Source organism: Peromyscus eremicus, chromosome 11 (assembly GCF_949786415.1).
Source record: "Peromyscus eremicus chromosome 11, PerEre_H2_v1, whole genome shotgun sequence".
In the NCBI taxonomy this organism is placed as follows: domain Eukaryota; kingdom Metazoa; phylum Chordata; class Mammalia; order Rodentia; family Cricetidae; genus Peromyscus; species Peromyscus eremicus.
Window position 1 is genome coordinate 49083472 of NC_081427.1, and position 71936 is coordinate 49155407.

Here is a 71936-nt window from a genome sequence, read left to right on the forward strand (position 1 = left end):
AGATCTCATACTGGTACAGCAGGTATTTCACCAGCTGAGGCAGCCCCTTGGAGGTTTTAACTGTTAGTAATGTTGAGTCCTAGAGGACAAATCCCTTTGCATGTTTCCTATTGCTACCCAGGTGACATGTAGATGGATTTTTCTTTGGGCCACCAGCTCACAAATAACAACACGGAGACTTCTTATCAATTATGGAAGCTTGGCCTATAGCTTAGGCTTGTTCCTAAGTAGCTCTTATAACTTAAATTAACCCATTTATCTTTTTTTTTTTTTTTTTTTTTTGGTTTTTCGAGACAGGGTTTCTCTGTGTAGCTTTGTGCCTTTCCTGGGACTCACTTGGTAGTCCAGGCTGGCCTCGAACTCACAGAGATCCGCCTGGCTCTGCCTCCCGAGTGCTGGGATTAAAGGCGTGCGCCACCACCGCCCGGCAACCCATTTATCTTAATCTATGTTCTGTCATGTGGTGTTCCCCTCTTCCACCTTGCACCTCCTGTTTCCTCTCAGTGTCTCCTGGCTTCTCCTGTGTGCCTTGATCCTCCTCCTCTTCCTTCTTCTCTCTGCCCAGAAATCCCACCTATACCTCCTGCCTAGCTATTGGCCAGTCAGCTTTTTATTACACCAATCACAGCAAATACATTTTCACACAGTGTACAAATATTCCACAACAGTGACCATTTTGGGATATATAGACTCAGGACTTTTAGTCACATAAATCCTTTTAGAAAGACACTTAAGGATATACTTTAGCAAAATGTGGAAAAAGCAAGAAAAACAGAGTTGAAGAAATATAAAACCCAAGGTAGGGGCTGGCATAGTATCATTTTGAAAAAAAAAATATGTTTACATTTATACAAAACATATGCTGTATGCACACCATACAGTTTGTGGTCTTCTGAATGACTGATAGTAAATGAATTGTTTTGTGCTTCTGTATATTTTCTGAATATTAAGGATATATTACCTTTTTATTTTGCTTTTGAGACAGGGTTTCTCTGTGTAACAGCCCTGGCTGTCCTGGAACTCACTTTGTAGACCAGGCTGACCTCAAACTCACAGAGATCCGCCTGCTTCTGCCTCCCAAGTGCTGGGACTAACGGTGTGCGCCACCACGCCCAGCTTCCTTCAAGTATATTCTTACCTTTAAAGGCAGAAGACCTTAATTCTGAATTGTTGGATAGTTTCTATTTCCTTATATTACAAAGGGAAACGAGCACACGGAATTTATTTTGCCGATTATTTTTTAAATTCATATTCTATAATTCAAAACCAAGTTACTAGCGAGGGTGGTAGTGCTTGCATGGAGTCCCAGTGCTGAGTAGGTTGAAGGAGAGGGTCTAGAGTTTTGAAACTAGCCGGTGTTAGACACCAAGATTCCACTTCAAAAAGCAAAACAGGACTAGAGAGATGCTGGGTGGTAAAGAGCAAGGGCTGCTCTTGCAGAGGAGTAGTGTTCAGTTTCCAGAACCCCCATGGCAGCTGGCAAACATCTGTAACTCCAGTTCCCAGAGATTCAATGGCCTCTTCTCCACAACTCCAAGACCCCACCCCCTTGGGGGGGGGGCATGGGGCACACATGTGGTGCACAAACATCCATGCAGGCAAGACACCTATACACACATAAAATAATAGTAAAACATTTTTTAAAAGCAATACACAACAAATACACACAGACAGGCAGAGAAAAGGACCTGCTCAGGTAACCTGCAAGACTCACCTCATATGATACATAGATTCCCTCACCAAAGCTATCACGTGTTTTGCCCAAGTCAATGTATGTATATATAAGAAGCTTGGCTTTTACTTGATAATTAATTTTTTCACACAATTATATTTTGATCATATTCTATTCCTTCCCCAGATCCTCCCTACTTCCCTACTCACCCAACTGCATACTTTTTACTTCCCTACTCACCCAACTTCATACTTTTTCCTCTCCCTCAGGTAAAAAACAAAAATCAAAACAAACAATAATGCAAAAAAGTACACACACAAAGGCACAGAATCCTTTTAGTGTTGGGTACCTACTCCTGGGCATGGATACTGCCTTGGATTGTGATTGATATACCCACCATCAACTCATTTTCCCTATACCAGCAAAAACACTGAGGTTTTTAAGGAAATCACATCATATAGTTAAGGTCCTTCTTGTAAATTAAAAATCATTTTTGGGGTGTGGCTCAGTGGTAGAGCACTAGCTTAACATGAGAGAGGTCCTGAGTTCAATCCCAAGCACTTGGGGAGGGGTGACTCCCAGTAGTCTTAATTCCTATACTTTTTAAATTATGTTTTTTTTCTCCTTTGCTTTTTGAATAAACAATACACCTGAATTAAACTGAAATGTTTTAAAACTAGGTATCCTCTGTATGATGACTAATTTCAATGTATGAGATATGGAATGACCCGGGACACAGACCTCTGGGCATGCCTGTGGAGGAGTCCCATGCCTAGGTTAACTCCTTGGGAAGACATGCCTACTGTGGGTAGCAGCATTCCCTGGGCTGGGATCCTGGACTGTATAAAGAGGAGACAGTGAGCACAGGAACTCATCTCTCTCTGCTTCTGGATTGCAAGTGTAAGGAGACCAGCTGCTCACATATCTACTGGTGTGAAGTCCCCATGACCATGGACTGTAATCTGGAAACGTGAGCCGAAATAAATCCTTCCTTCCTTCCTTCCTTCCTTCCTTCCAGTTTATTTGTCAAGAGTATTTTGTCACAGCAGCAGGAACAACAAAGCACTTGGTTATTGGCTTATGTTTTTATTTTGGTGGTTGTTGTGCTGGGGATTGAATGCAACTGTGGTCTCTGAGGACACCAGGCATGCATATGTTACAGCCATGCATGCAGGCAAACCTTAAAACCATTTACCCTTGGGGCAGAATTGAAAGCTGCTTCTCAGTGTCCCATCCATCCATGGGCAATGCAGCTGGAGTTACAGGAGGTTATGAGCCTCTTGACATGGGTGCTGGGTATCTAAGTCAGGACTTCTGAAAGAGCAGTGCATACCCTTAACTGCTAAGCCACCTCTCCAGCACCCAACGTAAGAATTTTAAACAACTACAGAGAGGCATTAATGGTCACATACTGTAAAGGAGACAAATTTAGTTGCTTTCCCAAATTTACCCTTGATTTTTAGCACTGCAAATGAATGTCTGGTGGTGCAATAATAAACACTGTCAACAGAGGGTGCTAGAGAATCCCATCCCTCTCCCCCCCCCCCCCCCATTCTGGTGGGCTTCTACTTACGGGGGCACTCCTTGTGTAATGTACAGTTTCTTCAGAAGCTCCAGTGCACATGGTTACATTCCACCATGCTTTAACAGCATGGGCAGTGTCTTTAGTCTAGGGTCCTATAGAGCATCCCCCACAAGGAAACAAGTCTTGAGCAATATTATCAACCAGCTTGACCTAAGTGACCGGAGGGCTAATTTTGGTTTTCAATATGACCCACCTGGGAAGAGGGAGCCTTAATTAAGGAATTACTTCAACCAGATTGAAACTATGGGCATATTTGTGGGTATTTTCTTTATTGCTAATTGATAAGGGAGGTCTCAGTCCATTGCGGGCAGTACCATCCCTAGGCAGGTGGGCTTGGGATGTGTAAGAGAGGTAGCTGAACCATGAGCCTGTGAACAAGCTGGAGTTCCCATGGTTCCTGTCTGCTCCTGCTTGACCTCTGGCTCTGAGTTGCTTCAGTGATGGACTGTGATCCAGACGTGTTTAAGTCAAGTAAACCCTTCCTCTCCAAGCTGCTTCAGGTCATGGTGTTTGTCACAGCATTGGAAAGGCGAACTGGGTCAGTGGCCTAACACTCTGACTGCAGAAGACACATTCTTTTCAAGTCACAAAGAGCATTCTTCATGACATGTGCTGAGTCAGAAAACAAGTTTCGGTGAGTTTAAATACCGGCAAACTGCAAGTTCAAGGTGGAAGATACAAGTCCAGTAAACCTTGTACTTCGTTTGAAATCTCCAACAATAATACAGTGTGTTTTGCTGGAGACAACTTCTTTACCTGTACAGAAGTTCTTGCTTTTCTTTGTTTTATATTGATAATTAAAAAAAAAAATTATGTGGCCAGGTCCACGGTGGCACACACCTTTAATCCCAAGGACTTGGGAGACAGGTGGATCTCTACGAATTCAAGGCTGGTAGTTGGTGCATTTCACAAAAATCAATGTTGCATTCCTTTACAAGGAACTTACTTTAAATTTATAACCAATGCCGTGTGAGTGGATAGAGGTGCAGAATATAAAATACAGACCTCAGAGTTTAGAAACACTGCCTTGCTTCCTGATCAGGTATCAGCCCTTTTACATCCATCCATCCACCCATGCATCCATGCATTTATTGGCAGAATCTCATGTAGCCCACCCAGTCTAGCCTTAACTTGCTTTGTAGTCATGGATGACCTTGAATTTCTGATCATCCTGCCTTCGCCTCCCCAGTGCTGACATCACAGGTTTATGGCAGTTTCAGGTTTATGGAATCAACACTGGGCTTTCAAGTACACAAGGTGAACATTTACCAACATAACTACACCCTCAGCCTACAATTGCTCTTAGACCATCAGTAGAAATGTTAATGTGAAAAGGGCAACGAAGTCTTAATAACAGTGTATGTTTTGATATTTGGGCCCACAGGAATGGACCATGCACTTTGGATATAGCTGCTCCGGTTGAATCCTATTGTGCCATATTAAGGTGCAAGTTCTATGTGAACCGTCTGTGGACCGCAAGTGACTGTGTCTAACAGTATAAATATTAAGGCCAGCTAGTGAGTCAATTGCATGTTATAAACAACGACCGCGGAGACTTTCATTTACTCATTTCATTCACTCGGCACCTCCACACTTGGCGTGGAAATTTCCAAGAGTTCTCACAACCAGGGTGCACGCCAGTTTTAAAAGCAGGTTAAGCGGGGCAGCAGCTTGTATTAATAAAGCTACAGTTCATACTGTCCAGACGTTACTGCCCTTTTCCCCACTGCAGCCCTGGCCTCCTGATTCCTCCTCCGTTTTCGGAGCTGACCAGAAAGAGCCGGGCTTCCCACGACGACCGAAGCGCAGAGAAGTGGTGATGGAGTTTGGGGTGGGGTGGGGGACACAACCTCCGCCGCTCGGCCCGCATCAGCCAGCGGGGGGGGGACACATCTCTGAAGACCCGGGAAAGCTTAGCAACAGCCACCGCGACCAGGCCCGCCGGGCCCCCGCGGGAGCCGCCGCATTGCCGGGGCGACACTTCCGGCCGGCGCGCGCAGCCCCCCCAGAGCAGGCGAGTTGCGCGGTTTGGGCGGCTAGACGCGCCCGGCGCCGCCGCGAATTCGCCCGCGGGAGCGCGCTCGCGGCCGCGCGCCCTCGCTTCCCAGGCTCCGTCGCTGACGCGGCGTCGTGGACGTTGGGGGAGCGGGAAGGCGGCAGCGGCAGCGGCAGCGGCATCGGCAGCGGGGCCGGGATGAACAGCGGCGGCGGCTTCGGTTTGGGCTTAGGCTTCGGCCTCTTCCCCACGGCGGTGATTCAGGTGACGAACCTCTCGTCGGCGGTGACCAGCGAGCAGATGCGGACGCTCTTTTCCTTCCTAGGAGATATCGAGGAGCTGCGGCTCTACCCCCCAGAGTGAGTGCTGGAGCCCGGGCGGGAGCGGGGCGGGGGGGGAGGGGCGCGCCGCCATCGAGACCTCGGGCGCCGAGGCCCGGGGGGGGGGGGGAAGAGGCGCGGGCGTCACGTGACCGCGGGCTCTACCTCGGCGGCCATGTTTGATGAGGGCACCCGGCCGGTTGCCCGGCTCTCCGCGTCGGGATTTTGTTGATGAACCTCTCCGCCGCAGTGCCTGCGAAGGACTTAGGAAGGGCTTCCCTTTTCCAGTCTCCGGGACTGCGGTTGAGGTCCGGGCTTCGAATTGGGTGCCCCCAGCCCTTTAGCCACCCCCCCCCGTCCCCGTCCCCGAACTTAAGATGGCCGCAGGTGGGCCCGCAGCAGCCCTCATGGCAAAGGCTCATAACGTTTTTTGCACTGGGAGAAATCGTGGAGAACGCCTGCAACGGCCCAGACCTCTAGGTCTTAGTGTCAGGGTGCTAGTGCTGAGGAGAGTGCCGTTGACAGCATGAAATCAGGGCTATTTTTGTTCCCCGGGGCGATCAGACATTTACCATCTTTTTGGTTTTTCTAACCGAGCCCATAGCTACCGATCTTAAACGATCACGTCAATACCTCCTTTGGGCAGCAGCCTGAATTTTCCTCCTAGAAGGTCACACTGGCTCAAACCTTTCAAAAAATGTAAGTCAGTGCAGAAGTATCGTTACTGCGTATGTGTGTTTAAGATCCAGTTCTTAATTGGCATTTTTATGTCGAGATCGCTTCCCAAGTAGTAGTGTACTTGAAGTGGTGAATTTCCTTATGCAGTCAGGAACTCGTAATCAGATGATCGTAGTGGTTTTGCTGTTCTTAACATTCTCGAACTCATAAACTTTAAGAAAAAGATCACAGTATTTTGTTCTTTATGCTAAAATCATTTGAAGGAAAAGGGAAGTTGTTACTCATGATTTTTTGGTAAAAGAATTTGGCTTCTTTCATAGTGATACATATAGAACAATGTTTCTCTCTGCTGTCTCTAAGTATTGGAACCACTGCATATTGATGTCCCTAGGCATTTGGATATTTAAAATTAATTTTTTGGGGAAATATTTCATACATCCAGAAAAGTTACAATAATACATTGAATGCCCATCAATATTCATTGATTAGTTGGCACAGTTGGTTATTAAAATTTCATTTGTTCTAGTTGGGCGTGGTGGCGCACGCCTTTAATCCCAGCATTCTAGAGGCAGAGGCAGGTGGATCGCTTGAGTTCAGGGCCAGCCTGGTCTACAGCGTGAGTTCCAGGACAGCCAGGGCTCTCTGTGTACAGGAAAACCCTATCTTGGAAAACTACACCAAACCAAAGAACAAGCAACAACAAAAGAGAATTCATTTGTTCTAATAATGCAGCTCCCTTCCCCCTTTGTCTGGTGTATCTTCAAGACCACATGATATTTATCTCAGTCTAGAACAGGCCCTTCCCTCACCTTAAAAAAATACTCATGAAGTTGACGTTTTATGAGGTAGTTTATCTTGTAGAACGACATATAGTCAGTTTGTACAGGTTACTTCTTCATTCTGAGATTCAAGCAGTGTATTTTTGATAAGAATACTGCATAAGGTTTGACTTAACTGTGACATTAAAATTTGTACTATCTTTTTTAGCGTTTGAAGTTGCTTTCGGCTGTCTCTTAAGTACCTGACATTTAGTAATTGAGGAGTGTTCAGAGGAGGACTGTGTCCTGAAAGGGTTGGAAGCCAGTCAGTGAAGTACTCTGCCATTGAACTCTTGTAAACTCACTTTAGGATAGTGGAGTATCTGAAGAAATACTAGTCTTCATTCCAGTGAAGTGCCATTTGTATGGTTGAAGCTTGTGTTTCGGTAGTAACACTGGCAGTTATTAACTGACACTTGGGAAGATGCATCTTGAAGAGTCTACCCTCTCTCTCTTTCAGGGCTGGCTTGATAAACCCATTTTCCTTCCTGCTTGAGAAAATGTTGTGATTTGGGGTTTAAAGGTCAAAGGAAATAAAAAGGTTTTCTATTTGTGTTAAGATAGAGTCAGTATGTCACAAACTAATTCCTTTAGCAAAGTTGTTGCCAGACAAAAACTTTTCCCTAGTTTTCGTAAGTGCGGGAGTGGAGCCTCATTGTGGCTTTGCAGTGATACTGATAAACTTGATTGGCAGGCTTTCCTCTCCATAATGCATTTATGCTAGCTGGTCCTATGCAAGTAGGATATACTTGCAGTTTGGCGCTGACGTGTCTAAAATTGCAGTCAATAGTACATTTGTCAAAGGTAATGATAGTTGTTTCGGTTTGTCATATAAACATTGTTTTGTGATTAATGTTTAGAAGTTGAGTAGTTATTTACTTTAAAATTGGAATACATTTCTTTAGGAAATGTGAAAATAGGTCCACATTCGGTGTCCTCTTTTGCTCTCCACCTTATTCTTTGAAGCAGCCTGTCACTGACTCTGAAGCCCCTCCTATAGACTGGCTTAGCTGGCTCCCTCTGGGGATTTGCTTGTCTCCATTCCCTGGTGCCGCAGATGCAGACCACCACACCTTGCTTTTGTGTGAGTGCCAGCATCTTGAAGATCTGCTTGCTTGTGTGGCAGGTGCTTTACCACTGAACTGACTCCCCAGGGGCCAGTTTCATTGGAATTTGTAAACACTAAGCATTCATGTAAACAGGCCAGTAACATGGCTCACCAGGTAAAAAGGCTTGCCTCTTAAGCCTGATCCCTTGAGTTCAGTCTTTAGAACCATTGTAGAAGGAGAGAATTCAGCTCCTCAGAGTTGTCCTCCGACCTTTCTCTGCAGTTCCACCCCGTGTGCACACACTTGCACAGATAATACAGAAAATTAAAAAAGAATTTATGTAGACATTCATTGAACTTGTTAAGGGTTACTTGTCATTCTTTTTTGTGTTGCCAAATAATTAAATATCCAGAATTACTGTCCAACTTTTTGCACAATAGTTGAATTTCATAGTCCATGAAAACCTATTTTATACAAATTGCTTTTTTCAGTAAACTTTTCATTGTGATATAATATTTATACAGAAAGATGAACATCATGGTGTGCAGCTCAATGAATTTTTAGAGTTTAAACAGAGCAACGTAACAAGCACACACAAGGGGACGTATCTGCATTCTGTAAGTTCCCTGTGCCTTCCTTCAGTTGACTAACACCCGGCCCTCCCAGGGTAATTCTTTTGATTTCTAACACTGGGGAGATTTTCACCTGCAGTCTTTCTTGCTTGCTCTGGTTTCTTCTCTGGTTTTCAAAGTTCAAAGAACAACAGTAAAAGCCTATAACTACTTACAGTAACTTAGTTCACTTAGAGAAATAACATGTGCTGTGTCTGTCATTTTTTTTTCTTGCCATGGCAACACACCTAAGCTCATCAAGCAGGGAGTTACTTTGGTTCAGGATTTCAGAGGTTTCAGTCTGTGCTGACGGACTCTGCTGATTCAGCCTATGGCCAGACAGAAATAACGATGGTGGGTAGGAAAGAGAGAGAGACCCCAGGAAGGAGCCAGGGACAAGATAAAGTCTCCTTAAAGCTGCACCCTAGTGCTCTAGCCAGCCCGCACTTCCTATCAGTGCATTCACCTGTGTAAGCTAAGTACCCCCAACAGCTGAGGAGGCGCCTTCAACACCAGAGCCCTTTGGGGGTTGCTTCAGAACCTACCATAGCAGCCATTTTATATCGAATGGAGAAAAAGAAATAAAGTCCGTGTCCTTACATCACCCCACCGAACTCCTTCCATTAGCGTGTTTTTTCTTCTGGTTCCCTATATGTGCTTATTATAATGCACTGTGATCAAAAGATTCATACACTGTGATTATAAGCCTTTTTTACTTAATCTGTAATAAGCATTTTGCATATTGCTGTGCTTTAAAGTAATATTTAAAGACACGTGCTATGTTGAGTGTTTTTTTAAATTCTGTCATTATATGTTGGCCATGGTTTTAATTTTTGATTATAAATGAATGAATTTAAGCTAGGTACATTTGGAAGTGTCTGGTCGTCAGCAGTCATTCATTGTAGGTCTGTAGGTAATGTCAGCAGTTCATAGGAAAGGTTTAGAATTGTGCCATCCAAAATGCTATTGGAGTACTTAGATAAATGTTATGCTGCTTAATAATTTCATGCATACAACTCTTTGTTCATGTGATTTTGATAGATCCTCTAAAGCAGTTCTCAACCTGTGGGTTGTGACCCCAAAGGGGTCACATGACCTTTTCACAGGGATTGCTTAAGACCATTGGAAAACAGATGTTTACATTATGATTTGTAACAGTAGCAAAATTGTAGGTATGAAGTAGCAACAGAATAATTTTCTGGTTGGGGGTCACCACAACATGAAGAACTAACTGTATTAAAGGATCTCAGCATTAGGAAGGTTGAGAACTGCTGTACTATATACCTTACATGATAGTGCTCTTTAGAGTAGACCGCTTTGAAATCAGTTCCCAGGGTTCTCAATCTTAATCTTCCATATAGTTTCTTTATAAATTGGGCTGCTTTGCTTTATTAAATGTAAAGTGATGTGTGGGTTTTTTTTTTTTTTTTTTCTCTCGAGACAGGGTTTCTCTGTGTAGCTTTGCGCCTTTCCTGGAACTTACTTGGTAGCCCAGGCTGGCCTTGAACTCACAGAGATCCGCCTGGCTCTGCCTCCCGAGTGCTGGGATTAAAGGCGTGCGCCACCACCGCCCGGCGTGAAGTGGATTTTAACTAGAGATATCTAGGATGCGTTTTTTTTTCATTTTCAGTAGTGACTCTTTAGGTTTGTATTTTTTTCACAAAAGAGTCAGCCAACGTGGGAACTGTAGCTCTAATGATGGCTTGTCAGACTCTTGATTAGAGGGCTAAACAGACTCCTGTTGCAATTCCTAGACCTTTAGTAGGCTTTTAACTTGCTTTAGCTGGGAAGGACAGAAAGTGTTATCAATCCCACATAAGTACCGACATTGTTTAATAAAGTTCTTTGCTAAATTGGAGAATAAAGGCTGTAATAGCCATAGAGCAAGGAGGCCTCCTGTGTCCTGGGCCTGGGAATCAGAAAGGTGGCAGCAAAGTGACTCTGCCTTTTTCTTTCAAGAGGCTGTTTGTTTTTGTGTATCTTCTTTGTGTCTTTGTGGATCTACTCTATACTCCTCCTTCACTGGACACGAGCTACATTCTGATTGTTTTGAGTTCATTTGTTAGGTCAAGCCTGCCTACCCAAATTAGGTGGTGTTGGTCAGCCAGTGAAATGAGCTCTTGTGGCAAGTGACTAGTCATTCGTGCCTAGAGAAACTTATAGAATGTGTTGGGGTTTCAAATAAATTGTAGTAATGCCTGTGCTTAAACTGCATATAATGCTCAGCGAGGGGTGCCTGTGGCCTGTGATATCTTTGGATGCTTTACAGAGGACTTGAAACTTGAGTCTTGAAGAAAAATGGAATTCATTTCAGGAGAGAGAGAGGGGAGATCTGAATCTGAGTGAAGCAGCATGTACCGAGTCCTCATGTTCAGACTATGTTCTTACTCAGGATGCGTTCTAGAAACCACATGTATGTCTGGAATTTTGGATAGATATAAAATGAAGCAGGAACACAAAAGGTGCCTTCAAGGAAATTTAATCTTAAGGGATGTGATGCAATTTAGGGTTTAAGGATCACACTGGCACTTTTGTGGAAGATCATTAATAAGGGATTAAAGTTAGACAAAGAGTGATTGGTTAGGAAACTGTAAAATAATCTAGGTGTGCACTGCTGAGGTCCTGCACTGAAGTGAGAATGAGGAAAGACTGTGTTTGGGAAATGATCTCAGGATTTATTGACGGCTTGGATGAGGAAGTTGGAAAGGTCAAGGATCAGGAGTGACTCAGGATTGGCAACCCAAGTCTCTGTTTGACAAGAGAGATTATTTCTTAACACGCTTTGGTAGTTTGCACTGAGGCCTGGCCCCAGTGAAGCGCTCTGAGATGAAGTAGACATCTTGAACGTTGCTGGTGGCTGTGGCAGAGGAAGAGAGCTAAACCGTGGCTCGTAAGGCTTCTGCAGAATCGAGATGTTAGTTCTGTTGATAGTTACTCCACCAAAGCAAATTATATGCACATAACTAAGTTCATGAAGCAGAAAAGTGGAATTTTACCATGCACTTAAAAGGAGCATTGGAAATTTTGGTGAATAGTGTCAATTACTATGATACTAGTGCCTCCCAGATATCAGACCAGAAAAATGTGACTGACTTTTAACTAAATAAAAAATACAGGATACAGGGCGGGGCTGGAAGAAAGGTAGTGAATGGATTGCGAGCTTACTGAGGTAAGGGTGCATCCAAGTATAGTTAATACTCAGCAGACAGGCTCTGGGATCTGGTTGTTCTCCTTAATGTCGTAGAGGACCTTAGCCCAGGGAATGGTGCCACTGCAGCTCCTCTAATCTAGATCATAGCACATACAGTTGTCTCTTTGGTGATTGTGGACCCAGTCAGTGTGACCAGCAATGCTAACCATCACAGGTTGATAGTGTAACTGTAACTTTAACTGTTTAATGTTAGTCCACATTGTTTGAAAGATGGATTTGTTGCTATATGTGAAGGATTACAGAGAACAAATTTAGTAATAAATGACTGTGGAGGGGGCTGGAAAGATGGTTTATAGTGGTTAGAGCACATACTCGTGTTAGGTTCTCAGCACCCTCTTAGGCACTTCACTTGTGACTCCAGTTCCAGCCTTTTTCTGGACTTCATGGCCACCAGCATTCACATGTGTACACACACTTAAAAATAAAATAAGTCTTTTTTTTTAAAAGATGACTTTGTAATTACTAGTTAAACAGTTATTCAGTGTTTTAATGAGAAATAGTATAGATAACAACATAGTGCCATGAAGGTAGTGATTTTTTAATATAACGAGGTAAGATCATATTATAGACAAACTCTCTTCAACATCCTGGTTCCTTTTTACCATCCTGGTTCCTTTTTACCATAGGTCTGTTTAGATTGAGTTGAATCAAATGGGCTAGAATCTACTATTTTGCAAAATAAATTACATTAACATTTGTTTGTAAAAACCTTTTGTTTTTGTCCCCAAAAGCACATTTTTCTGTAGCCTAAAGCCATCTGGTGTATGCAGAAACTCCTTGTTTAATTCCGTGTTACCTGATTGAATGATCATTTTGAAGTGATTTCTTTTTCATTATTGGCAGTGAACCCAGGGCCTCCCATGTTCCTACTAGCTATGGCTTTAGCTCTGGTTTTTATGTTATGAATGTTGTGTAATGAGATAGGGTTGGGAGAAGCTACAGTGTGAAGTCTTGAAAATAGGTGCTTCTGTGAAGGAATTTTGCCTGAGAACATGTTAGCTGTTTTGGAATGTCACTCAAGGACTGATTTTAAATTTCACTCATCAAAAGGGTTTTGTAGACAAGCCTAGATTGACTTCTGCTTTGTCAGACAAGTCAGCATTAAATGACTAAAATTTGTTGTTTCATGTGTTAATCATCTTTACCAATGAAAATTACCTAAGTCTGGCGTAAGAAAGAAATTTCAAATGAAAATTATCAAACCATGCAAATGTTTATTAATCCATTTGTTTTCTTTTTATCTTGCAGCAACACACCTCTTGCTTTTTCCTCCAAAGTATGTTATATTAAGTTTCGTGACCCATCCAGTGTTGGTGTGGCCCAGCATCTAACTAACACGGTTTTTATTGACAGAGCTCTGATAGTAGTTCCTTGTGCAGAAGGTTGGTATCTCATGTTTTCTCTTACTGTTTTAATATCTGTCCTGTCTGTTTGACTTTCCTAGAAATTGGCCAGTACTCTATGTGCAAGTCTGTTGTGCACACTCACATTTGTGTGTGTGAAAACGAGAATGAAATTTGGAGAAGAAAAAACACCTGATAGAAAAGTATATTGAAGTGGTTAGTTCATTACTTATGGATATTTGAAATTTTACAATTGAACATTTAGAAAATTGATTGAATATTTGCCCTTTATAGTTGGCTTTGGCTTTTCTGTAGCCAGTTTGCAGATTGTAAGAAGAGCTTTTTGGACTTTAAAAACTTAAGTTGGTATGGAAAAGTATTTAAAATGCATATGTAAGTATATACTCATGGGACAGAGTTAAGAGTTTCCCAACAAAACACTATACATTCAGCCAAATTGGGGTTGTGATATTTTTATATTCATTTGAAAAGTACTCGGTTTATTTTTTCAAATATCCTCTGAAGGTAGTTTCTCTCAATTGTTACAAGATTATGGTTTCATAATTTAGTGTAATTTTTGCTGTACACTTAGAACTTTTTTTTTGATTGGCTTTTATTGGGGAGGGTAACTGGAGAGCAATTTTTAAAGCCTCCATCAGGAGTGATGTGAAAGGTGAGAGCAGGGCCGAAGGCCTTCTAGTTATCTGTTAAATTTTATGTCTTGTATTGCTTTAAGAGCTAATTATGATTAAAAATTTTGTTTTTCTAGAGTCATTCATGTATAAATTGGCTTCTGATTTTGACAGTTTTAATGTACAATTAACTTAGAGTACTGACTGGCTTATATATATATATATATATATAGTGTTTAAAATTTGGTTATTTTCTAAATTTACATGTCCTTAGAAATGAACATTTTTTTTTTTTGCTAACCGATAGTAACTGTTTTATAGCATAAAAGTATGCTAGAAACAAGTCAATGAACTTTTTATATGTAATTTTAAAAACTTGTTGTAGTTATTAGGTTAACATTAAAGTCACTTAGTGCATCAGGAATTTGCTGCACTTTGGGAGTTTTCTGCTTGTTTTAGAATGCCTGTTTTGGAATGTTAAGAGCTATAAGATACAGCTCCTCCCAGACTGGTAATTTTGAAATTCCAGAACAGGAAGTTCTGGTTTCTTTTTTTCCCCAGATAAATTTGAAAGCATATTTCTCATGTTTCAAGGGTTAGAGTAGAGAGGGAAGATGGATTAAAGTAAATTATTTGCTGAGTAGATTCTTATCTGTTACTCTTTAAGAGCACAGTGAGCCCCAAGTTGGGGAGTAAGGTGGGAGAGGAAGAGGTATTAATTCTACAAAGTTTCATGGCATGAAACTGCACAGGAAATACTTCAGTAGATTTCTTAACTGGAAATATCAGAAATTTATAGTGTTGACTTTTATCATTGCTGATTTTGAAGGAAGAGTTTTAAATCATTGTTGGAACCTTGCGTTAATCCCATACAATCAGAGAAACTCTGATTTGTACAAAACTTTCAAGGTTATGAGCACATGGAAGTCATTTGTTTACTTGGTAGATATTTATAAAAACACAACCAGTTATAGCTCTTAAATATTTTTAATGCTATCATTTTGAGAGAAAATTTTACCATTTTTGTACATACAAATCTAAACATTTACTGAATTTTTGTATTTCCACATAACTGGTATCAGGAAGAGACTGATAGACATTTTTTATTAGTTTTGTCAACTGCAGCTGATGACTTTCACAGCTGTTAAGCCTGATTATGCACCACCAGCAAAGACGTAATGCATTGTTACATGAAAAAGAGCAGAGTGAGGAGCAAATGAAGTCTGCAGTGGAGGAGGCTCAGAGAGGAGGCGGTGGGGCGGTGCTGCGTGTGCCCTGTGCACTCGAATCCCTGTGTGCTTCCATGCCGTAGAAACAGCACAGCACTGGGTGGGAACGAGAAGGGAGGGCCATGTAGAACACTGTACCCGTTTTCAGAGACAGTAATGTGAGAAGAGGGTGGAAAAGTGACGTGTGTGATACCCATTGAGCATGGACTATAGTTAATAAAACATGCCATTTTGAATAAAATATACTTGTCTAAATATGACCTCTTTTTGTTGTTGCGTGCATTTCAGATTTCTTTTTATAAATGTTAACACTTAGAAAAAATAAGATCAACATAGCAGGTGTGAGCCTAATCATCAGTCATAACTTTATGTCCACATTTTCTGGTAGATGGATTTTGACTATTAATTTGGTTTTGTATGTTTTCTCTATGTGATATTTGTGCATTATTAGATGACTAGACTGGCCAAGGCAGACCTGTTACACTTGCCTGAGTCAGGCATTGTTTGCCATGCCACTAAACCTGCCGCCAAGTGAAACCTTCATTGGGGAAATGAGATCGGAGTCTGAGCCGCAGAAGATGGACGCCCTGTCTCTGTTTTTATTGTTTTACTTTCATTTCATTTCTTTTTATTTTGTCCCTTTTTTGTTTTGTTTTGTTTTTGTTTTGTTAAATCTCTCTCACTTTTAACTTGTGAGCTGGTTTTCCAGTTCTTTGTAAATGGTATTCCATTAAGAATTCATAACGTGTTGTAAATTATGGGGGAAGGATGAACAGAGCTCAACCTTGAGATGAACTGAATTGCCGTGCAGTAAGGTAGAGTGCAGTGCTGTGAAGATAGATAGATGCCCAGGGCCTTTTAATTGGTGTTGGCGGGTTGAGGTGCACTTTGATCTTCAAACATTAAAACACTTGACTAGAACCGTAGGGACATTTTCTGATGGTCTCAGTGCTTATTATTTTTCCCCAAGTCTACATCTCTCATAAAACCAACTGATGGCTTCTAATTTTTATCCTTCCCCTAGAACTGTAGGCATATAAAAGCACCAAGGAAAATTAAGTGCATTTCTTTTAACAATCCGAAGGTAGGGGGAGGTCTTTGTCTTAATATTAGCTTGGTCTTAAGAAGCCTTCTGTTGCCTCTGGGGAATGGATATTGGAGAAAACTGTTGGTTATTTATTTGCATGCATGTTTTTTTGTTTGCTTGAATTTTTTTGTTGAGAATTCTTCAGAGGTTACTAGATTTTCAAGTGGATTATGAAGTCAGGACTCACAGTTGTGTGAGAGATGTTTGCCTCAGTTTTCTTTCAAGTGTAGTTTGGGGAAAATGCTAAATGCTCACTTGTTTTTACTACATATACTCTACTAGAGTTTTAGAGGATAAATTTTATTTTGGAAATAAAGCAATGGAAATTTTCTTTAAGTATCTTTAATAGAATAAGACAAATAATACTGAGCTTATAGTTACTGATTTTTAACAGTTTATTGTCATGAATGGCAGGGAGAATCTGATAGCCTGCTGATATTTAAGCAGAACTGAGGCCTCACAGTTCGAAGTAATGAGCTTGGCTCATGTCTAATACCTTATTGTCTGTCTGTGTAGCCTCTACTGTCTGGATAGCTGGGTTTGGTTATTGACAAACAATATTAAATCGGGCACATGACTACATTGGAACTTTTTAGGTGCATAAGTTAGGGTACTGAAGCATAGAGTGCACACCTCAGGACTGCAGTTATTCATCAGAGGTGTTCAGGTTTAAATCTTAAAGAATATTCCTCATAGATAAAATGAATGTGATAATATAAATAGTATAGTGTATATGTGGGCATATGTAGATGTATAGTAATAGTGGTAACAATAGTTCATTGTTATTTGATATCTTTTTTTAGTAAGGCCTACCTTGTTATCATTATGCATGTTAAGAAATTTGTTCTCCAGAATTTAAAGTAATAACCTCATTTTTGAAATTAGTTAAATTTAGATGCTGTAAAATTAGAAAGTATGCATTTGCCAAAGCCACTAAACTGTAATTCTAATTTTCTTTCTATACATAAGCTAAAACCGTTATCTAAAGTTTTAAATTCCAGCTTGAATTCTATCCATGCTTAGAGGTTTTTCCAGAAATTGTTTGGAGATTTCTCTCTGACATCTGGTTGTTTTAAATAGGATTTTCCCACTGAAATCAGGCATAATGCCTTTGAAAACTTGCCACATATATTTTTCAGTATATTTGATTCTTAAAGTACAGTTTTTAGACGCTCTTAATAGAAGTGGCTATTTATATATGCAATCAAGTTTGAGAAATAGACTTTTTTTTGCTAAGAAGATAGGGGAAAATGTGAAAGTTTCAGTCTTTTTTTTTTATTCAGAAACAAAATATGGCAGATCATGAACTTCAAAGCAAATTTTTCATTTTTTAAGTTGTGGGCATTTTTCTTCACTTCTAAAGGGATTTTGGTATTACTCCTGTTAGAAAATTACAGGCTTCATAAGAAAAGCGTTTTTAAGTATTAGTTACTATTATTCAGATAAATATACCGAAATTGCATCTAAAAGTTAGTATTATGTTTCCTGAGACTGGGGAAATGTTGTTCAGCCCCATGAATTTTTTTATCAAATGCCTATGGCATTTTCTTTGGGATTGGATTCTTTCTAGGCATTACTGATGTTGGTGAGATGCCTTACTGATGAATGGGTATGGACCTTTTTTAATTGAAGCTGATTGCATGTTCTAGTTTTCTGTTCTTGTATTTATCTGAAATTGAGTGGAGTCTTGGAGGGTGTCAGAATTGTCTGCTCACAAGTAGGAGCTTCAGTAACAGGGCAGAGACACGCATTATGGAACAAAGTTCAATTCGCACATATTTGTTTTTTTCTTTTTCTTTTCTTTTTTTTTTGACTAATTTGGTTATTTGCCATTTCTGGGGATTAAACTTTAAAAAATGTTCTTCTTTTCTGTATCTGATGTTCTGTGTGCTATTAGTGACGCAGCCAACACGAACGGTTGTCATGTGTAACACAACTTTCGATCACCGCGAAAACAGCGTCCTGGGAAAGCGTCCATGCTTGATATCGTTTGGTTCATGAACATTAAGTTTCCAGTACAGGTGACCCATAGCTCAAAGTGTTAAATAATTGTCTACATTATTCAGTTTTTAAAATAATATTCCATTAATGAGATTGTTAGTCTTTGAAGTTTTGCTCACTTTTATTTTTCCTAATAGAGCAGGATAAAAGGAAAGACTTATGTTCTTATTTGTTTCTTTGTACGGATCTGATAGATAGATTCATTTATTATTATTATTTTTTAAGTGCAAGGGTAATTGTAAAATCATAGTGTAAAGCTGGTGTGGTGTTTCTGCTCTCCATAATATTTGGAACTTGCCTCTGCAGGTAAAATCCCAGAGGAAGCCAAAGCCCTTTCTTTACTGGCTCCTGCTCCAACCATGACCAGCCTGGTGCCTGGTGCAGGATTGCTTCCCATACCGACCTCCAGCCCTCTGACGGCAGTGAGTAGTGTAAGTCCTCTCAGTGGGTAAGCACTGACCTGTGCAAACTGTTGAGGAAGAAGGGGGAAATTATTTTCACTTTCTTTGATGGCAGCTATTTCAAACCCATGCTTAAGAGTTTACCCCATGTCATCTTACTGGAGCTTGTTTTGGGGATTACTTTGGAATACTGAGGCTTGTTCAAATTTGAGACTTGAAATAGGTTTATTTAGTAGAAAAATCAGTTATGGACACTGGGTGCTTTAGGTAGCATAGACTTGGAGGTGCTAGATCACTTGCCAATTCTGGAGGACCAGAAGGACTAAATCATTTAAAAAAGGAGTTGAGTATTAGTCATGCACAAAAGCATTTCAGAAAAGTGGTTACCTGGTGACTGAGAAGATGGAACAAGGTGTGACAAAAAAATCTGAGTGTTTCTCTGTGTAGAATTAAACAGTAATTCATATCTTGTGATTTCTTAGTAAAAGACCTATATAGCCATTGCTGGGCTTTTGGCTTTTGTGTTGAAGACTGCAGTCCCACTCCCTTGAACAGTAAGGACTGTGGTCTAGTGTTCCATAGGGAGTGCAGACTTCGTGATGGTGATGGTCAGTTTGTCCCGATTCAAGAAGTGCCTTCTGAAACTTTGAATCTTGCATAGCAATCTTCCACTGGAGACCTTTACTATGATCCAAGGAGCAAAATGATTTTTTTCCCTCCCCCGAGACGGTTTCTCTATGTAGCCTCAGCTGTCCTGGAGCCTCCTCTGTAGACCAGGCTGGCCTTGAACTTACAGGATCTGCCTGCCACTGCCTCCTGAATGCTGGGATTAAAGATGTACCACCACTCAGCTTTGCAGATTTTTTTTTTTTTCCCCCAAAATGATTTTTAATTGAACGTGTTTGAGGAACCCATGCTGGTTAATTTGGCTGGAGCATAGTGAGGAGAGAAAACTAGGTGTTTAAGGTTGGATAGGACACTGACTTTGTAGGGCTTTTTAGATCATAGAAAGCATTTGAGTTTTATTTTTAAGTTGATTAGACTCTAGCATGTTTTCCAAAAGATCAGACTGGCCTCTATAACAAGAATAAATGACATTGGTTTCTCACCTTTGAAACTGCTTTTATTTAACAGTTGTTAAATCTAGTCATTTACAGTATATTTGCACATATTGTCAGTGATAGTTTTATGAGTAGCACAAGTAGAAATGAAAGTGGTTGTACGTTTTCCTTGAAAAAAACCTTTTTTTTGTTACTTCTGCCAAATGCAGAAAATGTTTTCAAATTCTGAGATCTTCTGTCTCTTCTAGTTTAAAAATACTTTAAAATTATCATGTTTCCTAAGATAAGTTCTGAAAACTGCTTTTACTAATGTTCTAGAAAGATTATCCCATGGGGCCTAGAGAGATGGCTCAGCTTCTGGAACTCCAGTTCTAGGGGATCCAATACCCTCTTTTGGCACCTTTGTGGTGTACATAAACTCATACATACCCACATAAATATAAATGTTATATCTATATATAAAAGAGCCGGGCTGTGGTGGCGCATGTCTTTAATCCCAGCACTCAGGAGGAAGAGGCAGGAGGATTTCTGTGAGTTTAGGCCAGCCTGGTCTACAGAGTGAGTTCTAGGACAGCCAGGGCTGTTACATAGAGAAACCCTGTCTCGAGAAACCAAAAAAAAAAAAAGAGTCCTTAATGATGAAAATGTAGAAAAGCTTCAGAGTTGTTTTGCTGACCATGCATTCAGTGTTAACATGTGTTGGCTGAGGGAATATCAGACAGGCACATGAGAAAGTTCTGTAATGAATGCATGATGGACTGGGCTATTGTGACTACAGGCTCTCAGAAACGTAACCTTACCTCTTTCCTACAGTGTCCGTACAATAATACTGTTGAAGGAAATCACAGATTGTAACTACCTTGAACACTGAAAATTAGTGTTCAGTTTTAGTATTAGTTTAAGGGTAAAGACGTTGTATTAAAAAACGAATGTGATCTCACTCCTAATAATTCAGATACATGTAGCTTAAATCAAGGAGTCCTTTTACTCACATTCATGTTGAGTTGGTACTGGTAGCAAGATTAAAGAACAATGCTTTGGTCACTAATGAAAACTGTGCCTTATGGTTTATTTTTGTTTTTTATAGCTTGGTGTTTCGCTTAGCAGTTTGGGAGCCATACCGGCAGCAGCACTGGACCCCAATATTACAACACTTGGAGAGATCCCACAGCCACCACTTATGGGAAATGTGGATCCTTCAAAAATTGATGAAATTAGGAGAACAGTCTATGTTGGAAATTTGAATTCTCAGGTAACTAAGAAGAAACTGAGTGGCAGTAGCTGCTTATTCTTTCTTCTTAAAAATTCTGTTGATAAAGTATTGTTTACTTATTCTTAAAATTTATTTTTATTAGCATATCTTACATAATTGGTTTCATTATGATGTTTTCATGCATGCATATATTTTGATCATGATCATTTTCCCCATTACTCTCTTGTGACTCCTCCACCCCCAGTGGTCCCCTTTTCTTCCCAGCTAGTCCCCCTTCTACTCTCACGAGTTTCTTGTGACCCAGGAAGTGTAATCAAGATCTTAGAGAAGCATAGGTAAGGGGCTATTGACAGGAGCATGGGAACCTTGCCAGTGGCCCCGTCACTAAAGAAAATGTCCTCCCGTCTCCCTGCAAATGTAAACTGCTTATTTACCTGATTTTAAAAAGAAAAAAAGAGTATACTGTATTAAAGTGTCCCTCTGCTTCCTCAGACAACGACAGCTGATCAACTACTTGAATTTTTTAAACAAGTTGGAGAAGTGAAGTTTGTTCGGATGGCAGGTGATGAGACTCAGCCCACTCGGTTTGCTTTTGTGGAATTTGCAGACCAAAATTCTGTACCAAGGGCCCTTGCTTTTAATGGAGTTATGTTTGGAGACAGGCCACTGAAGTAAGAAATCTTCAACCAAGACATTTTAATGGTTTTGAAAAAGTTATAAAGTGTTTGATTTAATTAAGGTTTTTAAAAAATAGTTTTGGGCAATTTATGGAAAGGAAGAGACAGTTAAATATACGTGAAATGCATGACACTGTAGCATGTTATATTTGAAGATGTCTTTTCTGTTTTTAATATCTAGTTGGCCACTAACTGTTTGTATATGGTACATAATGGCTTCAGGTATTTTCCTGTACAGTTCTGTAAGTCAGGTTTGTTTTGTGCTGATTGTAGAGTAAGGGCAACTTAGTTTGTAATTGAACTACAGAACTTCTTATAATAAGAATCCTACAAAGAAAGTAGTGTTAAGTATTTAGAAGTGTTTTAAATGAGACATTGTGACTTAATCTGCTCATGTCCGTCCTTGTTTATAAAAATTGCATATCAATTTTCAGATACTCAAGACCAGAAATTATATTTCATACAGGTTATTAGGGTGAATGTGGGTTTGAGTTTTATAGGTTGATCTCTTAGTTAATAGTTTGATGGGATTTTACTTTTTATTTTGTTTTGGTTTTGGGGTTTTTTTTTGGTGTTTTTGAGGCGGGGTTTCTCTGTGTAGCTTTGGAACTTTTCCTGGAACTCAATCTGTAGACCAGGCTGGCCTCAAACTCACAGAGATCCACCTGCATCTGCTCCACAAGTACTAGGATTAAAGGTGTGCGCCACCCCCGCCCAGTGGGATTTTACTTTTAAATGATGAGTCACTGTTAACGGGTACTCAGTCTACTCAGTGTGGAATGGGTAAGCTAGACACAGCAGGTGTGTCTGTGTGTGTGTTACAGAAGCCACCTTGCCCATTAGGGGAGGTTTACCAGATGCCTTTCAACTCTGAAGCTATTTCTGACTTAGACATGGGGCAGTGTTAAATAAAATGGCCATGTAGTTGGCTTCCCCTTCGTCCTCTCGGGGTATGCAGGTTATTAGCAGAATCTAATTAAGGATAGAAGTGGTCCATGCCTGGTGGTGGTGGTACACCTTTAATCACAACACTTGAGAGGCAGGGCCAGGAAGATCTCTGTGAGTTGAGGCCAGCCTGGTCTATAGAGTGAGTTCTAGGACAGCCAGGGCTATGCAGAAAAACCAGGAGGAAAAAAAAAAGAAGTCATTTGTAACTAGAGTTTTTTTGGTCCTGTCTGGCCCATGGTCAGGACAAATCTCTCTCACCCGCCAGTCCCTCAGCTGTTCAGACCCAACCAAGTAAATACATAGAGACTTATAGTTTTTATAAACTGTATGGCCATGCCAGGATTGTCATTTTTTCTAAAGGTATATGCAAAAGCACTTGTAGTAGTCTTTCAGTTGTTGAAGAAGTAAGGTAGACTTTAGTTGTTCTTTGTTTATCAAGAAATGATGGTCGGTGTGGATGAGTAGTTAATCATGGTTTCTGAGGTTGCTGTTGGCTATTCTGTATTTAGCTATTTTATTTCCTTATGTGCTGCTGAGATACCCTTAGATTTATAAATAGATATGTATCATACTAACAGTTGGTTCATGTTTTATAAACTGTGGTGTGTTTGTGATATACTAATATTTTTAATTTAGAATAAATCACTCCAACAATGCAATAGTAAAGCCTCCTGAGATGACACCTCAGGCTGCAGCTAAGGAGTTAGAAGAAGTAATGAAGCGAGTGCGGGAGGCTCAGTCATTTATCTCAGCAGCTATTGAACCAGGTAAGGCCCACGCTGTTGTTGGATAGTCACCGTCTAAGGACTAAGTGTAGACTCTGAGAGCTGGAAGGAGTTCTAGGACCACACTGCTCAGTTCCTTCATTGCACAAATGAGAAGACTGAAACCCGACAAGTAGGCAGTGGACTCAGAGCAGGCCAGCACAGCCCGACTTTCCTACTGCTGAGCTGACACACACCAGCTTAGGGAGTTCTCTGTGACAGCAAGTCGGTGTTGAAGTTGGTTGGCTAGATAGAGGCAGGTGTGAGTGTTAGTACTGTGAGGCTAAAAAGGAAAGAATAATGTGTAAAGTGCTGAAACTAGGTAGCTTGACTTTCCCTCAGTCTTCATTTTAAGACAAGAGAAAGGACATAAGATTTAGAAAAAACACACTCAGTTTTGCAAGATGAAAGTAAAACTTACTCAAAATTTTGTGTTGCTAAATACTTTAAAATCCACTCTAAAAATGTCTTTGTGATTTAGCTTCAATTAGATTTCCTAAATTAACACTTGAAACTTAGCTTCAATTCTAACAAAATAAATGCAGGAAGGTCTTAGCCTCACTGTCGTAGGAATTGCAGACATGTTTAATCATACGTTATGGCAGCAACAAAATACTACGAACAGCTGTTTATAATCATCTGGTTTATATGTACTGCTGCAGGGTGGCTGCACTCAACGAGTTTATGCAATGACTTTCTTGGATGTTTCTGAAGGATAATTGCACAGGAGGAGGATGTACAGAGAGTAGGCCCCTTGCACTATATGTGGTATATTCCACTTGTGCCTAATTATTAACTGGGATCTTTAATTGTTCTGAGCTTACGCTGCAAAGTGGTTTTTTCCTCCCAGAGTCTGGAAAGAGCAATGAAAGGAAAGGCGGTCGATCCCGTTCGCACACTCGCTCAAAGTCCAGGTCTAGCTCAAAATCCCACTCTCGAAGGAAGAGGTCGCAGTCCAAGCACAGGTGAGACTCTGCTGCCCATGCTCTGTTCTCCAGTTTTGTATGTATGTCAGAGGGTTGAGATGTTGACGTACTAGAACTGAGAAATTTCCTTAGTGTGGCTTTACCTGGTAGTGTGCTTACTGTTAACCAATGCTCTACCAATAATGGTGTAGTTACGGGGCACACCAGTTGTTTACTGTTAACCAGTGCTCTACCGGTAATGGTGTAGTTGCGGGGTACACCAGTTGTTTACTGTTAACCAGTGCTCTACCCATAATGCTGTAGTTACGGGGCACACCAGTTGTTTACTGTTAACCAATGCTCTAACCATAATGCTGTAGTTACGGGGTACACCAGTTGTTTACTGTTAACCAGTGCTCTAACCATAATGCTGTAGTTACGGGGTACACCAGTTGCTGCCTGGTCCATTTCTCTCTTGCCATGTGCTCAAAGGAAAGAAAGGTTTTCAGATTAGTTCTTTTTTGTTTATTTGGTTGGTTGGTTTTTGGATTTTTGAGACCTGGTTTCTCTGTAGCCCTGGCTCTCCTGGAACTTGCTCTGTAGACCAGGCTGGCCTTGAACTCAGAAATTGGCCTCTGCCTCCCAAGTGCTGGGATTAAAGACATGCGTCACTGTTTCCCAGCTCAAATTGATTTTTAATTTTTGATAGTCTTTAATTTTAAAAGTGTTTTTTCTATTTGTGTATGTTTTATACTCGATTTTTTTTGTAAACTAGCCATGGTCATAGTGTCTTTTTTTTTTTTTAAATCAAGACAGGGTTTCTCTGTGTAGTTTTGGTGCCTGTCCTGGATCTTGCTCTGTAGACCGGGCTGGCTTCGAACTCACAGAGATCCTCCTAGCTCTGTTTCTCGAGTGCTGGAATTAAAGGCGTGTGCCACCACTGCCCGGCCGTAAACCAGCCTTCTATACTCCACAGAAGGTTTCCACTCTCTTTTGTGAGACAGGCTAACGCCGGAAGTAGTGCTCAGGTTGCAGCTCTTCTCTCCGTGGTCTGAGCACCAGTGCCATCCTTCTCTTAAGTTCTTTCTGTCCTGTTTGTGATCATAACTTTAGTTTCTTTTTCTTTTATATGTAATTGCTTTGTGTTTGATGCAAATGATACCTTAGATGCAAATTGCAGCAGGTCCTGCTTTGATATGCAAGTTACTTGAGAATCATGCATGTCTTAGTTAGGGTTTCTGTTGCTGTGAAGAGACACTATGACCATGGCAGTTCTTGTATAGGAAAACATTTAATTGGGACTGGCTTATACAGTTCAGAAGTTTAGTACATTATCATCAGATTGGGAAGCATGGTGTCATCTGGGCAGACACGGTGCTGGAGAGGTAGCAGAGAGTTTTACATCTGGATCCTCAGGCAGCAGGAAGATAGAACCACACTGGACCTGGCTTGAGCTTCTGAAACCTCAAGCCTACCCCTAGTGACACACTTCCTCCAACACTTCCTAATAGTATCACTCCCTATAGGCTTATGGGGGCCACTTTCATTCAGACCACCACAGTGCCTGGATGTAGGGCGTCTTCTTTGCTGCTGAGTCACTCAAGTCTTGAGACAGGGATGTAGCTAGAGTTTTCCTGCCTGGCCCACAGTCAGGACAAATCTCTCTCACCTGCCAGTCCCACAGCCACTCTGAACCCGACCAAGTAAACACAGAGACTTATATTGCTTACAAACTGTATGGCCATGGCAGGCTTCTTGCTAACTGTTCTTACAGCTTAAATTAATCCATTTCCATTATTCTATACCTTGCCACGTGGCTCGTGGCTTACCGGCATCTTCACATGCTGTTTGTCATCGTGGTAGCTGGCAGTGTCTCTCTGACTCAGCCTTCCACTTCCCAGCTTTATTCTCCTCCTTGTCCCGCCTACACTTCCTGCCTAGCCAGTGGCCAATCAGTGTTTTATTTATTGACTAATTAGGAACATATTTGCCATACAGAACATCCCACAGCACAGGGACATAGATGTGTGCATGCATGTGCAAAGTAGGGGATTAAAGGAGGAGGGCTTCAGGAGAAGCCTCACGAGCACCTTCCATCTTGTTTGCTTTTCTTTGGTGATCAAGGTGATTCAAAGATGAGATAGGAAAATAGAGTGTTCTTTCTTTGACTTTGGTAAGCTGTACTTCTGGCCCCTTTAATGGTATGGTACATACATAGTTTACAAAATCCCCTTCGGGTACTTTACTGTCTCCAAGTTCTTATTGGGGCAAGCTCAAAATCAAGTGCTTCATATTTAAGCCAGTGTGGTCTCCATAGCGAGTAAATACCAGCACTGCCAAACCTGTATAGCAAGACATTGTCTCAAGAACGCCCAGAAAATAAGTCCAGTAGGAAGGAACTAGAGTCGAAGCAGGAAAGTAGAACAGATACAGCAGTGTAATGACCATGAATACCAGGATGGGTGGTGGATTGCCACCTGTTGACCAGATAAAGAATATCAAGGAAGTATGAAACTGCTGAAGAGTAATAAAAGACTGATATCTTAGTTAGGGTTTCTGTTGCTGTGAAGAAGCACCATGACCACAGCAACTTTTATAAAGGAAACATTTAATTGGGTGGCTTGTTTACCATTTCCGAGGTTCAGTCTATTGTCATCATGGTGAGACATGGCAGCATGCAGGCAGACATGGTGCTGGAGAAGTAGCTGAGAGGCTTACGTCTTGCAGGCAACAGGAAGTGGACTGAGACACTAGACAGTATCCTGAGCATAGGAAACCTCAAAGCCCGCCCCCACAATGACACACTTCCTCTAACAAGGACATACTACAACAAAGCCACGCCTCCTAATAGTGCTATTCCCTATGAGATTATGGGGGCCAATGTAGCTGGAAGTTTCTCGTCCCACCTGACCCTGCAGTCTCGCAGCTGCTTATAAAATAATTATGAACTTATATTAATTACAGACTGTATGGCCTAGGCCTGTGGCTTCAGCTTCTTGTTAGCTAGCTCTTTCATCTTAAATTAACCCATTACTATTAATCTATATGTTGCCACGTGACCGTGGTGTTACTAATCTGCTGGCATCTTGTTGCTGGCGGCAATGCACAGCTGAAATAATTTTTATTAATGTGTTCTTTGACAACTTTATGCATGTTTATAATGCGTTCTGTTGGTCACCCTCCGATCTGTCATCCTTTATACATTCTTCCTAATGTTTGTTGTGACAAGCTGTGCATGGCCATTTATAGATATGTTGAAGGATATAACCTGTTCCCCTCAGAAGGACTCACAACCAGTTTACAAGGAAGCCAGGAATTTAAGACAGTTGGTGATGTGAAAACTCGGGTGAAGTCTCCAGATCATCCCTGAAAATAGTAACTCTGACATAGGAAATAACTATTAAATTATAGCTAGTCAATTTTCCAGTAAGTAAATTCATTTCTGGTATTATAACTAAAACATAGAAGGGTCATTTAAAATATTGGTTAATAGGGTCAACTTTCTAACTAATCTTGTCTTAACTTTGTGTAGTTGCAATTCTAAGAATAAGTTTTGATCTCCTTACAATTTGTTTTTCTTTAGGAGTAGATCTCATAACAGGTCACGTTCAAGGCAGAAAGATAGACGTAGATCCAAGAGTCCACATAAAAAACGCTCTAAGTCTAGGGAGAGGCGGAAATCAAGGAGTCGTTCACGTTCACGGTGAGTTCTGGAGATGTCAAGAAAATTTAAATTTGATCACTTTTCACTCATTTGAAATTGTGGTTTAGGTTTATTATGAGAGAAATGAGGCTTTCTTGTTGCTCAAGTGTCTAGGCCTCTGATGCAAATATGATTAGTGTGATTTAGCTCAGCCTGGTCATTGTTCTGCTTAGCAGTTTCAGGTACACACGTGAATTACACAGAAGTTTCTAATGTCTGGAGTTGTTGCAGATGATTTTGTATTGGTAGTTCTGGGAAAAGAGAGGTCTCTTTTTTTTGAGATAAAATTATTTTAGCTAAGAATTTGTTTTTCAAGGGACAAGAGAAAAGATACTCGAGAAAAGGTGAAGGAAAAGGAAAGAGGGAAGGAGAAGGAGAGAGAGAAGGAGAAGGATCGTGACAAAGACAAGGAACGGGGTAAAAACAAAGACAAAGATCGAGAGAAGGAGAAGGACCATGAAAAGGAGCGAGACAAAGACAAGGAAAAGGAACAAGACAAAGACAAGGAGCGGGAAAAAGACAGATCCAAAGAGGCCGATGAGAAACGGAAGAAGGATAAGAAGTCCAGAACACCACCCAGAAGTTACAATGCATCAAGAAGATCTCGTAGTACCAGCAGGTTTGTGTGTGCATGCATGTGGTTGTTTGTGTGTGGAGGTCACAGGACACCCTTGGGTCTGGTTCATTGGCCAGGACTCAGTAGGCTAGGCTGGGTGGCCAGTGAGCTCCTGGGGTCCACCTGTGTCTCCCTCTCTAGCTAGTACTGGCATAGATGCACGCTGCCACACCCTGTCACTGTTAATCGTGTGCTGTGCTTTTCCATATGGGCTCTGGAGGTAGAACTAAGGTCTTCGTTTGCCTGGCAAGCTCTTCACTGATGAGCTGTCATTGCACCTGCTTCAACTTTTTACCAAGGGGGTTACTGGTGACCAGTGAGTACATTTGTAATCAAGGGGGAAAGATTACTGTATGCAAGTATAGTGGTAGTGGCATTTACCCTTCATTGAACAAGTAAACTTTTTTCCAGCACAGGGGTCACTACATCATTGACCCTCCTGGGCGAGATATTTGGACAGACTTAATTGTCTTTTGTAATGCAATATTTAAATCTGGTTAATTATTACTCATTATTTTTCTTAGAAGATGGCATGCGATGGAAACGGCTATATAAAAATTCTTAGGTGTAATAGTATGATTTTAAGTTTTGGTTCTCTTTGTTAGTTTTGATGACTGGATCTTTCCCTCTTAGGACTGTTGTTTCCACTTTATATTAATTTATATTAATAGATACACTGCCACCAGGTGGCAGCATGTTGCTATAGTAACAGCTACAAAATGAGAATCTTCCTCAAGGGTGTTTTTAACCTTCTTATCTCTTTTTTTTTTTTTTTTGTCTTTTCGAGACAGGGTTTCTCTGTGTAGCTTTGCGCCTTTCCTGGGACTCACTTGGTAGCCCAGGCTGGCCTCGAACTCACAGAGATCCGCCTGGCTCTGCCTCCCGAGTGCTGGGATTAAAGGCGTGCGCCACCACCGCCCGGCTAACCTTCTTATCTCTTATTTCAGGTGATTATAAGTTAAGCTGAGTCTTTTAAAACTATTTAAAAATAAATGTTTCAACAAATTTTAAAGTTGACTTTTCATTGCAAACAAGTTGATGAAGGAATATATTTCCTTTTTAAAAAAATGTTATTTTATAGCTTATTTTTTATGTTAGCCTATTAAAAGATAATAAAAGCTAATTGCAATGTTTATTGGGTGTTGGTATAACAGGCCAGTTCTAGTTCTTGGCTGATTTTGATGTCTTGCCTTGTTTTGTCCTTCCAGCAAGCTTTTGAGACCATCATACCCTGGTAAAGACAGGCCTTTCCCTTTCCCTTTCCCTCTGCTCTGCTGTCAGAAGTAGAGCACCTTGTTTCCTTTTTTGAAGAAAGTGGGAAGCTGCCAAGCAGTGGTAGCGCACGCCTTTTATCCTGGCACTCAGGAGAGGCAGGTGAATCTCTGTGAGTTCGAGGCCAGCCTGGTCTACAGAGCAGGTTCCAGGACAGCCAGAGCTACACTATCTCAAAAAAAAGTAAAAAGGAAAAAGAAAAAGAAAAAGAAAAACCCCCAAAAACAAATGCTTGAAATATTGTCAAGAAAGGGTATGGCAAAAAGATTGGGCCAGTGCTTTTCTACCATGTGTGAGTAGATTTGGGTTTGATTTCCCCAGCATTCTGTTGCTGCTCCCCACAGAAAAAGAGAATCTGGGGGCTGGGGAGACGGCTCAGAGGTTAAGAGCACTGGCTGCTCTTCAGAGGTCCTGAGTTCAATTCCAAGCAACCACATGGTGACTCAGAACCATCTGTAATGAGATCTGGTGCCCTCTTCTGGCCTGCAGGGATACATGCAGACAGAACACTGTATATATAATAAATAAATGAAGGAAGGAAGGAATAATAAATAAATAAATAATAAAAAGTTCCCATTCTTTAAAAAAGAAAAAGAAAATCTGTGTCTCTCAAGTACTTGCTATGTGCCAGGCTCTGTTCCTGCTGCTTTACATGTCTTGTCCTCTAGCCTCCAAGTAACCATGTAAGTCTTGAGTTGTCTGTGGAGTTCTCTGTTTCCATTTAAAAAGGTAGACCCAGTTTAAACAGTATTTGTGTTATTACAGTCTTTGCTTTTTTTTTTTGCCCATTAAAATGACAACCATGTATACAACTAATAATCTATGTGCTTTTATGAAAGAAGACTAAAAGCAATAGTAAGGACAACTTGAATTTCAGATGATTGCTATTTTTATTGTGTGGTTAGTGGTTATCAGAGCTCCTGTTCCTTTTGTGTGTGTGGGAAGTGTGTGTATTTATATGTGTATGTGTTGCTGTTAGAAATCAGTGTCGATGTCTCTGTCTAATACTCTTAGCTTATTTTTTTGAGACAAGGTCTCACTGAACTTGAAACTTAGTGACTGCCCAGGCTGGCTAGGTAGTCTCCTAGATCCTTCTGTTTCTGCCTTCTGGTGCTGGATTACAGGTATGTGCCACCCTGCCTGGCCTTTTACATGGGTACTTAGGCAACAAGCACTTTCTCCAACGAGAAGTCTTCCCCAGCTTTTATCAGAACTTCTTATATAAGATCATTGGCTATATTAATTAATCATTTGATAAATGTATCTGATACCTCCTCATCCCTTGGGCATGGTGAAGTTCATTGTTTGACTACTCTTAAATATGATGTGGTTTAGAATATGCATTGTATATTAATGTTAAAAATTTTTTATTGAATATCACTAATCTTTTTCTTTTTGGTAATTATTTGCTTACCTAAATTTGAGATTTTAACTACATTATTGAATGGTTGCATTCAATTTTAAATTACTGGGACAGTAGTAATGATAGCAAGCTAGAGGAAAAAGTGGTTTCTCAATAAATTTCTTAAACATCTTTTTATTAGAGCAAGATAACTTATCTTTCAGTTTTGGCAGACTTTGTTACTTTTTTTTTTTTTTTTTTTTTAGTTTTTTGAGAGGGTTTTTCTATGTAGCTTTGCGCCTTTCCTGGAACTCGCTTTATAGACCAGGCTAGCCTCGAACTCACAGAGATCCGCCTGCCTCTGCCTCCCAGTGCTGGGATTAAAGGCGTGCGCCACCACCTCCCAGGCACTTTGTTACTTTGTTAGAAAATCTTTTCAGTGGGGCTGAAAGGAGGAGCCAGAGGTGCAATGAAGGATGGGAAAGACTTTAGTTGCTAAGAGAGAAGACACTTGGATCTGAAACATCTGGTGAAACCCATCACTTTGTATACTAAGTTAAAGAATTAAAAAGCATTTAAAGTATGTCAGATGAAAAGGAGATTGTCCTATATTTTCTCATGAAATTTTAGATGGTGGTTTTGTCAGTGATAAAATGTGTGGTTTATAATTTGGTCTGCACTAAAGTCGGGTAATAAAACATACTTCTAGAAAGAGTTTAATCGGCTCTTAAGGGGTTAGGAGAGTGGCTTGGTGACAAAGCACTTGTCTGTCATGTGGGAGGGCCTGGATTTGACCCAAGGGTTTCTTTAACCCCTCTCCCAATAAAAGTAAAAACTAGCTAAGCTGGTGGTGTAAGCAGCCTACAGTGTCAGCAGTAAGGATCCTGAGGCTGGTGTCAGTGTCTGAAAACATTACAGAGGTAAACGGATCAAACTAGTCTTGGAGAGACGCTCTTACTGAATTGGGGACCCTTTAGCTTATAATTTGAACTGTCCTTTATTTCAGTTGCTGATTTTAGAAAGTGACATGTTTTGTCTTTCAGGGAAAGGCGGCGGCGAAGGAGCAGGAGTTCCTCCAGATCTCCAAGAACATCAAAGACTATAAAAAGGAAGTCTTCCAGGTCTCCATCTCCCAGGGGGTAGGTGGAATCTGGTGAAACATAAAGAGGAGCAGGAAGTGGGAAAGCACTTCTTCTTTAATCTGTTTTCAAGTTTCGGTTTTTGAATGGCTAATATATTTGTATTCTTCAGAATTGATGTAAGACATTAGTGTTCAGAAGCATCAGCTTCCACCCATGTGCTCATCCACCCTGTCCATTCAGGAATTGCCTCCTCTCCCCTTTACTAGTTACAAGATGGAAATGGATCATTTTTTCCTTAGACGTAAAGTAGTGTGAAATAGGTGGGGGCTGTGCTTTTCTGCCACTCTTAACTGAGAAATGTCTCTATATGGTGAGAGAGAATGTCCCCTTTTCTTTTTATGATGCTGGGACTGGTTCTGTGAATGTGCCTTCATCCCACTCGTTGTTAGGTCCAGCTTTTGTCTGTTTCCAACTTTTTATTTCTTCACACAAAGGATAGCATACTCTTGTGTATTTGTATGCTCAATGACTGTTTCCAGGACTCATTGGTGTTCATATACCAGTAGACCAGACTAATTGAAAACTTGTGGTGATGAACTGTATTGTCTGTTTTTGATCTATTTTTGCTTTTAAAATTTTCTTTATTATTGTGTGTGATGTACATGAAGGGGCATGTATGTGTCACAGCATGTGTGTGGAAGTTGAAGGGCATCATTGTGAAATTAATTCCCTCCTACTTGTTTATGAGTTCCAGAAATCAGACTCGTGGTTCAGGTCACAAAACACTTGCTGTTGCTTTGAGCCCTTTCATGAGGTAATTTTTATATATGGTTGGAGGTAGGATTTCAACTTCATTCTTTGGCATGTGAATTTCAAGTTTCCCCGGCACCACAGTTGAAAACATCCATTTTCCTGTCTTTGAAATCATTTGATCTGGTATGCAAGAGTTGATTCCAGGCTTTCCATAGACCTATATGTTTGTCCTTAGTTAGTACCATGTTTTCAGTTAATGCCGTTTTGTAGTCATTTTGAAATCAGAAATTATGTCACCTACCCCTGTTTTTTCTTTTGCTTTAAAAATATTTATGTATTCTTTTACTTTGTGTGTGTGTGCTTGAGTGTACGTATGTTCACAACCTGTATGCAGGAGCCTGCTGTCGAGGCGGGAAGAGGATGTCAGCTTCCCTGGAACTGGAGGTTGTGAACTGCCATGTGAGTGCTGGAAACCAAACCAGGGTCTCGGAGAGCACCGAGTGAGTGCTCGTAAGAACTGTGCTGGCTCTCCAGCCTCAGCTGTGTTCTTTTTTAAAAGGACATTTTGGCTATATGGAGAGCCTTCAAGATGGCATATGAGTTTTAGGACAGATTTTTCCTGTATCTGCTGCTAATGCTGTTCATGGTTTTTGTAGGAATTGCCTTCAGTCTGTATTGCTTTTGCTGGTGTTCTTAACACTCACGTACTCACGTCTTGCCTTCTGGGAGTTCTTTCATTACTGTGTTATGGTGGTTAGTATATGAATTGTTTTGTTACATTTATTGTAACAGATTTTCATTTGCTTTTGGATCTGCTTCCTAGTTGTCTTCATTTGTTCCATTAGTCTTGTATCTATTTTTAAGCTACTAACGGGACTGCTCATAGTTCTGTATTAGAGCTATCTCAGCTAGATCAGAGCACTCTGCTTCTCAAATGATATGCCAAATTTTCCCTCTGTAATCTTGGGGTTTGCGATTTTTTTTTTTAAGTAGTGTGGTGTTCTGTGGGTTTTAGGTTTGCACTTGAATTGGTGGTTCTGGTTTCTAATAGTAGATGAGGTGGGCAAGGGACATAGTAAGTTATTTGAAATTCTAAATATTGCTGGTATCTATTCTCATTCTCTGTTCTTTTTATTCTCTGTTTTTTGTCTATTTTGTGTGAATGTAGGGGTGAGAAGGTAACTTGGGGAGTTGATTCTCTCCTATTGTGTAGGTCCTGAGGCTCAGACTCAGGCCATTATGGTTGATGTCAGCTAAGCCATCTCACTGGTCCCCTTTTATTCCCTCTTGAATGTTCAGTATATTAAGTTGAGAAGGTGCATAGGAAAACATACAATAGTATATAGTATATTCAGAGAATTATGAAAAGAAAAAAAAGTCTGTAGGGGTTAGGGATTCAGTGGAAAGGTTCCCATTACCAGAAAAGAAGACCGTTTGTGTTTAGTTCAGATGCAGCTTTTTCCTACATAGTTTTGATTGGTGGTTGGGTGAATCTATGGATAAGGAATCATTTACAGTATAGGCTGACTGTAGTTGGTTTTTAATCTCACCCTTATTCCAGTAAGTGTGTCTCGAGCATTTAAACAGTGTTAAATTGACAATACCAAGTTGTGTCTTATAGGAACACATTGGTGGCTGCTGTAGAAGCGACCTGAACACTGACCGAAGCAAAAGGTGGACTAGGGCAGGTTTTAGGCCCTGGCTTTGTCACTTTACTAGTCCAGTTTATCAGTGTGCTTCTTTTTTTTTTTTTTTGGAGCTAAGGATCGAACCCAGGGCCTTGAGCTTGCTAGGCAAGCGCTCTACCACTGAGCTAAATCCCCAACCCCTACAATGCATTGTTTTGATAGCATGTGTTAGATAAGGACTGTTTTCAAGAGTACAGTAGGTCTTTAAATTCTTGAAAGATAACTTATATATTTTCAACATAGCCGAAATAAGAAAGATAAAAAGAGAGAAAAAGAACGGGACCACATCGGTGACAGGAGAGAAAGAGAACGTTCCACATCCACAAAAAAGAGTTCTAATGATCGAGACGGGAAGGAAAAGGTGGAGAAGACCAACACACCAGTTAAGGTGAGCTGCTCAGCCAGGGTCTGGGTGCAGAAGGGCACCAGGGCACAGGGAGGGCACTGCTGCCATTCATATAGATCACATTGAAGAGATGAGAACCTGTTAACATGCAATCAGCTCAGTTCCTTCTTTGGAGAATCAGTAAGTAACGTAGAAGGAGAAAATTGTAGAGAACTTCTGGGTAACAAGTGTATTTGATAGGTTTTTGATGTTGAGGTTTGTGTGTGATGCCGTTTTCCTCAGCATACATTTGAGCACATTTGATGAGACTTGGTTGTCATTGGTTTTGTAATAGATAGTTAAAATTAGATTTGTTCACGTGCAATACATAGTTGAAAACTAAATTCCTTAACCAATACAGAATTGAAAACTAAAACTTCCTAATTAAGCTTTTTCTTGAAAATTGTAAGTACTTGTGAATTATGTCCCTTCTCTTTACTACCCCTATTTGGAGATACAGGTTCTGGAGTTACTTTGATACTGATGGAAGTTTGTCATCATCATCAGTGACATTGGCATTATTTATTAAGCATGTATTACTTGTTAAGCATTCTTTATTCTCACGTAATTCTCCCTTAGGCTGGTGGCAGAATTTGAACTACTTTTGAAGGCTTTCCTAAGAGGAACAGTGGCTTCCTTTTGTACATACTCACATTTATTTCTTGTGTTTTGGAAAGCTCTTTGGTTTTTTGGGAGTTTTACAAGGCTGTTTTTGAAGAGCTAAAATTTCTGTTTTCCTGTTGTATTTTGATTTTGTTACCATGAGTTGCCTGTCTTTTGTTGGAAATAACTTACACAGAGCAAATTGATCCATGTGCTTGCATGGATTTTCATGAAAGAAAACAATACAGTTTTTCACAAAAAATATTCACAAAGGACAGAGTTACATCATTTAGCCATACATAATTACAGACAATTCTTGTGCAAAGTAATGAGCATGCACTTGCTGTTTGTTGTAGAAGGAACACAGTAAAGAGGCAGATCCAAGTGTGAGCAAAGATGCAGAGGAGAAGGACTCACCAAGGACTGAGGAAGAAAACCCAGTACAGCAGAATGGGAATTGCCAACCAAATGAAGAGAGCCTCTGCAGCAAAGCCGACGTGGTGTAGGATCACCCACTTGCTGCGTCTCTCCCTCCACGGTGGGATCAAACCCAAAGCTTTCAGTTCGCAACAAGGTGTAAATGGGGAAGAAACCTACATGTGGGAACTAACAGCTTTTCCGGCTATGAGGTGACATTGTGGACATCTTGTTACTGAGCGTGGACATCATGAAAATAATCAGATGTTACCCGAATTCACCATCTTCTGAAGTCTGTGCATTTCCACGGTGGCTGGCACACTTGTCATATGGTCATTAGTGTTTGCCAAGAAGCATTGCAAATAAATTGAATGTCACAGATCCAGAATTGAACTATCCCTAAAGACTGGAGATGAGCGTTGGAGGCTCTTAAAGAAAATGCTAGTTACTGAATTTTGTATTGTTTTACTTTTTTAAGAAAAATTTTCAATATATACAGTTTGATGATGTGCTTGAAATTTGTGCAAATATATACACACACTCTTGTAAAGTGCAAAGTATGTAAGAAGTTTTAACATTTACTTCACAGGACTTAACAGTGATTATGGTAAATTCTCACTATTGTGTTTTCTTTTGCTCACTGTTTTGGACATCGTTTTCCTTTAAACCAGTTTTACAGATTAAAATTGCTTAAATAAGTGGATTACAAACCAACTGACAGTGCATGCTCCTGTTCTCTTTCCAAAGAAGAGCAGCTGTGTCGAATACTACTAACACCATGTCAGTATTCAGTGTTGAGAATCATTGGGTCTGCCACGAAATGAGCATTTCTTCTTGAACTTTCTTGACATTTCCAAGCTCATGAATAATATTGCAGTGTGTCTTGTCGGCTGTAGGTGGCAAAGATGCCCTTATAAAAAAGAAACTGAGTTTTCCAAATGGGCTATGGGAGCACAGGCTGAAGCTTTAGTGCCTTCTACAATGTGTGGTATACTGTTTTCTAGGATTTTATATGTGCTAGTCATTCTCAGTCCATATGGAATCCAGATGGCTGTATTCTGTTCCCACCTGTTGGGAAGTGTGCGAGGGGTGGGTCAGAAGCGCTTCTTAAGTCAGTTAAGAGAAGGAAGTCCTGTTTACAAGACTTGTGGAGTTTCAAACAACAATGTAGTTTTGGGACCACCAGTTTTATACTGTGATGATTGAAAAGGAGACATACTCTTACTTCAAATCAGAGGAAACCTGTTAGTTGACTTCATTGGATGGCCTTAATATTACCTCGCAATCATATTCTAATGATACAGAAATTATACTTAAGGAAGGACTAGGGGCGTACAGAGGTGGTTTTGTGTTTAATGATACGCTTATGCGAGTTTAAGGCACACGGTCATTCACTGATCTTAGGCTCAGCTTTTCATAGAAGGTATGCAAGTAGTAAAATGAGAACTTAATGTTTTTTCTGTAAAACTCTAAATTCTAGTGAATGCACTATTCATTATTGTTACATTTCCAAAACAAAAAACAAAACCCTTAATTCACAAATCTTATTTAAAAGTCAATTTTAATTTTATTTAAGACAACCTAATACAATCACATTACTCAGTTGCCTTACCTCATGGGAAGGATTGCTGTCACAGATTTAAAAAGTCAAGTAGTACTTTAGTTACTTGGTTCCAGCTTGAATCTTGTTTTCATATTAATACTGTTGAAACTATAATTTGAAGAGTGGAAAGGCCCGTTCTGTAAGTCATAAAGCCTGGTTCGATTATGAAGCTGCTTAATCATCTTCAGGTGTTCAAATTACTGTGTGTATGTGTGTGTGGTTTTTTTTTTTTTTTTTTTTTTTTTTTTTTTTTTTTTGGGTCACTGTGTACATTAAACTTTTGGAAAATACTTTACTATGTAAAGTATAGATGGCCTTTTTAATCTTTTAGCCACATACGGTTGGCTAGTAACAGCTTATTCTGATACAGAAATGCTTGGGCACCTGTGGAAAGATTGTGAAGGAGTGTGTCTCGCTTCAACCGCTGTCTTATTTATGATATGTAAGTAGACTAGAGCAAATGTTTGAATCTTTGTTATTTTTTAGTACCATTTCTCTAATAAAGTTCAGTATTTTAGAGGAAAGAGTCTTCAGTTTCATCCTGCTCTCATTTTGTTTGGCCCAAGGAGGGTTTTGACATAGCCAAAGCAGCCTTGTGCAATGTCTCTACAACAGCCCTGTGTAAGATGAGGTGTTTTCCTGTCCTCTGCACTATTCAAATGTTCTCATGGTGGAAATGAACATTTACTCCTACCGCTGATTACTTTTCATGCAGGTATTTATTTTGCTCAAATAACCATTAATGTAGAAAAACGTTTACAAATTCAGAATGAGTAGGGATTACCCGAGAAAGTCAAGTCAGATGCTGTGGGATTGGTGTATGTGTTGTGAGGCACATAGGGACAGCCACACATGTTCTTCGGTTTCCTTTGCTGTTCTCTAATAAGGTACTGTATTTCTTTCAAGAATTTTTTTGTCAGCCGGGCAGTGGTGGCGCACGCCTTTAATCTCAGCACTCAGGAAGCAGAGCCAGGCAGATCTCTGAGTTTGAGGCCAGTCTGGTCTACAGAGTGAGTTCCTGGACACAGGGCTACAAAGAGAAACCCTGCCTTGAAAAACAAAACAACCAAAAAAATCCTGTCAGGGAAACCCGAGGTAGGGTGGGACGAACCCTCCCACTGACTGCCAATGCAGTGGCTCTTTGCCTCCCCCTGGACAGGATCTGACACTGTCGATGAATGGCTTCGTGTGCACACTGAGCTGTTCCAGGCACTGACCTGGTGGCTTTGCAGGTAGACCGTAGCAGGTCCTTAACTTCTGGGACTGTTGCCATAGTCGCTGTTCCCAATTTAATCTAGTTGATTTAGACTGAAAACACTACTTGGCCTCTAATCTCCATGTTTAGAATTCTTTTTGGAACAGATTCAGTGCTGCTTATGTATTTATCTTTATGTTAGAGGCTTAAATTTTGGTATACTCAGTTACAAATAAAAACCAATGTTTATAATCAAGATGGTTTATTATTTTTTTGGTTAAGAAAAGTTCCTTTTAAGATACTAATATTGTTCCTTTGTGTTGCTATCTTATTTTCAAATTTAAAAAAGATTCAACCTTTTATCTACACCTGCCTTGACTTATGAGATTATTTAATTTTAAGGGTTATGGTACTCACTAATAGGCTTTAAACTATTTTCAATTTACAGTGCGTTACAGATGGAGTATGATTTCACTTCATGTTAGTGGAGTTGACAGTTAGCGTCAGTCCTTTTGAAGGGATGCATTGGTAAGGGAGCATCTGTGAGTCATTGAAAAGAGGATTTAACTGAGTGGATTATGAAGCTGAGCCATCCCCACGATGGAGAGATGCAATGCCTGTTCATTATGTATTTATATGTTTTCCCACCTTAATGCTTTCTCATGTTTACTCGCTAATAGTCACTTAAATTATTTTCGGATTCTAGATTTAGTGCTCTCTAAAGGGCTTCATCCTATTTCTGGAAGCAGGAGCCTGATATAAATGTAACAAAATAATCTTTTAAAATAAAACTTGTTTTCTACTTAGTTTGTAGGTCAGCCTTTAATTCCTTTTGTCTTTTATTGTACCCTTAATGCTGTTTCACCTGAGCAGTGAGTGATATATAATTAGAAGATTAAAAACTAAAGCCATTTATGACTTCTGGTCTATAATTAGGTTAGATTTAGTAATTTTACAATTACTAAATTTACCAGTTACAATCTGGGCTCAGATACTTTTTGTAGTTTCTGGAATTTATTTGTTTATAATTTTTTTCTTTCTTGGTGTTGGGGATTAAACCCAGGGCTTCAAAGTGTTCTATCATTGAACTGCGGTCCAACACATAACAATATTTTAAAGGTAGATTTTTTTTTTTTTAAATCTGTAGCATGATATTTAAGTTTGTAGGCAGCTAACATTTAATTTGGAAAATTGCCAGTTTGGGAGATACTGACATTTAAATTCTAGGATCAAAACGGGGTAGTGGTCTTTGTATTCTTGATTTACTTTTATTTGCTGACAGAGACAATCCTGACTATGTAAGATCAGACTCATCAAACTCACTGAGAACTGTAGAATTCTACTGGTACATGGTACCAGTGGGCAACACATGATTGAGGGATAATGCAGAGGACTGGTTTCCATACAAGATTAAATAGACTGGGTAACTGTATAGGTCAATTTAGTAGTTAAAAATACCCTCTTGGTCTCAAGTAATTTAATAGAACAGTGCTATAGATCACCAAGGGAAAAGTTAATGTAAGCATAAAGATACTACCTAGGTGTGTGTGAGTAGGACTACTTTCACATGGTACTAGTAAAGAGCTATCAAATGCTGCTGCTATTATGTTGCTATATTTTTAATAAAATGAAAATCTTGAAATCCACTGTTGAGTAGTAATTTCATCTTCTGGGTCAGATATTTGCATCTCACAGCTTGTTTTTATGACTGAATGTGATTTGCTCCTCCTGGCTTTAGAGATGACCACCCAGACAGGTTTCTGCATATCATGCAGTCCTGTCTTACAGGTAAATATAATTGAGGCTTTCCATATCAAGCATTTGGTGGCATTCTAAGTGATAGCTGCTCAAAGTCCCCTTTGTTCCTGGCATCAGCTTCCTGGGGGTTTTTGTGTAGTGATCACTGCCACCATGTCTTAATAGCAAGTGAAATGCTTTCTTTAATTTTGGGAACTACAGTTCTCCTTGAGGCCAGTGAATTGTGTGCTGAGGGTGGCCTTTGAAGTGAGATTAACCAGTTAGTCAAAGTTGCCTCCTTAAAAATAAATTAACTAGGGCTGGTAAGATGGTCCAGCAGGTAAAAGTATGTGCCGACTGTGGGGCGTTTACCCAACCACCCCCACAGTTCCCCAGAGTTTTCTTGAGTGTGAGCAGCAGGAAATATTAGAAGGATTTATTGCGGAGAATATCGCGGAGATAAACAGATAGAAAATAAAGGATAGCCTCAAGAGGGCCTGGAACCTATTCCAACGGGCCCCGACTGTCTCTGCCCCAGGGTTTTTATAGAGACGCCAAGGGGTGGAGCAAAAGACCTCCTCCCCCAGCACAGGCAAGTGCAGACCATCTCAGACACCTGCACTCAGGCCCGTGGTCTAGTCATCCTCTATGAGGACCTGCTGGGTAAAGCCACGAGGAACCCGAGAACGGGCTCCCACAGCCGACATACTGAATTTGGTCACCAGGACCCATGTACTGACTTCCCAAAGTCATTCTCTAATCCAGTGTGCCATGGTGTGTGTGCACAGTAAATGCTATAATAGACTTCCAGCCGGGTCGATTCAGGATTTAGTATGACCTCGTGGCTTGGCTGGCCCATCTGTGGTGAGTGAGGCCCTTGCCTTAACTGCCCTCTCAGAGAAAACTTGCCATTTGGTTTTCCAGAGGGTTGTGTGGCATGGGCAGGGGCTGGAGAGGCTTTCTAGGAAACTGGTAGCAGATGTAGACTGCAGTATGTGGTTCTTCTCACTGGACTTCATACAGTGATGCCAAGTTGGAGCGGCCACTTCTGACAGACACTGGATTAAAAGGATAATTATAGTATTATAATATGCTTTTTATAATACAGCTTTAAAAAAAAAAAAAACATTGGGAAAGCCAGCCTAAATGTAAATGGCTAGCTAGTTCTCTTAGAGTATGTGTGTGTTTAATGGATTAGCCACAATATGCTCACTGGAAGTCGGAAGTGAAGTTACATAGGTATGACCTCTCCTATTTTTCCTCCCCTGAGCTCCAGTCTCCAAATATTTTACCACAGAGAGCTCACTGAATGAATATTGTAAGAGTAGATAGTTTACTCATCAGTTCTCCAGGACCACTGTCCATTTTAACTTCCAATGTGACACTGCTCTCATAAACCTTTGCTAAGTCTCTCAATTCCAGTTTCCTCTGAAAGGTCCTGGTTACTGTTGTTTTAGAGACTTGAGTCTTGTGTAGCCTGGCTGGATTTGAACTCCCGTTGCCTACACTACTGCCCAATCCATGCCCCTCACCCCCGCCTCCTAAGTATCTCGACAGGCCCTTTATCAGGAATGATTGTAGACACGTAGGATAAATTCCTCTGGCAGGAAGGTAATTACAGTATTGGAGTTAAGTCCTTTTCATTTTAATCTGTTTTTGTAAGCTAATTGGTCTGACTCCGAGTTATTTCAGTGTATGTGGCTACTTAGTTAACCTTCTTTAAATTGGCCAGGCTTTCTTATTTTGGTGAAAGGATCATGTTAATCTAATTGCATAAGTTAAAAGTGTTCCCTCATCTTTAATTTTTTTTGGAGGACATTTGTACTACATTGTTAAGGGTAATTCCACAGTGAAGCCAGTTTGAGCCTGAAATGTTATTTTACAGTTACATTGATGTGTGTGTGTGTGTGTGTGTGTGTGTGTGTGTGTGTGTAGGTTGGAGGACAACTTGAGGGACTCTGTTCTTCCACTATGGGGCCTGGGGATTAAATTTAGGTCTCCAGGTGTCTTTATCACCTGAGCCATCTCATTGACCCTGGAATTGTTTTTTTAATTACAAATTCAGTATTAACAAGTAGACTTAGGGTTACTCCTGGCGTTTTAAAATAAGCTGTTGTGTGATTCTTTTTAAGTTGATGAATTTGTGTGAAATTGTTCGTATTTCCTGTAGACATTTAAGATCTATCGTGGGGCCCTCTCATTTTTAAGCCTGGCTTTCTGTTTATTTGGATGAGTTTAGTAGGGCACCTGTGGGTTGTCTTAAGTCACATTGTTTTCATTGTCTTTCTGTAATTTTGTGTACAGGGTTAGGTATTTTGTTATTTTTGATCTTTACTTTCTCCCCTGAAAGTATGAATGGGAACACTTGACTTGGGACCTTTTCTATTCTGACATTTTAATGCTCTGCACCCCCACAAATCCAATACATTGTTTCTTTGTTTTCTTTCAATTCACAACACCTCATAATTTCCCTTGAGTTTCGTTTTTAATTCATGAGTTATTTAAATGTGTGTTATTTAGTGTCCAAATATTTGGAAATTACTAGCGATCTTTTTTTTTTTTTTCTCGTTGTAGTTAGGAAACATGGAGTTGGTTGTTTTTGCACTTTCTCTTTGGCTCTTTAGTCTTTTGGGTTGTGTGTGAGGATTTATTTTTTGCATTTGCATGATATCTTTTACCATCATTTTACTTCAGTTTTTCAGCATGTTAATATTTAAATTATTTGGGACTGGAGAGATGGCTCCGAGGTTAAGAGCAGTGGCTGTCCTTCCAGAGGACCTGAGTTCAATTCCCATCAAGCACATGATGGCTCACAACCATCTAGGATGAGATCTGGAGCCCTCTTCTGGCATGCAGGCATACATGTAGGCAGAACATTATATACATGATTAATAAACAATAATAAGTAAATTTAAAGAGTAATAAATAAAAATAAATTATTCATCTGTGAGAAGTCTGTAATTTGTTCTTTTTTTTTTTTTCAATTGGGTCTTAGCCAGGTGAGGTAGTGCATACCTTAAATCCTACTAGCATTTGAGAGACATCCAGGCAGGTAGAGTTGTTACACAGAGAAACCCTGTCTCAAAAAGGCCAAAAACAAACAAAACAAAACCTGGATTTTAATATCTCTTTCTGTGAAAGTTGCAGTGTTCTATTTCTGAGTTTACTAGTACTCTATGATTAACAAGGCTGATGAAGGTGTGGCTTTTCTTATTAGTGTATAAACATCAAAGGGATGAGTACTCAATAGCTCCAGTTACTAGGCAATGTTCTCTTTTAGGCAAAAACCATCATATGCCCATCATGTACCAGAATGCCATGGGCTGACACATGCTTATAGTTTTTGTCTTTTATTGTTTGTTTGCAGTACTGAGGATTGAACATTGACCCCTGGTACATGCTGAGTAAGCACTATCACTGAGCTACATCCTGAGCCCATGATGATAGTTTCTTATCTGCTATTAATCTTACCTGGTGTACCTTAAAGCTAACTGAAACCCCAGATACTGTGTTTGCAACTCCAGCTCAAATTTCTATTTCCTTTATATCTTTACAAGCTTAAGTGTGAAGTGCAGTAACATGTAATTTGTAAAATTTACCATATTGGGTGTTGAATATTTTTGTATCTTGTGGATATTCTTGAGGTGTGTGTGTGTGTGTGTGTGTGTGTGTGTTTTCCTGAGGCACCTAAGTTCCTCGGACTTTCTTTCAAAGTGTAGTTTTTTTGTTTTGTTTCTTAATGATAAAGCTCTGGCTTATTTGGGTACTTTCAAATGTATACAGCTCAAAGTAGAAAAATAAAAATAAAGTAAATCTTACAAACACAAATGTTTGCACCGAATAGTGAGATCATGTCATGCTGAAGGTGAGTGTCTACACTGCACAGGGAATCCAAAGCGTAGTTTTTAAGGTTTTGTTGAGGAGGCCCTGATTGGCCTTTTCTCTGGGCTCATTTTATCCACTACTGATGCAGTAACTCTTCCAAGCACCTGCTGTGCTGGGAATTGTCTTTCTTGGCCCCCACCTCCACCCCCATGCACTCTCCAAGGATCACAAATGTCAGCTCTATTCCGGCTCTGGGGAGACTGATTGTTCAGAGGGTTTTTTCTGGGCTTTGGTTGGAGGATTTTTTTTTTGGCAGGGGTGGTGGTGCAGAAGTTTGTGTACTCATACTGGAGTACATGTGTGCAGGTATGTTCATGTGTATGGAGCTTAGAGGTTAACTTCAGGTGTGGTTCTTCGGGAGACATCCACCTTGTTCTTGTGGACAAGGCCTCTCACTGGGACCTGGCACTGGCTGACTCAGCTAGGGTGACTGCCAGTGAGCCCTAGGGGTTTTCTTGTGCCTGACTCCCCAGTGCTGGGATGACAGGCACATACCACCACACCGTGTTTTTCCAGGGGAGCACTGGGGATCAAACTGAGGCCCTTGTGTTTGTACTGCATGTAACTGACTAAGTCATCTCACCATCTTGGACTTCGACGAGTCTCTTGGCTGTTCCTCAACTGACGATATGAATGGCCCTATGGTGGTCTGCAGATCTTCAGAGTTTGTTCTGTGCAGCTCTTTGCTCCACATTCTGTCCTATGATCTCTGGCCACCTTGACCTTAGTGGACTTCTAACTTCGGCTCCTTAATGCAGACTACTAGGTTGGGCCTTGGTTTCCCTCCCTTGACTTTAGCGATAACCTTCCTACAGTAGTCCAGGGCAGGCAGTGCCTACCTTGTTTGTTGATAACATGCTCAATGATTTGCAATGCCTGATGTTCAGTTTCTAATTGTGTCCTGTCTGTCTGTCTACCTTCCTACCTATCTATCATGTCACAATGGTTGTATATGGTGTTTTTTACTATATCAAATATGATGGTAAATGTAGTTTATAATTCTTGTTACTCTGCTTTAGCCACAAGTAGAAATCTGCTGTCATAATTTTTAGTATATGGTTTTAGGCTGTATGGTGTGTGTGTGTGTGTGTGTGTGTGTGTGTGTGTGTGTGTGTGTATGTGTGTATACATGCTTCTGTATGGTATATTATGCAGGTGTATGCCTTTTCAGGTGCATGCAGTGTCCAGAGCAAGATGGCAAGTGTCTTCCTCTATTGCTCTCAGTCTTACTGTTCCAAGACAGGGTTTCTCACTGAACCAGACGTTCACTGGTTCAGCTAGCTCAGCCAGCCAGTGAGCTCTCTGAATCTACCCCTTTCTGCTCTTCAATGTTTGGGGTACAGTCACGTGCAGCCATCCTGGCTTTTTACCTGGCTACTGAGGATTTGAACTCATGTCCCTCATACACGCAGAGCAGGCAGTGTTACCCTCTGAGCCACACCCGCCCCCCCCCCCCCCACTGCATACTGTTTTGTTTTATTTGTCAAAAAATTACTTTGTACAAAAAAAAAAAAAAAAAAAAAAAAAAAGGCCGGTACGGAAGTGCATCTGTGATTCCAGCACTTAGAGAGTCAAAGCAGAAGGGCTGCTGTGAGTTCAAGGCCGTTTTTGTGCTACATAGCAAACAGCAAGGCTGTCAGTGTTGCATAGCACAACCCTGTCTAAAAAACAAACAGCAGCAACAAGAAAGGATTGCGCAGACTGCCGTGGGACGGTCTTTCTGTGTGCTGTGAATATAGGTTGCTCCCACTGGTTAATAAAGAAGCTGCTTTGGCCTATGGTAAGGCAGGATAAGAGCCAGGTGGGAAATCCAAGCAGAGAGACAGGGAGAAGAGGGCAGAGTCAGGGCTGACGCAATCCAGCCACCCAAGGAACAAGATGCCAGCAGATCGGTGACGCCATGTCCACGTGGCAAAATATAGATGAATAGAAATGGGTTAATTTAAGATGTCAGAGCTATCTAGTATTGTGCCGGTGTCACGAGACACCCCCCAAGCAAGACCACCACAGAGCCGATACCTGATGCAAAACACACAGGGGTTTATTGATAACAAGCATGCCCGGGCTTGGTCTGTGTCCAACACTCTGACTAAGCAGGTGGGGGAGGACAGCCCTGAGCTCTCAGGGTGAGGGGTTTTTAAAGGGAAAAACCGCAAGCTGTGAGGTACAAGCCTTTGTGTCATATGATTGGGTGAGGGTGTGTAACCTTTGAATTTGCTGGTTGGGGGTTACAGTTATCATTTTTGGGCAGGCCTAGACAAGTCCCCAGGCTCTGTCCTTGAGCTGCCATGGAGGCTGGCTGACCTAGCACATACTGACTGTGGGGGCTGACTCAGTGGCCCAGGCTCTGTCCTTGACTCATGCACGTAGCTCTAAGTTGGTGAGGGGTCCCACACAATAAACAACTGGCTGAATCTTGAGCAGTCAGAATACATGCAGAAAGGGAGCTACTGCAAAGACTATGTCTTTTGTTCACGGCCCTCCCAGAAGCTGCTTGCTCAAATCTCAGGAAACTGAAATTGAGGCCTGATCTCTGAGAGAAGATTAAGCAGCCTGTTATGGCATCTGCTTGGTCCTTTCACTAGCAATAAGCCTGAGCCATAGACCAAACAGTTTGTAATTAATATTAAGCCTCTGACTAGTTATTCGGAAACAGGCAGGCGGGAGAGATTTGTCTGTTTACAGCAGACATACTGTATGCTGTAAACATATTTGTAGACAAATTCCCCTGGAAAGGATCAGAACACTGTAGGTTTAAACCGTGGAGGCTTCATAGTGAATCCTTCCCAGGTCTTAAGGAGCAGGTATTAGCAGGATTGATGCCTCAGCCCAGCCTCTTGTGCTTCTTGCCCTTGCTACACGAAGAAGGAGGCTTTATAAGGATTGGTTTCTGGGCAGATCACAAAATCTCACTTTCTGAAAGATTCCAGGGATCTGGCTCAGCCAGAGGCTGATCTCATTGCCAGGGAGCTTGGATTCCAGAAGGCTCAGGAGCATATGCAGGTAGGCATTCTTGATACAAGATATGGAATTGCAGACGTTGAATGGAGAGTAAGCCAATGATGGAACACGCTGTGAAACTAACTGCTTAAACTCCAGCTAATGACCTAGATTGCCCTGTGATAAAGTACTGCTAGTTTCCATTGGAATTTTGTGTGTATATGTGTAAATATGTGTGTGCAGTATGTATAAACATGTAACAGAGGGGTGTGGTTGCACCTATGCACACATGTAGAGTTTAAGGGATGATACCAAGTGTCTGCTTTCCATCTTATTTCTTTGAGGTGGAGTCTCTCTCTGATAGTCCCAGCTATATCATATTGTCTCCACCTGCCCCACCCAGCAAGGATTTTTAGTGTGGGTTCTGAGGATTTGAACTCAGGCCCTCACACGTGTGCACCAAGCGTTCTTAACTCTACAAGCCATCTCCCGGTGCAGTCCACTAGAATGTTGATAGAGCTGGTCTGCTTGGCCTGCGAGTTCCCTAAGTTCATGAGCTTGTAAGTTGCTCATCAAGTCTTAAGAGTAGCGTAATAAATTAAGGGCAATAAAAATAAGTATATTTTTTCACCTCTTCTCTCAAAAGTAAGTATATTCCTTTATATTTCTTGGAAGCAAAGGAAGAACCTGGTGGCTCCCCACGATCTGAAGTTGATGACAGTAGGAGCGAGGCTTCTGCTAGCCCCTCCGGTATCCTGTGCAGTCAGGAATCAGTGCTGCCTTCAGGTGCTGGGATTCTGTGGTGCGTGGCGTAGCAAGCAGAGCTCAGCTTGGAGCACAGCTTCCTTTGTCTCCTGTATTATGCAGTGTGAATGTACAGACTTGAACTGTGGAAGCACCTGCGGCAGGAGTCCAATTCAGGACTCTTTTCCTCCAGGTGTCAGCATCCGACTGGCCTGTTCAGCGTGCAGAGGCTCTGAGAACTTATAAAAAGATGTAGTGGCTCAAAGGAGAATGAACGCTGAGCAGGGTGTGGGGATGCATGATTGTAATCTCAAAATTTGGGGTGAAGGCAGGAGAATCAGGAGGTCAAGGCCAGCCTCAGCTGTTACTACATAATCAATTTTAGGCCATCCTGGGCTACATGACATCCAGTCTTAAAAACAAAGCAAAACAAACCAAGTATGAAACTAAGCTCACACAAATATGCTGCAGATGAATAAGAGTGAACTCTTTGTGGGCAACAATATTTTAGGACATGAGAGAATCATGGTAAAGGTTCCATTCTTTACTTCCTACTCTTACTTTACAGGTGAGGAGGAAGTGAGCCCCGTTTCTCACTACCAGCTAAGGAGTAGAGCCTGAGTGTGACTCAAAAATTCTGGGCTATGTTCCATCCAAGACTGTTAGTTGTTTTTGCTCTTTTGGGGGGCCCATCACCCAGCTCCCAAATAAATCACACGTAGAGGCTTATTCTTAATTATAAATGCCTGGCCTTAGCTTGGCTTGTTTCTAACTAGCTTTTCTTAAATTATCTATCTATCTCAGGCCTTGGGGCTTTTATCTTTCTCTATTCCTATATACCCCTTCATTCCTTCTCCGTGTCTGGCTGTGTAGCTGGGTGGCTGGGTGGCTGGACCCTGAAGTCCTCCTTGCTCCCTCTCATTCCTCTCCTCCCAGATTTCTTTCTCCTTCTATATCTTCTCTCTGCCTGCCAGCCCCACCTGTCCTTTCTCCTGCCTTGCTATTGGCCGTTCAGCTCTTTATTAGACCATCAGGTGTTTTAGACAGGCACAGTAACACAGCTTCCCATAGTTAAACAAATGCAACATAAACAAAAGTAACACACCTTAAAATAATGTTCCCCAACACAAGAGCCATTGTTCACTACTAATAAATTAAAATTTGGATAAATTTTCAAAGTACTTAAAAACCCATGTAGAAATTACTCATAAAAATGCCAGTTCTCTGGTACCACATTCTGGGGCTTGCAAACATCATTGATAGCATTAAAAAAAAAAAAAAAAAGACAGTCTTCACTTTCAAGGAAGCCAAGGCTTCCGGTGGTGGCAATTCCATTAATCTTGGTGAACCCATGGAGATGTCTGAGTTAATGTGATTTACGATCAAAGATGTCCTGAAAGGCTGCTATAACTTCATTACCAGTACTTGACTTTTAGAAGCATTACAGACACTAAAATAAACAATGAGAACATATTCTGACATTGCTGTCATGTGATTTTTTTTTCCTAATCCCAGATGAGGTACCAAAAGTTTAATGAGCAATTTCATCGTTGGATGAAACAAATAGATCTGATATTTGTTCCAAGGGTTGGGGTGACGTTGGTTCAGATGGAACATGGGAGTTTTGCTTAGATTGTTCTGTCTTCACAGACTAAGACCTACTTTAGATGTATCCTGGCTCCCTGGGTCCTTTACCATGTTTCATTCTATTCTCTCGAACAGTTCATAAATCACAAATCCTAGAGATAGATTCCATTTGAGGTATTTTCATCTTCTCATGTTACCCAAGTAACCCATCAGGGCTGATGGAACAAAGCACCATGGATGAGAGGGTTTAAAATGATGGAAATGTCTTTTTCCCCACTCCAAGTTAGGGGTCAGAAGTCAAAGTTCATCAAGGTCCTGCACTCTCTGTAGACTCTCAGTGGTTTGCAAGTCCTGCATTTCTCAGCTCATGAGTGCAGGACTCCAGTCCTCTCCTCCAAGTGGCCATCTCCCCGTGTCTCTTGTACTTTATTTATTTATCTGTGTGATATGTGCATGTGTGTGCAGGTGCGTTGCTGTTGTAGAATAGTATTTTAAGGTGTGTTACTTTTGTTTATGCTCTGGAACATTGGTTTAATGATGCAAAGATGTGTTTGAATAAATAAAATTCACCTGTGTTCAGGAAGCTGAGTCAGCAACTAGCTGACAGGAAGTGGTAGGGAGGAGCCAGGTGGAGGAGGGTTTTTAAGGAGGGGTGAGGAGAAGCAAGAGGGCTTTTTGGAAGAGGCAAGCAAAGGAGGGGAGGTGAGCGACTTGCTATTCAGCCTCTTTGAGGTGCAGACTTCCACCTTAACCTTTGAATCTTGAGTTCTTTAGAGGGACAGAGGTTTAGTTAAGTTCCCTTCTTGGCTTTGCGAGAGTCCGTACCTGAGGGCCCTTGGGGCCTAACCGGCTGCTGGTAGCGCCAGAGTTGCAGTTGCTGATTCAAACAGCCGTGGCTTAAAAGGCAGCAACATTTCAATAAAAGGACAACATGTTGCCCTGTGAGTGCATGTGTAGAAGTCAGAGGCCAACTCTCAGTGTCTTCTTCTGTCTCTCTCCACCTTGTTTTGTGAGACAGATTCTCTCAGTGACTCTGGAGCTCACCAGTTGGCTAGATTGTCGAGTCCCTGGCATCCTCCTGTCTCCACTTCCCGGTGCTGGGGTTACAGGCGTGCACACATGCACACTCAGCTTTTATGTGGGTACTGGGATCTGAACACAGGTCTTCATGCTTGCTCTGCAGGCACTAAACACCCACTGTACTATCTTCTTAGCTTTACCCCCACAACTCCCTCTGCTGCTTTTACAGACAACACTAGATTCAGGGACCAGCCTACTCCAAAATGATTTCACCTTAGCTGGTTGCATGGGCACATCTGTAATGACCCTGTTTCCAAATAAGACCCCATCATTAACAGTGGTTAGGATGTAGAATTTCTGAGGACATACTTCTACACATTGTAGCATGCAACCTTACTACTTCTGTATCATTACTGGCACCAATCACCATAGTTTTCCATGTGCCTCTTCAGGAGCAGGGAGTAAGACATACCATATACAAAATCTATTCCTAACTTCAGCTTTTACTCCATTGGAAAACTAATGATAGGCAAGCCAATCCATGGGTTCTCATTAGAAAAAATTAGCATATGCAGTATCTTTGTTTGAATTGCTATGATGAAATACCTTAAGCTGGGTTACTTATAAACAACAGAAATTTGTTGCTCATAGTTCTAAAAGCTGAGGAGTCCAAGATAGGGCTCCATCAGATCTAATGTGTGTTGAGAGCCCACTTCTTCATAGATGAAGCCTTCCATGAGGTCTAACATGGTGCAAGGGACTAAAGCTTCCTTAGGCCCCATTCAAAGGGCACAATCCCATTTATAAGGCTTCTACCCTCAAGACTGACCACTCCTAAGGGTCCCAGCCTTAATAACCTGACAGGACAATAAATGGATTCCAAACATTTTCGAATGTTGTATACAAAATATCTTCAGTGTAGGGATAACACTACACTTCAGAATACTTCCTAATCCACATACGCCAATATGTTCAGTGGGCAATAGAAATGAAGACAGTGGCTGGGGGTGGTGGCGCACGCCTTTAATCCCAGCACTCGGGAGGCAGAGCCAGATGGATCTCTGTGAGTTCGAGGCCAGCCTGGGCTACCAAGTGAGTTCCAGGAAAGGTGCAAAGCTACACAGAGAAACCCTGTCTGGAAAAACCAAAAACAAACAAACAAACAAAATGAAGACGGTGAACTTTGGTTACCTTTAGAGGTGGCACATCAGGGTACCACAATGGCTTATATGTGGGAAAGTAGAAGAATTTTGGGGTGATGATTCTCTCTGGGGCCTGGGCAGTTAGTGACGGTGGTAACAATATGTGCAATGGCAAAGCCTTGGGCAGAAAAAGGTCTTGAGGGAGTGTAAAGAAATCATTTAGTGTTTGATACAGTAAGGTGGGAACATCTGTCTAGCAGGAGTGAAACAAATGGAGTGTTTTCTCCTGTGCTGTCAGTACTCAGCATAACCCTTCACCTCTGGTCATCAAAGTGTGTTATGGGATTGCCCCCAACAATCCGTTCTCCCACAGACAATGCGTGAGGGTCCTCTCAGTCAGTCTGACATTATCCTCTAGGAGTCTCACATCTCATGGTTAAGAGCTCGGTTCCTCAAGACTGCTCATGTCAGATGCCCATCTCAGATCTTAGCTCGTGCTTCTGACAAATGGTATGAGTTAAGGGTTCCCATGATCCCCTTCTCAAGTATAGTCTTTGCTGGATGGAGTTAAGAACTTGGGAAAGCCCTTAACAGTTATAAGGGCTGTCACAAGAGATACAGAGATGCTGCAGATGTAAGAAATACACAGGGGTGTGTGTGCGTGCGTGCGTGCGTGCGTGCGTGTGCGTGTGTGTGTGTGTGTGTGTGTGTGTGTGTGTGTGTGTGTGTATACCTTGGAGCTTATGTGTTTTCTCCGGGTATGCTTCATCTATGTGTTCTGCAACCCAGAAGCTCTCAGAATCCTGTTCATTTGAGTTTTCATGCCGGCCTCTTTCCATTCACCTGGCTGATTGAATGATTATTGATGATTTATGGCTTGCATAGACTTGAGTATTAATGGGTTGTGTCTAGCCAGTGGCTCTGTTGAGAGGTGGCAAAGCCTTGAGAGGTGGAAGCAAGTTAAGTCTTTGGGGATTGGGAATCCATTCCCTTCCTCTGTTTGTCTTTCCTGGCCCCCACAAGGTGAGCAGCTTTACTCTACCATGTCCCTACTGTTGTCTGTACTGCCTTGACACAGGCCCCAAAGCAATGGTCAGCCACCATAGACAGAAACTTCAGAATCTGTGAGTGAAAATGTCTTCCTCCTTCTAAGGTTTTTGTCTGACACATGTTGTCATAGTGACAGAAAGTTGACTGATGGCAATCAACTCAACTTTCACACCCTCCCCCCCCCAGGTGTAAGGGGTGAGAGTTCCTACCTCTTTATCATATGGTTGGTTCCTCATACATACTATTGAGGAGCCCCATCCACACTAATCTTTTCTCTAACACCCCAGAAGATAGCCAGTACTCATGATGGCTAATTCTTGGTTGTCAGCTGGACACATCTGGGAAGAGGGAACCTCAGCTGAGGAATTGCATCCATCAGATTGGACTGTGGACACATTCGTGAGCATTTTCTGACTTGCTAATTGATGTAGGAAGAAGGACTAGTCCACTGTGGGTGGTACCATCCCTAGGTGAGTGGACTGAGCTGTGTAAGAAATGAAGCTGAGTGTGGGTTTGGAAGCAAGCCATTAAACAGAGTTCTTCTATAGCTTCTGCGTAAGTTCCTGTGTGAGTTCCTGCCCTGACTTCCCTCAGTGATGGACTTGTAACTTGAAAGTGTAAGATGAAATAAGCCTTTTCCTCCCCAAGTTGCTTTTGATCATGGTGCTTATTATAGCAAAAAAAGCAAATCAAAGCAGTCCTCAAGAGAATCCAGAAATGTTAGGAGCTTGTGCCATGAGACTGGACAAAGACCCAGTAGATACATTTCTTTAACGTTTTAAAAAATTACATTTATTTTTTCTTATGGAGGGCATGGAGGGAGACGTGCTCCAGCACTTGTGTGGAGGTCAAAGGACAGCTTATGGGAGTCAGTTCTTGCCTTCTACTACACTGTTCCCAAGACTTGAACTCACGTCTTCAGGCTTGGTGGCAAGTGCATTTTAACCCACTGAGCTTTCTTGGTGTTCCATGAAAAGATACAGTTCTGTTTTTTTTTTTTTTTGAGACAGGGTTTCTCTATGTAGTTTTGGTGCCTGTCCTGGAGCTCACTCTATAGACCAGGGTGGCCTCGAACTCATAGAGATCCACCTGGCTCTGCCTCCCGAGTGCTGGGATTAAAGGTGTGCGCCACCAACACCTGGCAAGATACAGTTCTTTTTTTTTTTTTTTTTTTTGTTGGTTTTTCGAGACAGGGTTTCTCTGTGTAGCTTTGCGCCTTTCCTGGAACTCACTTGGTAGTCCAGGCTGGCCTCAAACTCACAGAGATCCGCCTGGCTCTGCCTCCCGAGTGCTGGGATTAAAGGCGTGCGCCACCACCGCCCGGCTAAGATACAGTTCTTAATTATGAATCATACTATCAGTTACTGAGGTTGAACCCATAGATAGCATTTCCAAAATGAAGCAAGCTTCTTTTGCTGCCTTCGTGTTGAATAGCCCTGAAACCCAGTCTACAGTTTCATACACACACACACACACACACACACACACACACACACACACACACACTCACACTCACACACTCACTCACACCCCCGTGTGCACACTGTGCTGAAAGGCTTTTCTAAGGCAAAGTGAAGTTCATGAGCCGAGACTGAGCTGAGCTGTCTAAATTGGTTTCAGCTGACAGCCTTTGTTAGTGGAGACTGTGCTCCTTGCTATCTGTCTTGTTATGGTTTTCATTTTCTTTCTGAATTCATTTCTGGAGCTCCGAGCCACAAAAATAACAAGCTTGAAAATGGCTTCTTGTGCTCCCTGGAGTCACAGAGCCTAGCTTCCACCACAGTGTGCTCTAAGCAGGACTCCAGGGAGGGAGCCAGGATTGTTCATGCTTTTAGCTGGCGCAGCAGCAGAGAGGCCAGAGATGCTGACAAATACTGGCTAAGTCCCAGCATTCCCTAGCAATCTAAGATGGAACCGAAGTCGGAAATTGCCAAGCAAATGCCTTTGGTAGAGCTCTTTGCTTTGGCTCATGTTTGGCCCTTGTGGTAACTGAGGGAATCTGCCTCACTCTTACAAAAGTACAGCCTCACTGGGCAGTGGTGGCGCATGCCTTTAATCCCAGCACTTGGGAGGCAGAGGCAGATGGATCTTTGAGTTCAAGGCCAGCCTGATCTACAGAGAGAGTTCCAGGACAGCTAGGGCTGTTACATAGAGAAACTATGTCTCAAAATAAAACAAAACAAAACAAACAACAACAACAACAAAACCCTTATATGCACAGCCTCACAAGATGGCATTTGTTTCTGCCAAGATTTGTCTGCAGACCTAGACTGGAGTTGACTGAAGTTCAGTTCTGTGTAGACATGAAATACTGCATCAAGAGAGAGGATTACAAGGTGTAAACCAGATGTGTCAGCGAGCCTTGGTTGCAGAGGGACTGAGGGTGGATGGAGGGTCTGGAGTTGGGGTGGGGTTGGGGCAGAAGTGAAGACGGGAAGTGACGACTGATCTAGAAGCCCTCCTGGCATGGATACCTGGGGCAGACCGCTTTGAGACATGGACACAGAGAGGACCTGAATATTTTGGAGGTGGGCATCATAGCACTCTGAGCTCAGGGCCAAGAAAGGGCGCTGAGGGAGCTGGCAGCATGAGAATGATTTATTTGGTGAGGTAAGAGAGCCTTCGTGAGAGAAGGGGAGGGCACGACCTTCACCAGGAAACCAGCATGTGCTGGTGAGGAGGAGATGGACGGTTCTCAGAAGCTCAGGGATAGCTTGAGGCTGGGCTTGACAGGAGAGAAGCACCACTGAATGGGCTTCCCTAGCACCAATGAGTGACAGAGTCTCACTTACAGGAGGTGTAAATAGGTAGGGGCAAAATCAGCATTCTTAGTGGTAAAGAGCTAGAACTTTAGAGGCGGTCTTCAGAAAGCACTCCTTCCCACCCCTTAGTGAACAGTGTCACCGTCCAGCAGCAGCTCAGACCTGAAAACCAACTGGAAGCCCCATGTGTCCCTTCCTGCCCCCAGCTCCTGCTGGTGGCAAAAGCTTCTCACTGTAAGACTTCGCTGTGGTCCAGGTCCTTGTGGCTAAGTCTTTCCTATCATCTTTGCTCTTACTTGCTTGGTGGCCTTTCTGAATCCAAGGCTTCTCACCCTGCATAGAATCTAGTGGCTTTCCCATGCCTGCCGAACAAAGTCCCGAAGAGATGGCATGCCATGGGACATGACTGAGAGCATGCCTTGAATTTTGGTCACCGACCTATCGGGTTACCTGGAGGAAGTCACCCACAGGAGAGTCTGGCTGAGGCCAGTGCTTCTTGGGGAGCACAGGAGTGTAGAGAGAGCAAAGAGGGAAATGTGTAACAACTGCATGCCAAGTGCGGGTGGCCTGCCACATCCCCTAACACCCAGCTGAATGGAGAATGAATTCTCTACCTTTCCTTTGATCCACCTAATTTGAATTGCACTGCGCTTACCTCCACAAAGCAGACCTGCCCCATCAGTGCTCCCAGCCATGTTCCTTTTGCCTCCTTTAACCCTGTCTCTGTACTCCAAACTCTGGTCCGCTCGTCCTGCCCCCCGCCCCTCCACCCCATTCCTTCCATGTTTCCACCACCTAGGATGCCTTATGCCCCCATTCCCTCCAACTTCATTTCTCCTTCACAGTCCAGCACAGTGGCCTCCCCATCAAAAGTTCCCCGGGATGTTGTAACCAGATGGATAAATGTGCTGTCTTTCCCTGCCCGATGCAGGGCAGCCTAAAACATCCCGGGTGCCAGGGAGCCTTGCCTTTCAGGAGTGAATACGCCGCGCTCTGATGGGGCTGCCAACAGTGCCCTAGGACAGGACCAAAGCCACAGCATTTATCATAGAAATCGATTTCCCTCCTCCATGTGTCCCTAAGATATATCCATCTTACTTTGAACTTGAAATGTGTTGCTGCACAAAAAAAAAAAAAATCACGATAAGTATTTAGCAGCAAGGTCAGTGGAAGGCATTGATGCTCTGAAACAGAAATTGCTTCATCTTGATCTCAGAGAGAATCGAGACTGGCTTTGCGGGTGCACAAAACACCTTCAACTCACTCGGCCTTTCCTTGTATGAGTTTTGGGAGCCGAAAGGCAGCTTAAGAGCCGTAGCTAGGACCTATGAATTCACAAACATTTTATTGGCCTGTACTTTATGGGCTGAACTCAATTTCAAAATAATCTCAACCAGCCCGAGTCTGTCAGTTGTAGAATCAAGGATTCTAGTATAAGCATACTGCTAAGGTCATTCCAGCTTGGATTCTTTGGACCTGGAAGATGCTCCAAAATGGGTACAACTTTGTGGAACTCAGTTAAGTCTAGTTAGTGTACTTGGAACAACTGTAAAAATCATTATAACACATTTAATTGGTTTCATCTTTTGTCAGGTGGGTACAATATTATCTACTCAGTTAGGATTAAGCTAGTGCTTGTAATTTATAATAATCTACAATATCTAGTAGAAAAAATACTTAGTAGATGGTTCATGTTATTGTTATTACCAGTTATTTTTATTTAAAAAATCATGATGGCTATACATGAATGGCCAGGGAGGGGAGGTGGGAAGGCTTTGTGGATTTGTAAAAAAGGAAGGATAAAGTTGGGGAGGATACAGGTAGGCCTTTTGGTCATGGGACTTTGTGAAGAATATTCTTTTTGCTCTGGCTCATACCAGTAGCATGGATATCTTTCCAATTTGTAGTAGTTTGGTTATGAAATGTCCCCCATAGACTCCTGTATTTAAACAGTTGGTTCTGGGTTGGAAAGGTGGCTCAATTGGTACAAGCATGAGGACCTGAGTTCAGATCCCAGCACCGACTTAAAAGCCCCACATCGTGGTACACACCTGTAATCCAAGTACTGATGCCAGAGAAACAGGAAGATCCTTGGGGCGTGCTGGCCAGCCAGTCTGGTTGAATTAATGACCTCCAGATTCACTGAGAAACCCTGTCTTGAACAATAAGGTAGAGAGTGATTGAGGCAGACATCCAGTGTCAACCTCAGACCTTCATGCACATACATGTGCACATGTGTGCGTGTACCTGTAGTCATGTGCGCACACAAACATGTATGCACACATACACCGTGTCCACACCAGCAGACAAAAGACGAAAGGACTCGGTCCCTGTTGGTGGTGCTGTTTTCTGATGCTGTGGAACCTTCAGGAGGTAGAACCCTATACGGCTTCCTAACTCAGCCTCCTGTCTATTTTCTGCTTCATGTCGCACTGATGTGAGGAGTTGAGGAGTCCCAACCACACACCCCTGCTTCTGTGGAGCTGCCTGCCGCCATGGCTTCTCAGGTACGGTGGGCTGTACCTCTCAAACGGTGAGCCCAACTTCTTCAAGTTGCTTCTGGGAGATAGTTTGTCACAGCAACGAGAAAGGGAGACACAACCCATGAAGTCCTCATTGCAGCGTCGCCAAGGCAGGTCCCTTCAGCCCCCTGTTTATGCTACCGACATCTTACAGTCACATCTACTTATAACAAGCCCCCCACCAGACAACGTGATCACCCTAGTTTTCAACTGCTAAGTGTGTTTCTTTTTTGTTTTTTTTTTAAAGTGTGTTTTAAAGCAGGGCTTTTAAAATTTTTCCCACTCACCAACTCCTTTCTGCCTGATTTTTTTTTTTTTTGAAACCTCTGGTTATATAGTATATAAAATAGGAACACAAACAAGACAGTTACTGTTAATAAATCATGGACATTTATTTTAAAACAATTCTTTGGTATACATATAGTTTTAACACTTATTAATGTCAAAAGCAAATGTACATACTCATGAAATGGATGTGCCATTTTTTTAAAAAGATTTATTTATTGTGTATACAGTGTTCTGTCTGCATGTATGCCTGCAGGCCAGAAGAGGGCGCCATAGCTCATTACAGATGGTTGTGAGCCACCATGTGGTTGCTGGGAATTGAACTCAGGTCCTCTGGAAGAGCAGTCAGTGCTCTTAACCTCTGAGCCATCTCTCCAGCCCCCAAGGATGTGCCATTTTTATATAAGGAATTACATCTTAGATGAGCACTTGGTGCTGCAGAATGTTGTTCAAAGTTGATAAGTGTCAGTGGTGAAGATCCTTTTAGCTTCCGTGGAGAACACCGTTTCACGTAGAAACACTGCCCTAAAATATGGTAAAGAATGCCGAAGGCCCTTTTGGAAACTGTTGAGAATTCTAGGTGTGTGAAATCACCTGATAGCAGAAAAATTTAGAATAGCTACTTGGAAGTGTTTATTAGTTCCTTATCTGTATTGTCTCTGAGGAAGCAGTTACTGCCCATTCTTCCCCATGAAGCTGAGGTTTCCTCGGCTCTTCAGATTCCGGTTTGGGGGATTTAATATTGCACACTTTGGTTAGTCTTCTGTGAGCCTTTTTAGTGTAGTTTAAACTCTGTTCATGTTGGCATTTTCTTCTTTGAGAAGGCGGTTGAGCACCGGGTTTAGACTCTGGAGATGACAGCACTGAGTGCTTTTCTGAGTCCGCGGTGCTGTTCACTTAGTCCTCTGCCTGTTCTTCAGCCTGACCGTGGGACAGTGATTTGCCTCTAAGTTTAGCCTGATCGTCATTGCTATGCTGGTCAGGGGTGGGGTGAGATCCATGGCCAGGGGCAGGCTGGAGGTCAGCAGCTCTCTGGGATTGATTTCCTCTGGTCTTTCCAGTTACCTGTGTGTGTGGTGGGGGGGGGGGCACCTTTGGGCTTTCCCACCAGAAAGCTGGAGCTGTGCATATGCCCTCCACTCCCCTGTCTCACCACGGTCTACATTCAGGGCCAAAGTTGTGAAGACAGGGAGAACAAAGCCGTAGGACTACCTCATGTGCACAGCCCCTCTGATAGACAATTTTCAGACACTCCCATCTCCGCAGTTACGGAAGTCCTCACTCACACTGGGGTGAGATTTTTTTTTTTTTAAAGTGATGCTTCTGTTTTGGAGTCACCCACACATTTGTATAACCCTTATCCACATTCTGTAAGACAGTCCACTTACTTGTTCCCAAAGCTAGACCTGTGTGGAATGTCACTTTGGTCTGTTGTCACTGCTCGGTCTGGGCTGAGTGGATGCTTGTTTACGTCTCCCTAGGGGGAGTTCATGCAACCATACACATACACGACTGCAATCTACATACAGTTTGCTAGATTACTTTTGTCCCATATCATCAGAATTTCCCAAATATTATTAAGATGTAAGTAAATTGATTTAAATCTGATTTCAAAGTAGTACACATTTATTGTTGAGGTGTTGGAAAAAAGAGAAAATAATAAACAATAGAAAAAGAGAGATGCATCCCCACCCACCCAGAGATAGCCATGACATTTGTATACATTCTCCCAGACTTCTAAATTTTATATGTGTTTTAATGACTGTGTGTAACACTTGGGAATTTGTTTTAAAAATGGACACACAGGTCAGGAGAGATGGCTCAGCAGTTAAGAGCACTGGCTGCTTTTGCAGAGGTCCCAGGTTCGATTTCCAGCACCCACATGGTGGCTCATAATTGTCTTTAACTCCAGTTCCAGGGGATCCAATACCCTCTTCTGGCCTCTGAGGGCATCAGGCACTCATGTAGTGCACAGACATGCATGTGGGCAAAACACCTATACATGTAAAATAATACAAACATTAAAAAAAAAAGAGACATGTATTTTCCATACCATTGAGTAGCACTCTATAGTACATTCTAAAAGCTTGCATTGTACCCTATTTTTCTGTTTTGTTGGTATTGGGGGTTGAACTTGGGGCTCATCCAGCTAGTTCAATGTGACTTCATTGTATTCGATTACATACATGTACCAGAATATACTTCAATAAGCAGAAATTACAAAGTTATGTTGCTCACAATTTTTCCTTTTGCCAGGAAAAGCCAACTATCATCCCTAGCCTCTTAGAGCCATAAAAGTGGCTCTTTTGTGTTTATAGCTAATTTTAGGACAAATTCTAGCATCTAATTGTGAGGACAAAGGCATTCTGGATGTATTGTCAACTTTCCTTAAGCAAGAGTATACCCGTTCCAAATGTTAAAACACCCCTGCATTTTATCAAGTTGTATATCATCTCTTAAAATATATGTTCTAATCTGACAGACTAAAATAGGAAATTTAATAGTTCCATTTAGTCATTGTCTCATGCATAACTACTGAAAATAGCACTTGATGACTGAGTGAAGGTCTTTCCCACAATGCACTGAGTGTTGAGTTACATTTACCTCTTGCACCAGTTCACTAATTCCGCCCTGAACACCCTCTCTGCGATGTAGCTCTGTCACTTTTCTCGCTAAGTATTTCTTCCCATACTGCTATTTCCTTCCTATACACACCATTAACTGCCCTTCCTGGTTATTAAAACATACCCTTTCTACTACAGAACATTAGTAATTAGTCTGGGAATACTTTTTCCGGCCCACAGCTACATCTAGGCATGACCAAAGGTGTGGGGACAGGTCGCCTTCAAGCTAAGACTTTGAAGTTATAGGTGTATTTTCTTCACTGTCTTTCTCTGCTGGCCCTAGGGATGCAATTGTTAATGAGGCCCTAGGGGATTTGAGGAACTGCAGTTGGAGAAGGCTTGGATCTCTCAGTCCTAGAGTTACAGAGCACCACCTGCTGGCCAGACACTGGGTTACCCTGCTACAGGAATGGGATGGTGAAACTCCATCAGGTTATATTACAGAGAGAAGAGCGAGGGAGGAGCGAGGAGGATGCCAGGGGCCAGCCACCCAGCCACCCAGTCAGCCACAGAGTAAGAAAGAAAGATATATAGAATAAAGAAAGATTAAAAAGCCCAGAGGCAAAACATAGTTAAAAAGAAATGGGATAATTTAAGTTAAAAAAGCTGGCTAGAAACAAGCCAAGCTACAGCTGAGCATTTATAAGTAATAATAAGTCTGTGTATTTATTTGGGATCTCGGTGATGGACCCCCAAAGAGTAAAAATAAACTACCACACATGTACACCTGCACACACATGCCAACATGCATGACCATACACATGCACACTACATACAATTGTAAAAAAACAAATCAACAACAACAAAAACCAAAACATTCCTCTATAGCTCTCCTATAAGGATAGTTTTGCTTGGATTTAGGGGCCAAGATAATTTTCCTGTGTCAAGATCCTCAATTTAATTGTGCCTCATAAGGAAATATTTGCAGGTTCCAGGAGTCGGGACCTATCAGTACAGGATCGTCTTGGCGGCTATCCTTGTGACCCCAGCCACAGCACTTGCGCATGCACTCAGATGCAATGATGTATTTTTGTTTGGTTTTGCTTTTTAAGAAGGGTCTTGCTGTGCTGCCCAGCTGGCTTCACATTTCCCCACCCCAGCACAGTTTGCCATTCATAACTCATGTGCTGTTGGGACTTCAAAATGTGAAATGCAGACAGGCTTGGATTCCTTAGACATTTGCCTACTGACTTTCCTCTGTTCCTTCCTTCCCTGTTTTCTTTCCATGTCCAGGTCTTGCACTAAAAGAACAAAAGCTAAAACCAAAAATCTCCTTAAACAAGCCTGCTAAGTCTAGGCTTCAAGCCAGACCATAGCCCCTACAGATACAGTTAATGGAATACAGCCTTTACAAATACAGCTGCTGGAATGCAGCCCTTACATTACAGCTGCTGGAATACAGCCCTTAGATTACAGCTGAAGGAATACAGCCCTTACAAATACAGCTGCTGGAATTCAGTCCTTACATTACAGCTGCTGGAATACAGCCCTTACATTACACCTGCTGGAATACAGCCCTTAGATTACAGCTGCTGGAATACAGCCCTTACATTACACCTGCTGGAATACAGTCCTTACATTACACCTGCTGGAATACAGCCCTTACATTACACCTGATGGAATACAGCCCTTACATTACACCTGCTGGAATACAGCCCTTACATTACACCTGATGGAATACAGCCCTTAGATTACACCTGCTGGAATACAGCCCTTACATTACAGCTGATGGAATACAGCCCTTACATTACACCTGATGGAATACAGTCCTTACATTACACCTGCTGGAATACAGTCCTTACATTACACCTGCTGGAATACAGCCCTTACATTACACCTGATGGAATACAGCCCTTACATTACAGCTGATGGAATACAGCCCTTACATTACACCTGCTGGAATATAGCCCTTACATTACACCTGATGGAATACAGCCCTTACATTACACCTGCTGGAATACAGCCCTTACATTACACCTGCTGGAATACAGCCCTTACATTACAGCTGATGGAATACAGCCCTTACATTACACCTGCTGGAATACAGCCCTTACATTACACCTGCTGGAATACAGTCCTTACATTACACCTGCTGGAATACAGCCCTTACATTACACCTGCTGGAATACAGCCCTTACAAGTACATTTGACAGAATGACACGTGTTTTTCTTCAGATGGGATGCCCATACTAGACTCCAGGTTCTTCAAGATGAGCTCTGAGTTTTGATGGATGCTGTACATGCTGCCAGCTCAGAATCAATGTGTCAGTTTACAGGGGAGGGGACTCAGGACATCATATCAGGAGACAGTAGGACTGCTAGGTAAGTACTTGGGACAGTGTTCTGGCTTTGGCTTATGAAAAGGTATGTGTGTCCCTCCAACTGTCTAGGTTAGGATTTAACTGGAACTTTGGCTGGTTTACATGGTATTGATGTAATGACGCCAACCTAATCTTCAAGTCTACTTACCAGTTTCCAGCTTTGTTTACATTGTTCTAGAACATAGTCATATGTGGTCACAGGAGAATGGAAGCTGGTGGCTCTAAAGCCAACGAACGCTGAACTTGTGCAATGGATCTGTGTCCCCAAAGCAAATTCTCTAAAAAATTTTTAACAGACTTATTTCACTTTATTTTTCTTGTATAAAAATCCCGATGTGAGCCAGGTGGTGGCGGTGGCGGTGGTGGCGCACGCCTTTAATCCCAGCACTTGGGAGGCAGAGCCAGGCGGATCTCTGTGAGTTTGAAGCCAGCCTGGTCTACAGAGCGAGATCCAGGACAGGCACCAAAACTACACAGAGAAACCCTGTCTGTCTCGAAAAACAAAAAACCAAAAAAACAAACCAAAACAAACAACCCCCCCCACACACACCAAAACCAACAAAAACCCTGATGTGGTGGCCACAGCTGGAACCTGGGTCCTTTGAACAGAGTCTCTGGTGTGGGTTTTCACAAAATGGACAGTGAATTTCTGATAAGGATGATTTGGTGAGCACATCTCTTTCTAGAGGTTGGCAGTCAGGTAGCTGTAGGTCTTGGAGATGGCATCCAAAGTGGCCTTGGCAAAGTTGCCCAGGGTGACAGTGTGGTCTCTGGCTGATGTGTAGCAGTCATCAATACTGGCCATCAGCAAAAGCTTCTTGGGCACAGGGGCAGAGGCGATGCCAGTGCCTCTGGGGGCAGAGATGAGATGCACTAACACAGAGCCACAATGACCTGTCACCTTGCATGGAACAGTGTGGGGCTTGCCAACCTTTTTTTTTTCTTCGAGACAGGGTTCCTCTGTTTAATAGTTCTTGCTGCCCTGGAACTCACTCTGTAGACCAGGCTGGCCTCGAACTCACAGAGATCCACCTGCCTCTGCCTCCCGAGTGCTGGAATTAAAGGCTTGTGCCACCACTGCCCAGCTTGGGGTTTGCCAATCTTGTTCCCCAGGGAGGATGGAAAGCTTGGCCAAGGTGATGGCCCCTCAGATGGCAGTGGCTATCTCCTTGGAGCACTTAATACCAGGACCACCATGACCGTTGTAGTCCCCAATAGTGACAAAACCTTTGAACCTGGTCCACTGGCCAGCCTGTGTCTGCTTCTGCACTGGCATGATCTTTAGAACCTCATCTTTCAGGGATTCACTCAGGAAAAAGTCAATAATCTTGAACTCCTTAATGGGCAGGGAGAGCAGGTAGATCTCCTCCAGGGACTTGGTCTTCTTGTCCTTGACCAGGCGGTCCAGCATGATGACAGGGACCCACTCCTGGTCTTTGGCTTTACCTCCACCAGCCCAGTGGCCTTGACCCTTGACTCAGAGGCCCCTAAGACAGCTGCCAAATCCCCTGCCGAAGCCTCCATGGTTGCCTAATCCTGGGTCCCAGGCACTGGCATCATCTACCATTTGGTGTTTTCCCGAGGAAGAAGCAGCTCTTTTTTTTCCACCTCCGAGGGCTGGAGAGATGGTACAGCAGTTAAGAGAGTATACTGTTCTGCCAGAGGAGGGGAGTTCAATCCCCAGCACCCTGTGCTGGGAACCTTATAACCACTCATTAACTCCAGCTTCAGGGGAATCCGATGCCCTCTTTTTGATTCTGAAGGCACCTGCATGCTGTGGGATGTTCTGTATGTTAAATGTGTTGCTCTGATTGGTTAATAAATAAAACACTGATTGGCCAGTAGCCAGGCAGGAAGTATAGGCGGGACAAGCAGAGAAGAGAATTCTGGGAACAGGAAGAGTGAGTCAGAGAGATACTGCCAGCTGCCACCATGAGAAGATGTTAAGATACTGGTAAGCCACGAGCCATGTGGCAACTTACAGATTAATAGAAATGGGTTAATTTAAGATATAAGAACATTTAGCAAGAAGCCTGCCACGGCCATACAGTTTGTAAGCAATATAAGTCTCTGTGTGTTTACTTGGTCGGGTCTGAGGCTGTAGTACTGGCAGGTGAGAGAGATTTGTCCTGACTGTGGGCCAGGCAGGAAAACTCTAGCTACACTTGCACTCACATATGCATAACCCCCCCCCCACATACACATATACATACACACTCATATATATATATGTATACCCCCACATACACATATACACATACGCATACACACACATACCCCCATACATACATATGTACATATACTTACTCATATACACATACACATACACCCCCACAAATCATATACACATACATCTCCATACATCCCCATACATAAACATATGTATATTCATATTCATACTTACACACATGTAGCCCTTCTCTCTCTCTCTCTCTCTCTCTCTCTCTCTCTCTCTCTCTCTCTCTCTCTCACACACACACACACACACACACACACACACACACACACCCTCATACATACACATACATAAACTCATACTCATACATACATTCCCTCCCCCACACACACTTAAAACAAGGTCTAGAATGATGTTCGCCGAGTACAGGCACCTGCTGCCACACCTGATTACATCTGTTTGATCCCTGGGACCCACATGGTGGAGGAGGAGTATGGACCCCTTTAAGTTGCCCACGTTAACACACACATAAATAAACAAATAAATGTAAAGAAATCTTTAAAAAATACTTTGATTTTCCTATGCTCCTTCGATTATTGTGAACACAGTGACCTACTTTGTTACATTTTAATAAAATCAACTTACGGTCATCCTTGATAGCAGCCAGTCACATTTCAATATTTCACTGGTCAAAACCATGTGTCTTCACGTAGCTATGGGACAAACTGTGGCACACATTTCCAGACTCTTGGGCAAGCCTGGAAGAACGCAGTGATAAATATCCCTTGCTGGTTTGGAAATGCAGGGATTTAACAATCTTCCTGATGGTACAGCCCTCCTGAATGACTTGGTTCTTTTTATTTATATTCTTCCTCGTGCACTAGCAGCTTGTCCCAAAATCCCATCAGGCAGCCTCAAGCCAAGGGAACAAGGATCTCATTTTTATCAATGAGAAGATCCTGAATGTGCTGACAGTGAAGGATTAGGTGCAGGAAACGGGGTCGGGGCTGGGGGGTGGAGAGCACAGAGAAAATGGAAGAGAGCCACTGGCCTCACTGTTTTCAACCGGGTACAAGCAGGTTCCTGCTGTGGGATGTATGGCAAATGTGTTGCTAATTAATCAATAAAACACTGATTGGCCGTTGGCTAGGCAGGAAGTATAGGCAGGGCAAGGAGGAGAATAAAGCTGGGAAGTGGAAGGCTGAGTCAGACACTGCCAGCCACCACGATGAGGAACAGCTTGTGAAGATGCCGGTAAGCCACGAGCCATGTGGCAAGGCATAGATTAATGGAAATGGATTAATTTAAGCTGTAAGAACAGTTAGCAAGAAGCCTGCCACGGCCATACAGTTTGAAAGCAACATAAGTCTCTGTGTTTACTTGGTCGGGTCTGAGAGGCTGTGGGACTGGCAGGTGAAAGAGATTTGCCCTGACTGTGGTGTGGGCCAGGCAGGAAAACTCAAGCAACAGGTGCCTCTGAACTTAGCCATTTCTCATGACCTGTTTGCAGGGCTCTGTTCTACGGTGGGTGGTGATTTAAAAGGGACCAAGAAGATTATGAGAGCTGAACCTCATGCCCAAAGGCCAGGGAACAGAGTGGAAAAGAGGTGGGAAGCAAGAGCTGCCTAAGTCAAGACTCAAGCCAGGTTTAACTTAGTGACTGGAGTGTGTTCTCTGGGTCCTGGCTCCCTTGGGATCTCCTCTGTTCCCCCCACAATAGATACTGAGCCAAGGATGTAGCTCTTGATGCATCCAGTCCCTCTTCAGCTGAGCTTGGGATGGGTTCAAGCAGACCTTTCTTGGATGCATTTGCATTTTGATAGAAGACACTTCGAAACAAATGGAATTCTTACTGTTATTTCAGTAATCATACTATTATGAAGTATGATATGCAGCCAAGAGTCCCATGTCACAGCTTGAAGGTTTACAATGTAAAACCACAACTCTTAAAGGCCTTTCTTGTGGCAGGGTGACCCACCCTGCTGCCAAAAGTAACTGCTGTTACAGTTTCTGTAACCAAAGCGTGTTTTTTGTTTTTTTTTTAAACTACTCTTTTGGGGGGCCCACCATCCAGCTCCCAAATAAATTACACATGGAGGCGTATTCTTAATTATGAATGCTTGGCCTTAGCTTGACTTGTTTCTTGCCAGCTTTCCTCAACTTAAATTATCCCATCTACCTTTTGCCTCTGGGCTTTTTCCATTCTCTTACTTCTGTAAATCTTACTCTTATTCCGTGGCTTGCTGTGGGTGGCTGGCCCCTGGAGTCCTCCTCCTTCTCTGACTACTTCCTTCTTCTCCAGATTTCTCTATCTATATCTTCTCTCTGCCTACCAGCCCTGCCTATCCTTTCTCCTGCCTTGCTATTGGCCGTTCAGTTCTTTATTAGACCATCAGGTGTTTTAGACAGGCACAGTAACATAGCTTCACAGAGTTAAACAAATGCAACATAAACAAAAGTTACACACCTTAAAATAATATTCTATAACAAAAGGGGCTTTCCCTGTGTTGAAGTTTCTTTTTTTTCTTTCTTTCTTTCTTTCTTTCTTTCTTTCTTTCTTTCTTTCTTTCTTTCTTTCTTTCTTTCTTTAATTAATCTGGACAATATCTCTGCTACATTTTTTCAGGATCATTTATTTATTTGTTTTCAAGACAGGGTTTCTTTCTTTCTTTCTTTTCTTTTCTTTTTCTTTCTTTCTTTTTTTTTTTTTTTTTAAGATTTATTTATTTATTATGTATACAGTGTTCTGCCTGCATGTTTCCCTGCGGGCCAGAAGAGGGCACCAGATCTCATTATGGATGGTTGTGAGCCACCCTGTGGTTGCTGGGAATTGAACTCTGGAAGAGCAGCCAGTGCTGTTAACCTCTGAACCATCTCTCCAGCCCAAGACAGGGTTTCTCTGTGTAGCCCTGGCCATCCTGGAACTTGCTCTGTAGACCAGGCTGGCCTTGAACTCAGAGATCCACCTGCCCCTGCCTCCCGAGTGCTGGGATTAAAGGCGTGCGCCACCACCGCCCGGCTGCGAAGTTTCTTGTACAGATAGACTTTTCCAGATACTTTGCTTTCACTGTGGAACAGTTTACTGGTTAGTTTTTGTCGGCTTGACGCAAGCTGGCGTCATCTGGGCAGAGGGAAATACCTGCATCAGATAGGCCCATGGGCATGCTTATAGGAGCATTTTCTTTCTTTCTTCTTTTTTTTTTTGGGGGGGGGGGGCGGTGTGACATAGTGTCTCTGTTATGTAGCTCTGCAACTCCCAGAGATTCACCTGCCTCTGCCTCCCCAGTGCTGAGATTAAAGGCATGCGCCACTATGCCTGGCCACTTTCTTGATTCATGACTGATGTAGGAGGGCTCAGCCCACTGTGGGTGATGCTGCCTGGGTCAGGTGGTCCCCAGTTGTATAGGGAAGAAGACTGAGCAAGTCATGGGGAGCTATCCAGTAAGCAGCACTCCTCCACGGCCTCTGCTTCAGTTCCTGCCTCCAGCCTCCTGCCTTCAGTTCCTGCCTTCCTCGGTGATGGAATGTACCCGTGAGCCAAGTGAAACCTCTCCTTCCCAAGTCGCTTTTGGTCCTGGTGTTTATCATAGCAGCAGAGACACAAACTAGGGAAGGAACATTTTGTCTTAGAATCAATGCTCTTGGTCACTCCGATATTTGTAGCATTCAGTTCTTGTGAAAAAAAAAATACCCTCAGTATATTTTTCATTCTATTGTTAATGAATATTTCAGTAGATTTGGACTATTTAAAAAAGTTTGAATAGCTACATTTATTTAGTGTGTGTGTGTGTGTGTGTGTGTGTGTGTGTGTGTGTGCACGCACATGCGTGTCTGTGTGCATGTAGATGCCATAGCATGCACATGGATGTCAGAGGCAACTTTTAAATTGTGACCATTTGCAGGGTAAGTAGATGTGCTTGGCTATTTTAATTTACATTTCCATGGTGACTGATGGTATTGAGGGTTTTTTTTTTTTTTGTAGACTTACTGGCAAGTGTTCTCATTTGTGCATTATCTGTCCAATAGACTTTAAAGGTTGGTTTATATCTATGTACACATGATATACATCATATATACATAGCTCATAAATAATATACACATGTGTGAGAATATGAAAATCTTTTTTATATCTACCTGTTATATATAGATAAATATAAAAATGTTTAAAGTCTCATTTGGATGATATGGTTCATGCTTATTGATGAAAATAGGCTCATTCTCACCTTTTCTTGTAGCCATAATCTGCAACATGATTTTGCAATTCTGCCTTTGCCCACCAGGGGGCAGTGTCCATATCCTTTGAATCTGCTGTGTGTTGGTTGGCTGGTGAGGTGTAGTGGATTTCATCAGCTATGAGGCCCAGCCTCCCTGGGGCCTCTCATTCTCACCTTGGTGTCAGTTAGTGACTCCTTAAGGTTCAGCTTCCCATCTATAAATACCTATCGTCGTTACTACCACGTAGACCCTCCACAAATTTACGTTTGTAAGTCTGTCATTGTTACTGTTCATAAATCAGCCCACAGTTCAGTTTTATCTTAAGGCATTTGAGTAATTGTGGTTGCTATATCATATATTATTTGCTCAAAGGCCAGTGTCAGCATGGAGCTGAGACTTCTTTCCAGTCACGCAGCCACTGCCTGGCTGTTTCCATTTCTCTGCACTCCTAGGAGCCTGGGCACTTTCAGCACTTCATCCAGGAATGACATTGACGTCCCCCTGTGGGCTGTGTCAGCCCCATGTCTGGAGGATTAGCATTTATACGGTGATCCTGTCTATGGAGCGGTGATGTTTCAATAGCACATTTTAAGTCATCCTCTGGTTTAATCATAAGAACTAGTTTATTTTCCCTACTTGGAGGTACATTTCCAAGCAGATTTCTTCCATTTTTGCCATCTCATGCTTTTTAAAGTAAGGCTGAGCTTCCTTGAGGCATCCCGTGTGTGTGTGTGTGTGTGTGTGTGTGTGTGTGTGTGTGTGTGTGTGTGTGTGTTCCCCAATGACACAAGGTAATCCATCATTCTGGCAATGAAGAATGAGTCTCATAGACAGCAGGACTGAGAAGTAGACAGCGTCTGCGTGCTGTCATTCTGGGCTAACGACCTGGGCCTCTACACCTGTCACAGTAGTCAGCACTAGTCAGCTCTAGCACTTGGGTCATGACCCAGTGAAGTGTCTCCACAGCCAGCAAACCTGAGAACTGGCCTGGCATCGGGGCCCACCTTAGCTTTTCCCTCCGTGGATGAGAGTAGCTGGCTCTCCATTTACCAAAGCAAAATGTGAGGTTAACCCACCCCAAACACACAAACACAGAGAGAAAGTTGCATCTACCCAAAGGCAATGTGATCCTTTTAGTATATTCATAAGCATTATCTTTATTTTTTTTGAGAAAAGGTCTTACTCTATAGTTGAGGCTAGCCCGAAGCTCACTAGGTAGCCTAGGGTGAGCTCAAACTTACAGCAATCCTCCTGCCTCAGCCTTTTGAGTTCTGGGGTTATAGGTATGAGTCGCCACTCCCAGTTTTCACAGGCATCTGAAGCCTGTCACCTCACTGTGTTTTCTGTTTCTTCTTTAAGGAGATGCTTCACTAGGCCATAATATTGGCAGGTGGTAGAGGCTGATGCTCAGTCTACAGGCTCAAATCATTCCCCCGGGTGCCTAGCTGTATGACCCTGTATGAGTTAGGTCATCTAGAGCACGCTCACCAAGGAGATATTGGGACGCAACCCCTTCCTCGATTGTTCCTGCCTCCTGGAGGCCATGAGGTGAGCAGCTGGTTCCTACCACACACCACTGCCAGGGTGTTCTATCAAAAGGCAATAAGGCAACTGAAGACATGCTGCGGGATGTTCTGCATGTTAAGTGTGTTGCTCTGATTGGTTAGTAAATAAAACACTGATTGGCCAGTAGCCAGGCAGGAAGTATAGGCGGGACAAGCAGAGAAGAGAATTCTGGGAACAGGAAGGCTGAGTCAGAGAAACCCTGCCAGCCACCGCCATGAGAAGATGTTAAGATACTGGTAAGCCACGAGCCATGTGGCAACTTATAGATTAATAGATATGGGTTAATTTAAGATTAAGAACTAGATAACAAGAAGCCTGCTACAGCCATACAGTTTGTAAGCAATATAAGTCTCTGTGTGTTTACTTGGTTGGGTCTAAGCGGCTGCAGGACTGGTGGGTGAGAGAGATTTGTCCTGACTGTGGGCCAGGCAGGACTGGAGAAAACTCCAGCTACAAAGAGGAAACTGCTGAAACTCTCAGCCACAATGAACCTTCCCATA

At 42.2% G+C, this 71936-nt stretch overlaps 1 protein-coding gene and 1 pseudogene across 5 annotated transcripts; one reads left to right on the forward strand and one right to left on the reverse strand.

The window, feature by feature from the left end:
* The first annotated feature begins 5407 nt into the window (after nt 1-5407).
* On the forward strand, nt 5408-38189 carry Srek1 (splicing regulatory glutamic acid and lysine rich protein 1). Of its 5 annotated transcripts, none has more exons than XM_059276172.1 (12): nt 5408-5612; nt 13189-13322; nt 18539-18654; nt 20782-20946; nt 21400-21578; nt 23169-23299; nt 24147-24261; nt 27785-27904; nt 28221-28523; nt 32178-32273; nt 34901-35045; nt 36002-38189. In XM_059276172.1, exons 1-12 carry the CDS (start codon nt 5452-5454, stop codon nt 36149-36151), a joined length of 1815 nt encoding a protein of 604 aa, XP_059132155.1. In that variant the 5' UTR covers nt 5408-5451; the 3' UTR covers nt 36152-38189. The 5 variants fall into 5 exon arrangements, with proteins under 5 accessions (XP_059132155.1, XP_059132154.1, XP_059132156.1 ...); XM_059276171.1 differs by having other exon boundaries at nt 5409-5612; nt 18539-18663; XM_059276173.1 differs by lacking the exon at nt 5408-5612 and adding an exon at nt 5783-5881 and having other exon boundaries at nt 18539-18663.
* Nucleotides 38190-64053: 25864 nt separating this feature from the next.
* Nucleotides 64054-65046, reverse strand: LOC131921549 (small ribosomal subunit protein uS5-like; annotated as a pseudogene).
* Nucleotides 65047-71936: the final 6890 nt, after the last annotated feature.

Excerpts from the sequence above, each read along its gene's own strand:
- Srek1 (XM_059276171.1), top strand. The coding sequence starts at position 5,452 with ATGAACAGCGGCGGCGGCTTCGGTTTGGGCTTAGGCTTCGGCCTCTTC. Across the intron at positions 20,947-21,399 it reads TTGGAAATTTGAATTCTCAG|ACAACGACAGCTGATCAACT; the intron begins GTAACTAAGAAG and ends CTGCTTCCTCAG. Across the intron at positions 21,579-23,168 it reads TTTGGAGACAGGCCACTGAA|AATAAATCACTCCAACAATG; the intron begins GTAAGAAATCTT and ends TTTTTAATTTAG.